The sequence below is a fragment of the Fundulus heteroclitus genome, unplaced genomic scaffold, assembly GCF_011125445.2.
Source record: "Fundulus heteroclitus isolate FHET01 unplaced genomic scaffold, MU-UCD_Fhet_4.1 scaffold_619, whole genome shotgun sequence".
In the NCBI taxonomy this organism is placed as follows: Eukaryota; Metazoa; Chordata; class Actinopteri; order Cyprinodontiformes; family Fundulidae; genus Fundulus; species Fundulus heteroclitus.
In genome coordinates this window covers 3561-70988 of record NW_023397054.1, presented here as the reverse complement: position 1 = coordinate 70988, position 67428 = coordinate 3561, and the positions used below count along the sequence as shown (strand labels likewise).

The window sequence follows — 67428 nt, the reverse complement described above, 5'->3', positions numbered from 1 at the left end:
GCAGCACTGAAGGTCACAATGAGAGGTTACATCCTGTGTTTAACAGGAAGCTGTTCCAGATTAGCATCTTCCCTCAGGCTTTTGGTGCCTGAAGGCTTCAGGTCAGAGGAGGAACCCTTCCACCAACGCTGGACTGGATCTGAGACAGAAAGCAGCCAAAGTTCAGAGAAAAAGACCTTTAGAGAGCCTGGTTCCTGGTTTCTTGTTTGGCTACTGGTTCTGTCTAGGGTCCTCCAGGTCCGGCCTCCTGCAGCTTTCAGGTGTGTCCCTGGGTCAAATCCCTGACCCAGCTCCTCGGTCTGCAGCCAGGTTCTCCAGAGTCCTGCTGAGGACCCCATTGTTGGACCAGGGACACCTAAGACTGGACCTGGAGGACTGGAGTTGAAGAACCCTGGCCTTCCAAAGTCAACTGTGGGCATAACTTTGGTGAAATATGCCAGGATTCATTTCTTATGCAATATTCAATTCAATTCAATTCAATTCATTTTATTTATATAGCGCCAAATCATGAAACATGTCATCTCAAGGCACTTTACAAAGTCAAGTTCAATCATATTATACAGATTGGGTCAGATTATACAGATTGGTCAAAAATGTCTTATATAAGGAAACCAGTTGATTGCATCAAAGTCCCGACAGCAGCAGCAGTCACTCCTGGGGAACCGTAGAGCCACAGGAAGAGTCATCTGCATTGTACATGGCTTTGCTGCAATCCCTCATACTGAGCAAGCAAGCATGAAGCGACAGTGGGAAGAAAAACCACCCATTAATGGAAAAAAAAACCTCCGGCAGAACCGGGCTCAGTATGAACGGTCATCTGCCTCGACCGACTGGGGTTACAGAAGACAGAGCAGAGACACAACAAGAGACACAAAAAAGCACAGAAGCTCACATTGATCTAGTAATCTTTCTACATTAGATGGTAGTAGCGGGTGAGCCGTCTTCTCTGGATGATGTCACAGTTAACAGAACGCCAGACCAGGTGTACCTACTATGAAGAGAAAAGAGAGAGAACAGAAAGTTAAAGCAGAAATGACAACACATAATGCATAATTGAAGAACAGTAGAACTCAATATAGTGAGAAAATTAGATCCTGATATACTCCAGAACCTAAGCCTATAGCAGTAAAAACTATAAAGGTAGCTGAGAGTAACATGAGTCACTAGTTATAATTTTTGTCAAAAAGAAAAGTTTTAAGCCTTCAAATAATAGTAGAACAAATAATAATATTATTTGTTCTCTGGAGCTATTTTTCAAACCTGGAAGAAAGAAACTTCACTGCGACGCCGCCTCTCCCGTGAGGGTGCCACCGTCTCATGACAGCCCCCAGGAGCCGCTGCCCGTTCTGTTACAGTTAAGCAAGCGGTTTTGCTTCTGTGGCGTCTCCATTGGGCGGTTTTATTGGAGAAATTGCAGTAGTAGTTTAAGAATTAATCTCCCAGACCATCCAGTCTGGTACCGGCTGAGGTTCACCAGCAGTCCCCACGGACAAACACAAGCTAGCGTGCTCCCAAAAATAAAACCCATCCACATCTGCCAATTAGTTTATTATTTAGGAAGGTGGAAGTCTGAGACCCAAAACACATTTTGTCACTTAAAACATTTATCTGTAGCTAAAAAAGGAGCAGTTTGCTGTCGCTGGGCAGATTAGGAGCTAAAAGAGCCATTTGGTCTGGACTGAGCAGCAATGGTAGTGCTCGCTGGGCGTTGCCGTCCAGGTAGGTTCTTCCTGGAGTGGGCGGGTACTGACTGCTCTACTAGACCCGTCACAGCCCTGGTCTCCAGGACAGGGAGCAGACTTCACCAGGATCACTCAGACATGCGTGAACCAAGCAGAACTTGGTTCTGATGAGGGGACAGCATCAGGATATAGCCCCTGAGTGAGTAAAGTCCTCAGCCCCTATGCGCTGAGGTTCTGATGGTTCAGCTGCAGATGTTCTGATGTTTTGACGGAGCAGTTTTAGCTTTTTTCAGAAACCAGGATGTGACATCAGTGAGCGTGTGTTCTGATCCAGACTTGGTTCTGTTCTGTCCTCAGGGATCTTCTGCACCATCTCTTTGTGCACGTATGCTGCCAGCGTGACCTACGACCTTTCCAGGAACCCGCCTTTCATCTACGGTCTTCCGGCGGACGTGGATCACGGCTACGGATGGTCCATCTGCTGCGCTTGGGCCAGTCTGGGTCTGACTGTGGCGTCCGGCTGCCTCGGAACCTCCTTCCCTTTCCTAAGTCGGGCCCGGAGCGCTCGGATCCAAAACGGCCCGGGAATCGTCCGTCTGAGGCGCCAGTCAGGAGAAGCTGGACCGAGTTTAGACTCTGCTGTGGGCAGGACATTGGACCTCAGGTGGACAGGCTCACCTGTTTGTAGAGGCCATTGCTCAGCAGAGCGCCACCTGGTGGATGTAAAGAATGAGAGTCTGATTGGGTCTGCAGGTCCAGTTTTGTTTGGACTCGGACCTCCTGAGTATATTTGCAGGTTTTCTGCTATGACATCATTGCTGGATGAGGTCACATTTTTATTTTGGACTATGATGAACTTCATGAATGGTTTTCATCACGACTGAAGGTTGGCACAAAAACTCGTTAAATGTCTGAGGTCGTTAACACTGGCTGTTAACGATGAAGCTCGTTAACCTGATCCATTTTCACACCCAGCCGCCCTTAAAAACCCAAACTATCTCTTCTTCTTGATCTGAAGTCAACAGAAATAAAACTTTAGTGTTTCAGGAAAGTCCAAACCTTCAGCTTCAAACTGAACTCACCTGTTTCAGGACTGAGTCGATTTTCGCTTCTCATCACTCAGCTTGATGAACATCCAGCGACCGTTTCAGAAAGAATGGCCGATCTACCCTGACTAGAAAGCTGCTGCTCTGAGTAGTTCCTCCTCACTCTGCCTGGCTGATACAGGTGATATCAGCCAGGTAACTAAACTCAGCGTCCAATCAAAAAGCCCTGATCAATGGATTGCAGATAACGTCATGGGAGCATGCACTTCCCAATAGTTGAATTTGAAACTTTTATGAAGAATATTAAACCATAACTAACAAAAATAAAGAATGCTGTTGCTGCAGAAAAAGTAAGTTAGCTGCAGAGAATTGCCGAAAAAGTAAATGCATGAGTGATATGAGTGTCGTTGACAAAGAATTAAAGCTTTTTCTCCTCACACTGCATTCAGGGGGGGGGCTAGGTGAAGCCTGACTGGCATTAACAGGACGTGGCAGCAAATCAAGATGAGGTATCAAAATACTGTTTAATGGGGAAAGGTCCAGTTCTAAGTTATTCTTCTGTTTAATCAACTACAGCTAGGCTATAATAACAACTTGGCTATAATAAAGATTTGCAATTAATGATTGCAATAACTGATATGTTCATTCATTATTAAAAATATGCTGTTGGAATAAAAACGAAGAGCAGCATAGACAAATTGTTCAGAACTGAGAGCGTCCCTCGTTGTTAGAAAAGTGATGTGCGGCTGAGAATATTTAAATAAATCATTAACAGCAGCGGGAAAACAGTAATCCTTGAAAATATATTAATCCAGAAATGATGAGACATTTAATGGTGGTCTGATCAGCCTCCTGACAGAGATTTCTGAGGAGTGTTTGCTCTTCAGCAGACGAGCCAGATCTCGGCTAAAAGGAAGGAAAAACTCAGAGTTAGCTCAAACATCTCAGCTCGGTAGCAGGTTTTGCCGTCTGCAGGAACTTACTCTGGATATCCCACTGAGCCAGCTTTCTGAAACAGGTGAGATCAGGTGGCCGCAGCTTTTTACCTGACTGGATGAAACAAACATCTTTATTTATCAGTCAGCTTGCTACGAAGCTTCAGTCCAGAACCTTGTAGGACTTTTCTGATCGGGTTTGGGTCACTCTGTGTTCCTTTGAAGCTGTGCAGCCAAGGACCCGTGGATCCTGCTTTTTCCACTAAGAACTGAGTTCTAAGTTCAAACCCGGTGTCCAACTGTTTGCTCCAGAACCTGTTGTTCAGGTCCGGTTCCATCAGTACTGAGGGTGAGAGCAAACTGAATGGATCCATGGCCTGGCCCAGAGTTAACAATCCTAAAATGTTCTGTTTGGATCAATCCAGCCACCTTCAGTTGAGAAACGGTATCAGTGAAGAATTTCTGTCAGACCTTTTCCTTGAACTTTGGTCCAGAACCGTCTGCAGGTTTGGCTAAGAACTCAGACATTACCTGTGTAATACTGTAAATGTTCTGATCCTACCAGTGAATATACTACAGCCGTGTTCTGATTGTTCTGATCGTTCAGCTGTGAGCTGAGCCACAAACTGGACCGGACCAAGTGGACTGAGCCAGAGGGTTTATAGGTCAGATGGGACAGGAAGTTCTGTGTAGCCGACTCTCGGGTTGCTGTTCAGAATATGTTCTGTTCTGGTGTCATTGAACAGAACCAAGGGCATCCTGCTAACCTGCGTGGTTTCTGTCTGATCCATGGCAAGAACCTGCAACAGCTGTGTTAGAACCAGTGCCTCTTAGTTCTCCTGGTACTGCTTGATTAGCCTCCTGTGGAACCAGGATCAGGAACACCCGGATCAGAACCCCAGATATCTCCGGTCCATCTCAGTCGTCTGGGTTTCTGCTCGTCCCCCAGACTCCTCTGTCCCATTAAAATCCAGTTTAGCTGTAAAGACCCCCCCCCCCCACTGATACCCCAGCAGCCTGCTTCCTGCTGAACTCTGTGGCCCCACTGATCTCTATTTATTCCCTGGATGCTGATTGGCCGTTGGTAGAACACGTCGCTTTGAAGCCACCGGCCCGCCATCTTGGTACTCCCTATTTCCCCCAGTAACCAGGGAATATGTGCGCTACAGCATCGAATAGCGAGGATTTTCTCATGTCAGGGGGGACTAAAAACTTTTAAAATGTCAAATCCCATATACTTTTATGTTATGTACTAAAACTATCAAATACTGAGAAGTCATGAGCTGAAATGTTTTGCATGTTATTTATTTATATATACACACATACACACACACACACCACACCACACACACACACACACACACACAACATATATATATATGTATATACACACACACACACACACACACACATATACATATATATAGATATATATACATATATATATATTATTTATTTTTTTTTTTTTCAGCCTATCAGCAATCCAGTGAATAAATAGAGATCAGTGTGTGGGCCTTGTCACTACCTGATCCGTACCGGTAGCACTGAGCTCTACTAATACACTGGAGTGCTGATTTGCCGAAAAACTGAAGTCACTGGCCGCCATCTTGCTCCTCCCTACTCTCACAGAATCCAATAGGATTTGGTTGCAACAACAAGCAGTTTTCTGGCTGAGTGAAAACGTTTCACAGGTAATTCTACAGTCAGTGGATGTACTAACACTATCAACTACTAGGAATTAGGTGCTGAAATATTTACATGTTATTCATATTAAATATATATATATATAAGTATGTGTATATATATATATATATATATATATATATATATATATATATATATATATATATATTTACATAAATAAAATGCAAAATATTTCAGCACATGACTTCTCAGTACTTGATAGTTTTAGAACATAACATAAAAATATATGGCATTTGACATTTTAAAAGTTTAAGCCCCCTGAACATGAGAAAATCCTCGCTATTCGATGCTGTAGCGCACATATTCCCTAGTTACTGGGGGAAATAGGGAGTTCTACAAGCGGCTATTAGCATTCCAGTGTATAATATAGCAGTGACCGGTTAGCACGATCCGTTCCTTCAGCTCATTTGCGCAAGCGCGAACAGAATAACTTCCGGGTCGCCAAAAAAATAATGTAATTACGGTACTCAAAATACTTATTTCTATACTAAAATCATTAAATAATGCTTAAACTATATCGTAAATAAAATATTGAAGACTTTTTTCCCCAGTGTCCTGTCTAGCAATGTGGCAATAGGAATTGATGTCTCAATGCCAGATGGAGCTCGACAGATTTTGCTTTTACAAGTGGAGCGAAACAGCTTCGCCATAATGCTCCGCTTGATTTATGCTTGTAATAGGCTTTATTGTGGTTCCTACAGGGAGAATTTCAAATTATATGGACATGACAATGGGAGGAGTAAAGAAGAACAAGAAGAGAGAAAAAAAAGAAGGAGAAGAGTTGAAAGAAAAAAAGGGAGAGAATGATAAAACGTCCTCTGTCTGCTCCATCACCTGGAAAGAGACGCAAAAAGAACAGCACATACCAACAGACATAAAGGCAACAGATAGAGTAACACCTTGATACCATTGCTAAATCATATGTATTATTATTTAAGAGACATGTTGTAATGCAATACCTTAAAAAGAAAGTGAAAGAAAACAAATAAATAAATTATAGGGCTTTCTGTATATAAGTGAACATTTAATACCTGGGACCCTGCCACTGTGGGAGTTTGTGAGAGTGCACTAGTTTAGGTGAAAATTATCCAGAAGACTTTTCTGAAAGAAATTGGTACGTTTACATTCTCTCCATTGTATTGCTTGACGTCATCATCGGATATGCTCAGAAGTCTGGGAAGATATCGCATTATTATTATTTTTTTACAAACATGAACAGGGAATAGAACAAGAACACACACAAAGCGAAGACATACCTTATTAAAATACATTTATTAAGCACAAAATACATACATATGCAAATAAAATAAATTATAAAACTTCAAACTTCAAAAAAATGTAAAATCAAATACGTTTCTGTACTTCTATGTGTGTTTATAGCTGGGGGTTTATGTATATTTTTATTACCCTAAACACAACTGGGAAACAATTTTGCTATTAAAAAACAAAAAACAATGTATTTTTATGTATTTCTGTTGTTTAATTTTTAGAATATGCAATATTTCCGCAAATACAAAGATATACAAAAAGAAACCCCTGCTTCAAAAAAAATACAAAAAAGTAAGAAAAATGAAATATTTCCTACCAGAAGTTATTCTGTTCGCGCGACGCGCAAATGAGCTGATGGTACGGATCGTGCAACCGGTACCGATCGGGTAGTGACAGGCCCCTGCTGGACTCTGCTGCCCCCCTACTGGACTCTGCTGTCCCCTACTGGACTCTGCTGTCCCTGCTGGACTCTACTGGACTCTGCTGTCCCTCCTGGACTCTGCTGCCCCCTACTGGACTCTGCTGGACTCTTGCTGCCCCCTACTGGACTCTACTGGACTCTGCTGCCCCGTACTGGACTCTGCTGTCCCTCCTGGACTCTGCTGCCCCCTCCTGGACTCTGCTGCCCCCTCCTGGACTCTGCTGCCCCCTCCTGGACTCTGCTGTCCCTGCTGGACTCTGCTGTCCCTCCTGGACTCTGCTGCCCCCTCCTGGACTCTGCTGTCCCTCCTGACTCTGCTGCCCCCTACTGGACTCTGCTGTCCCTGCTGGACTCTACTGTCCCCTACTGGACTCTGCTGCCCCCTACTGGACTCTGCTGTCCCTGCTGGACTCTACTGTCCCCTACTGGACTCTGCTGCCCCCTACTGGACTCTGCTGTCCCCTACTGGACTCTGCTATCCCTGCTGGACTCTGCTGGACTCTGCTGTCCCCTACTGGACTCTGCTGTCCCTGCTGGACTCTGCTGCCCCTACTGGACTCTGCTGTCCCTCCTGGACTCTGCTGCCCCCTACTGGACTCTGCTATCCTTGCTGGACTCTGCTGCCCCCTGCTGGACTCTGCTGCCCCCTGCTGGACTCTGCTATCCTTGCTGGACTCTGCTGCCCCTGCTGGACTCTGCTGCCCCTGCTGGACTCTGCTATCCCTGCTGGACTCTGCTGCCCCCTGCTGGACTCTGCTGCCCCTGCTGGACTCTGCTGCCCCCTGCTGGACTCTGCTGCCTGCTGGACTCTGCTGCCCCCTGCTGGACTCTTCTGCCCCCTGCTGGACTCTGCTATCCCTGCTGGACTCTGCTGCCCCTGCTGGACTCTGCTGCCCCCTACTGGACTCTGCTGCCCCCTACTGGACTCTGCTATCCCTCCTGGACTCTGCTGCCCCCTACTGGACTCTGCTATCCTTGGCTGGACTCTGCTGCCCCTGCTGGACTCTGCTGCCCCCTGGCTGGACTCTGCTATCCCTGCTGGACTCTGCTGCCCCCCTGCTGGACTATGTCTGCCCCTGCTGAACTCTGCTGCCCCCTGCTGGCTCTGCTGCCCCTGCTGGACTCTTGCTGCCCCCTGCTGGACTCTTTCTGCCCCCTGCTGGACTCTGCTATCCCTGCTGGACTCTGCTGCCCCTGCTGGACTCTGCTGCCCCCTACTGGACTCTGCTGCCCCCTACTGGACTCTGCTATCCTTGCTGGACTCTGCTGCCCTGCTGGACTCTGCTGCCCCCTGCTGGACTCTGCTATCCCTGCTGACTCTGCGCCCCCCTGCTGGACTCTGCTGCCCCCTGCTGGACTCTGCTGTCCCCTGCTGGACTCTGCTGCCCCCTGCAGGCCCGTGAGGCGCTCTCTCTAGTCCTCTGCCTGTCATTCTCATGTTTAGCTGTAAATAAACGATGTGAACAGACTCAGAGTCTGCCTGCTCCCTGCTGTTCGGGTTCATGCGTTCATTTATTTTGACTTTTGTGCCACAGCTGTTGCTTCCTGCAGGCTTTGGTCACGTAAACTGTTAAAAAACATGAATCATGTATTTAATCAGCGTCTGTGCGTTGACCTGGTGTCACGTTCCTCCTCAGATCACTTCTGTTTTCACAGCACCGCCTGCAGACGTGTGACTTCAGTCAGCGTGGTTTCAGACAAACTTCATGTATAGAAGCTTCAGCTGCTGTGAAGATGATCTCTGCAGAACCATCAGCAGTCAATAGAGTTCCTGATCAGAGCTGCTGCTGGAGGTTCTCACCACCTGAGACCTCTTTAGCACGTCTGACACGGCCGTGCCAGCAGGGAGCCTCAGGCTGCTGCTGCTCTGAGTCACCTGGAGACGGAGAGCAGAACCTGACAGGAAGCCATGAAGAACCCAAACCAGACGGAGAACAGAAGACAGCAATGAAACATAAATAAAGAACAGAAAACATCTTAGAACCCGAGTACTAGACCCCGGGGAACCTGACACCTCAGCAATGACACGGCTGGTTTGTCACAGGGGGACACCGGGTTCCTGCCTGTGCTGTGATGCCGAGGAACCCACGAGATACGTGACATAGATCTGCTGTCATGAAAGGTTCTGGGCCCGATTCCAGACGGTTCTTTCTAGAGTAGACTTTAGGGAGAACCGTTCTAATACTGGGCCTCAGGACTGATTAATGGAGGAGGAGCGTTCCGCTATAGAGCATGACGACATGCTGGGTTTCTGCACCAGAACCGCACAGAACCACACCAGGCATGATGTTCTATAGAACCACAGAACCACACCAGGCATGATGTTCTATAGAACCACAGGATGCATGATGTTCTATAGAACCACAGCATTTATGATGTTCTATAGAACCACAGCATTTATGATGTTCTATAGAACCACACCAGGCATGATGTTCTATAGAACCACAGAACCGCACCAGGCAGGATGTTCTATAGAACCACAGAACCACACCAGGCATGATGTTCTATAGAACCGCACCTGGCATGATGTTCTATAGAACCACAGGATGCATGATGTTCTATAGAACCACAGCATTTATGATGTTCTATAGAACCACACCAGGCATGATGTTCTATAGAACCACAGAACCGCACCTGACATGATGTTCAATAGAACCACAGAACCACACCAGGCAGGATGTTCTATAGAACCACAGAACCGCACCTGGCATGATGTTCTATAGAACCACAGGATGCATGATGTTCAATAGAACCGCACCTGACATGATGTTCTATAGAACCACAGAACCACAGAACCAGAGCACCTCCTGGGAAGCTAAGAGCATCTGATGAGGTAGATGTTGGCGTCACAGAAAGCAGGAACCAGGCCTGGTTCTGAGAACCTGAGGTCTGCACTGATGCTCCCGTTATTCTGGTTCCATCTGGGGTCTACTGGTCCAAACTGGGTCAGAACCACAAACTGGAACTAATAATGTAAAGGAGAAATGTTATGAGGAGAACCATTATAAACATCCCCAGCCTTCAGCTGGCTGTGTCGTTTCCATGGCAAAATACCACAAAATATAAATAAACACGTGATCAGAACCACGTGACCCAGAGTGAGGAACAGAACCATGGTTCTTTAAATAACGACGTGGTTCTGAGGCCCGTGAACCCAACTGACCGCTGGTCGGTACCGGAGGCGTCCAGAGGGACGCGGTACCGTTCGGTGAGCGGCTCGCGCTCACTGCAGTACCGAGGCCGGCCGCGCGCACGCCGGCGCGCTCCCTACCTGGCTCCCCCGCTGAAGTACGTCAGGAATGCGCGGACAGCGCATGCGCAGCGTAGCCCCGTGTACGGTACCGCCACAGTGACAACAACCGCCGCCGTTCGGTCGGTTATTGTCCGCCCGCCGGGCCCCAGAGCCGGATCCTGACAGAGACCCGGTCCGGCTCACACATCCGGAGCAGAAGGCGCCTCACAGAGCCGCAGGCCCGGAACAGAGTCCGTGAGACCCGGCAGTACCGAGCCCACCGAACCGGGCCAGCTACTATCAGCGTCCCGCTCCAGCCCAGAGAGCCAGCCACCGGCAGCTGCGGGCCGTCGGCCCGGGAGAACCGGAGGATCCCCGCCGCCAGCAGCCCGCCAGCTAACAGGCTAGCAGCACCATGCCCTCCTCTCGCTGAACGGAACCGGCGACCGGACCGACACCGTTCTGCTCAGCGCGGAGCTACCGGCCACCGTAGCGCCCGGTCACCGCTCACCCTCCGCGGGGCGGCCGAGGATGGTCGCGGGGACGGGGTCCGCTTCGGAGGATCGTCCCGGCACCGCCTGCCCCGCAGGACCCGGACTGTGCGGGACCCGGTTCATGTAGCCCGGTCCGGTCCACTCCGGGGCTGCAGACATGCAGGCCGCGCAGCCGCAGTACGACTTCTTCAGCGAGGACAACGTCGGCAAGTGGAGAGGCCTGCTGGTTCCGGCTCTGGAGAAGGTACCCACACACAGAACCACGCAGAACCACACAGAACCAAACCTGAGACAGCCCCCAGCAGGCCCAGAAGGTTCCGGGAATGGGTCTGGAGTGGGCCAGGTTCTGGAGTGACCTGGTCCAGGTCCTGGAGTGACCTGGTCCAGGTTCTGGAGTGACCTGGTCCAGGTCCTGGGGTGACCTGGTCCAGGTTCTGGAGTGACCTGGTCCAGGTTCTGGAGTGACCTGGTCCAGGTCCTGGGGTGACCTGGTCCAGGTTCTGGAGTGACCTGGTCCAGGTCCTGGGGTGACCTGGTCCAGGTCCTGGAGTGACCTGGTCCAGGTTCTGGAGTGACCTGGTCCAGGTTCTGGAGTGACCTGGTCCAGGTTCTGGAGTGACCTGGTCCAGGTTCTGGACCAAAGCTGCTGCTGTCATGGTTACTCTGGTGATGTCACCAGCAGAACAGCAGCATCTTCTCTCCATCACCTGGTTCTGCTCCAGGATGCTACCGGGTTACTGATCAATGCTTAAAAGCCCGTATCAGAACCTGGCCCAGATTATTGGTGCCTGGTTCCTTGGGGCCTGGTTCCTTGGGGCCTGGTTCCTTGGTTCCTTGGGGCCTGGTTCCCGGTACCTGGTTCTTGGTTCCTTGGGGCTTGGTTCCTTGGGGCCTGGTTCCTTGGTTCCTTGGGGCCTGGTTCCCGGTACCTGGTTCTTGGTTCCTTGGGGCCCGGTTCCTTGGGGCCTGGTTCCCGGTACCTTGAGGCCTGGTTCCTTGGTACCTGGTTCTTGGTTCCTTGGTACCTGGTTCTTGGTTCCTTGGGGCCTGGTTCCTTGGGGCCTGGTTCCCGGTACCTTGAGGCCTGGTTCCTTGGTACCTGGTTCTTGGTTCCTTGGTACCTGGGTCTTGGTTCCTTGGGGTCTGGTTCCTTGGGGCCTGGTTCCTTGGGGCCTGGTTCCCGGTACCTGGGTCTTGGTTCCTTGGGGCCTGGTTCCCGGTACCTGGTTCCTTGGTTCCTTGGGGCCTGGTTCCCGGTACCTGGTTCTTGGTTCCTTGGGGCCTGGTTCCTTGGGGCCTGGTTCCCGGTACCTGGTTCTTGGTTCCTTGGGGCCTGGTTCCCGGTACCTGAGAGCCAGCTGAGCTTCAGTCTGGCTGATGAATCCCTGAAGCATCTGCAGCTGGTTCTTCTCTGTGAGGTGGAGGCTTCAGCTCTTAGCTGCTCAGTGGGTTCTGTGTTTCAGATCGGACCTTTGGTTCTGTTTAGTCCGCACCCATCCGACCTCCCAGCGATTAACCACCGCAGCTCAGGGTTGCACCGCCGTTCGTGCCTGGATGCACACAGGTTTGTAGGATTAGACACCTGTCAGGTTCTGTTGGTTCTAGAACTGAAGTCCAGGAGGTTCTGATCCGCAGCAGCACCCAGGCAGGGATGTAGGGTGTTGCTGCGTGCAGAGGAAGCTGCAGGCGTGTGTTCAAACCAAACACTCTGGTTCTGTTGCTGTAAACATGATGGTTCTTTTTCTGGTTCCACCTGTTTGCAGGAGTTCTGCTCCTTCTGGACTATGGCTCCGGGGCGGTGTTGGTCGGGTCGGGTGGGTTAACGGGTCGGAAACCGGTTTTCACCTGAGTGGATGTTCATTGAAGGCGGTCCAGCTGGTGTCTATAGAACCGACCACGATCATGATAAACGTCTACATGGTGAAAACCGTTTAGTTGAGTTTGTTTTATCGACCCAAATAACGACTTCTAAAAGCAATCAGTGATAAATTCAGTTCAATTTTATTTCTATAGCACCAATTAACATCCCATCATCTCAAGGTTCTTTCCAAAGTCAGCTTCCATCAGATCCTCCAGGTTGGTGAGAAAGTTTCCTCTCTAAGGAAACCCAGCAGGTTGCATCAAGTCTCTCCAAGCAGCATTCACTCCTCCTGAAAGAGCGTAGAGCCACAGTGGACAGTCGTCTGCATTGTTGATGGCTTTGCAGCAATCCCTCATACTGAGCATGCATGAAGCGACAGTGGAGAGGAAAACTCCCCTTTAACAGGGAGGAGAACCTCCAGCAGAACCAGAACCAGGCTCAGTGTGAACGCTCATCTGCCTCCACCCACTGGGGCTTAGAGAAGACAGAGCAGAGACACAGAAAGCACAGAAGCTCACATTGACCCAGGAGTACTTTCTATGTTAGAGAAAACAGAGCAGAGACACAGAAAGCTCAGAAGCTCACATTGACCCAGGAGTACTTTCTATGTTAGAGAAGACAGAGCAGAGACACAGAAAGCTCAGAAGCTCACATTGACCCAGGAGTACTTTCTATGTTAGAGAAGACAGAGCAGAGACACAGAAAGCTCAGAAGCTCACATTGACCCAGGAGTACTTTCTATGGTAGAGAAGACAGAGCAGAGACACAGAAAGCTCAGAAGTTCACATTGACCCAGGAGTACTTTCTATGTTAGAGAAGACAGAGCAGAGACACAGAAAGCTCAGAAGCTCACATTGACCCAGGAGTACTTTCTATGGTAGAGAAGACAGAGCAGAGACACAGAAAGCTCAGAAGCTCACATTGACCCAGGAGTACTTTCTATGGTAGAGAAGACAGAGCAGAGACACAGAAAGCTCAGAAGCTCACATTGACCCAGGAGTACTTTCTATGGTAGAGAAGACAAAGCAGAGACACAGAAAGCTCAGAAGTTCACATTGACCCAGGAGTACTTTCTATGGTAGAGAAGACAGAGCAGAGACACAGAAAGCTCAGAAGCTCACATTGACCCAGGAGTACTTTCTATGGTAGAGAAGACAGAGCAGAGACACAGAAAGCTCAGAAGCTCACATTGACCCAGGAGTACTTTCTATGTTAGAGAAGACAGAGCAGAGACACAGAAAGCACAGAAGCTCACATTGACCCAGGAGTACTTTCTATGTTAGAGAAGACAGAGCAGAGACACAGAAAGCACAGAAGCTCACATTGACCCAGGAGTACTTTCTATGTTAGAGAAGACAGAGCAGAGACACAGAAAGCTCAGAAGCTCACATTGACCCAGGAGTACTTTCTATGTTAGAGAAGACAGAGCAGAGACACAGAAAGCTCAGAAGCTCACATTGACCCAGGAGTACTTTCTATGTTAGATGGTAATAGAGGATGATCTGCCTCCCCTGATGATGTCACAGCTAACAGAACGCCAGACCAGGTGTACCTTCTATGAAGAGAAAAAAGACAAACAACAAAAAGTTAAAAGCTGAAATAACAACAAACAATGCAGATTGGAGAGCAGTAGGAGAACTCAGCAGAGAGAGAGAAATAGGCCCTGATGTTCTCCAGCACCCTAAGCCTATAGCAGCATAACTATAGAGGTAGCTCAGAGTAACATGAGCCACTCTGACTAGAAGCTTTGTCACAAAGGAAAGTTTTAAGATTAGTCTTAAAAGTAGACGGGGTGTCTGCCTCACGGACCAAAACTGGGAGTTGGTTCCACAGGAGAGGAGCCTGATAGCTAAAGGATCTGCCTCCCATTCTACTTTTAGAGACTCTAGGAACCACCAGCAGACCTGCAGTCTGAGAGCGAAGTGCTCTGTTAGGAACATACGGGGTAATCAGAGCTCTGATATATGATGGAGCTTGATTATTAAGGGCTTTATACGTTAGAAGGAGAATTTTAAATTCTATTCTTGATTTAACAGGAAGCCAATGAAGGGAAGCTAAAACAGGAGAAATATGATCCCTCTTGTTGATGTTCATCAGAACTCTTGCTGCAGCATTTTGGATCAGCTGAAGACTTTGAACTGCATTTTGTGGAATTCCTGATAGTAAAGAATTACAATAGTCCAGCCTTGAAGTAACAAATGCATGGACTAGTTTTTCAGCATCACTCCTGGACAGAATGTTTCTAATTTTGGCGATATTCCTGAGGTGAAAAAAGGAAACTCTGGAAACCTGTTTAATATGGGATTTAAATGACATGTCTTGGTCAAAAATAACACCAAGATTTTTTACTTTATTACCAGAGACCAAGTTAATGCCATCCAGATTAAGTGATTGATTAAGAACTTTATTTTTTGAAGACTCTGGTCCAAAGATTACAACTTCGGTCTTGTCAGAATTTAAATGCAGGAAATTTAAAGTCATCCAGCTTTTGATGTCATCAAGACATGACTGCAGTCGAAGTAATTGATTGGATTCATCAGGATTTATGGATAAATATAGCTGAGTGTCATCAGCATAACAGTGGAAACTAGAAAATTTTCCGAACGTCTGCCACGTGATTTGTACCGTATGGTAAAAATATTAAGAGGAAGTAACGTTGCAAACCTCGGATTCGTACGTCCATCACAGCCCCCGCAGTGGAAAGGTGTCCCTCACCTCTGGTCACCTTTGGCCAGCAGAGTTCTGTTGTCATGGAAACTCACTCACCTGCAGCCGTCTGCTAAAGCCGGGCGTACGCTGTACGATGTTTTCAGTCGTGGTACTCGGAGCTCAAACTGTACGACGAAACCTCAGGGTGTAAAAGTTCACCATCTCTGATCTTACTGTGTGGCGCTCTGATGCTCTGACTGCTCACACTGTGCGTTAAAAAACCACGTCAGCGCCGTAGAGAGATGGCGCTACTCAGACTCGTATATTCAGAAGCCAAATGTAAACAGTAGAAGAAGAAAAAGAGGGAAGTGTCGATGCTCTCTGTTAAACATGAGGCTCAGTAGAAAGAAACGCGCTGCCTTGGTAATTCTCCGTAGTTTGACTCCATGTCACACGCACCGCCACCATGATTCTCTCCTCTCCTGTTTTCCTCCGAGAAGAAGAAGAAGAAGAAGAAGAAGAAGAAGAATCTACTTGTTTGAACATGCTCAGAGCGCGAGGTCGGGGGAAATCGGCTCGTAGACGGTCGTAACTCCACTTCACCAGCAGGAGGCGCTCATGATCACCAACCGTGTGGTTGCTGATGGGGAGGTGGTGGTGAGAGGTGAATCGGCCCTCGTTACGCCCCGGATGCTACACCACGCAGGACGCACGATCAAACTCAGCCCCATCCAAAAAATTCTCGTACGACTGAAGAATCGTCCAGAAAAGAGCAAAAACTCGTACGTCGTACGCTTTACTCACGCACACAAATCTGTCTCATTGGGAAACAATGGCAACACTTTCCCTTGAACAACACCCCATAGCTCCTGTAAGGGCTAAAGACGTAGTTTTTACTGCGTGTAATTCAGAACGGATAGGATATTAATACTATCTGCTTTTGTAGAAAATATATTAATAAAGGTGCAAAAAATCATGAAATAAAGGGGGAATTTATTGCTATAAACAAACAAATTGCTATAACTGAAAAAGTATCAATTCTTTCCCCGTCAGTATCAGCTGGCTTTGGTGAACAATCGTGCTTGTTTTCATGTATGTCCAAAAATGGGTGTGGGCGTGGCGACAGTTAACAAAAGTGGATAATTTTGAAGGATTTAAGTCTGAAGCTGTTTTAGCAATTTGCAGATTTCCTACTGTCGAACAAACCCTTCCTGCAGCAAACCCATAAGTTATCTCAAAGATTCGTGAATTGTGAGTGCCAGAAGGGTCTGAACATTAATCTGTGAAAGCCTCATTAGATTAGATTCAACTTTATTGTCATTACACAGGTACAGGTACAAGGCAACGAAATGCAGTTGAGGTCTAAGCAGAAGTGCAATATCAGCAAGTGCAGGATAAACAATGGTTCCATATGTACAGGACATGGGTTATTACTGAATAAATATAGAGATGGATACTATTATAAACAGAATTTTACTGATAGATTTGTCCTATGAGTATAATATAGATAACTAGTATTGTGAACTAAATCTACAGGATATGTACTGAATATAATATACAGGTGGATATTACTATAAATATACTTTTACAGATATGTACAATAGCATAATATACAGATGGTTGTTATTATTACAGAGTTTAAATGTACTATGAATATATGTACACAGGGCAGTCAAACTTTTGAGAGTTTGAGATTTGGGCTTGTTTTTTTCTTTTAAGTTGGGCAGGTTTTATGCTGGTTTGGGTTACTGGAAACTAACAGTGACATAGGGTAACCTGTAGCGCTGTGTCTTAACTCAAAAGTCCAGCATAAGCTACACGCTAATAAACATGAGCGCTGGTGTCAGGCTGAACACTGACTGAAGTAACAATTCTGACTAGAACAGGTTCTGTAATTACAGCAGCTATGAGAACAAGGAGCAGAATAAAGCAAGAGTTCCCTTCTACCTGCAAGTAACTCAAGTCTCTTCAGTTTGCCAGTTTTAGTGCTTGATTCTGCTCCTTGTGCTGCTAGCTGTCCTAGCTCACCATGCTAGCTGTCCTAGCTAACCCTGCTAGCTGTCCTAGCTAACCATGCTAGCTGTCCTAGCTAACCATGCTAGCTGTCCTAGCTCACCATGCTAGCTGTCCTAGCTAACCCTGCTAGCTGTCCTAGCTAACCCTCCTAGCTGTCCTAGCTAACCCTGCTAGCTGTCCTAGCTAACCCTCCTAGCTGTCCTAGCTAACCCTGCTAGCTATCCTAGCTAACCCTGCTAGCTATCCTAGCTAACCCTGCTAGCTATCCTAGCTAACCCTGCTAGCTGTCCTAGCTAACCCTCCTAGCTGTCCTAGCTAACCCTCCTAGCTGTTCTAGCTAACCCTGCTAGCTGTCCTAGCTAACCCTCCTAGCTTTCTAGCTAACCCTGCTAGCGTGAATGTTTACTCCAGTTTAGACTTCAGTGCTGGTATTTCAAACAGAAATTAATAGCGCTCCTTCCAGCTCGCTCTCTGCTTCGTTGTCACTTCTTGTAATTGTCTGGTAATCAGACCAAATTTCCATCCGGCTCTACCGACACCAACGGTGAGCACAGCCGAACTGCGGCGGCGACTGAAGGCTATGACTCGGTGTCCCGCCCCACTCCAGCTGTGATTGGCTAGCATGTTGCCTTCAGTCGTTGATTTGATTGGTTAAAGTGTATGATTGACACATCAAAGATAGTACTAAAAGGACGATGGTCACTCCGAGGTAAAAGAAACAAGTAAAAAGAGAGCTTCCAGTCCAGGGTCTGCTCTGCGCTCAACCAGAAGGCACAAATATCGCTCCATTATATAATTTGGGAAGTGTAGGCGGCGGCAAGAGCTGCTATAGACGGCGATTTGCCGCCGTTGACCGGCTACTTTTGACTGCCCTGTGTACAGATGGCTATTACTATAGGCAGAATTGTGAGCATGATATACAGGTAGCTGTTACTATAAAATGAATAAATAAAGTTTGGACAGAAGCTATTAAATTAAAGTGCAGTGGAAGGTAATTGCATATTACAGTTAAAGTACGGTATTGTAAATGTATATGTAAACAATTGGTACTGTGAATAAACAGTCAGCAGTGCAAATCAATATTCAGTCATAGTTAGTAGTGCAGGATGTATGTAAACAGTTGTTACTATAGTAACAGTCAGGTGTGCAGGTGAACATTACAGTCTAGTAAATAACAGAATAACAAAATGGAGGTAGGTGTGAGGAGCGAGAGGAGAGTCTATCAGTGAGGGTTAGAGTTCAATAAAGAGACAGCTCTGGGGGAAAAGCTGTTCTTTAGTCTGCTGGTTCTGGTCCAGAGGAACCTGAACTGCCTGCCGGAGGGCAGGAGAGAAAACAGTCTGTGGGCTGGGTGAGAAGAGTCCTGAAGGATGCTGGGAGCTCCATGTAGGCAGCGTTTCTTCTGGATGTGCTCAATGGTGGGTAGTGGAGTCCCAGTGATGTGCTGGGCGGCTTTCACCACCCGCTGCAGTGCCTTACGCTCTGCAACAGTACAGCTCCCATACCACACTGTTGCACAGTTGGTCAGGATGCTTTCTATCGTACAGCGGTAGAAGTTCACCAGGATAGTCGAGGATAGCTGATTTTTCCTCAGTGTCCTCAGGAAGAAGAGGCGCTGGTGAGCCTTCTTGACCAGGCAGGAGGTGTTGGTTGACCAGGACATGTCCGCTGAGATGTGGGTCCCCAGAAACTTGAAACTGGAGACACACTCAACAGCCGTTCCATTGATGTGGATGGTGTCGTGCGTGCCTCTTGAATCTTTTCTGAAGTCCACCATGAGCTCCTTCGTTCTGGTGGTGTTGAGGAGCTGGTTATGTTCAGTGCACCACGTGGCCAGGTGCTTGATCTCCTCCCTGTAGACTGTCTCATCGTTGTTGCTGATGAGACCAATCACCGTAGGGTCGTCCGCAAACTTGATGATGGAGTTGGATTCGTACACAGGTGTTTTATGAAATGTTTATTTCAGGATCGGGAGAGATCGGCAAACACAAATAAGGACTCAAACACTGTTTCTGTTAGAATATAAGGCACACATTTATTATTATTCCCCACAGAATACAGCACATCAAAACAACTAGCTCTTCACACACGCAAAGTAGCAAGCATTAAAGCAACAAGCTTTCAAACAAACGTGACACTCAACAGATTCTCAGAATCAGCTCTTACCATTGACACGAACTGGAAGCCCTCAGTCCGAGGTTAAGATCAGCGTTCACAATGCCGGTATCCACACACGAACTCACGGCAGACTCACCGGGCTGAGGGCGGTCTCCTCTTTATATACTTGTAAACAAAGAATCAGATGTGGAGCGAGAGTACAGGCTTGCAGTCGTGGGTGAAGAGGAAGTAGAGAAACAGACATCTGTGGAGGAGAGCGTGATTGGCGGATGGTTAATCCCGCCAATGTACATGTCTGTATATTAAACGGTTTAGGTGAGGCGACGATGCAAAAATGTGTCGTTTGGGATTTTCAGCTCTGATTTTTATAGAAAATTAATGGAGGGCATTTCGACTTTTTGGCGCTCTGGGGTCATTTGCAAAAAATCTCTAAATCCCACACAAATGAGGGTTACATTTTCTGAATCCAGACAAAAATTCCTACGTTTTGGTGTATAATTTGTCTGTGTAGAGTAAAAAGTGAGCGAGTACGCTGAAGTTCGGAGTTGTGAAATCTTTCAAAAAGTTAGTGGGTCACTCTAACACTCTGAGAATTCACCCATTGACTTCCATTATAAACAATGAAGTCTCGACATGAACTTTGTAACCTGACGCCGCCAGATAGATTTGCTTCGCATATCCATCTGGAAACCTTCCGTTGAAGTAATTTTGGGAAGGGGCGAAAATACTGGTTAGCTGATTGGCCTATGTTGGTGATAGACGGGCCAAATAAACCAATCAGATCAACGAAGCATATGATGTACTAACAGCGAGGACGAAAACACAACCACAAGCCAAGCTACTCTTGCTGCTGCAGGTAAAGGCTCGTTAGCTCAGCAAAGAAATACGCTGTAATTCCGATAAAACTTGCTCGATAGCCACGCTAACGCTAGTTTCATCGGCTGAAGCCGCCATGTTCTTTAGACTGAACTGTCGCGCTTCTCGTTGCGTCACACCTCAACCCGCCTCAAAGCCAACGCTGATTGGACGTTCGTTTGGTGAACGGCTCCAAATTTTCTTTAACGGAGAGTAGCCAGACTGATCTGCGAGTGAAACCTTGAAAGCTCGCGAGATCAGGATGGTCTCACAAGGCTATGAACTTTGAGGAGTAACTGTAAAAAAAAACATAAAAGATATCCACATCCCGTTTTCAATTCTGAATAGATCATACATATATATATATATATATATATATATATATATATATACACGAACTGGAAGTTAAACAGTGTTTCTAGGTGAAAGTATGACGACACAGTAAAGTGTTGAAAATGGTCATTTTTGGGGTTTTCTTTCTACCTCACTGCATTCATTCCTATTGGATCTTTAGGCATGTTTTTTTGCTAATTACGTCGCCATGGTAACTCAAAATGGCGTGTAGTATAAAAAGCACACTTCATGGGATCGAGACGCACGTTTTGATATATACATTGTGGGGATACACCTTACGGTTTGAGCCACATTAACGGTGACGGAAGAAAAATAAATAAAGAAACCCGTTTAGAGGCGCAGAACAACAGGTTCCTCCATGCATGGCAGGTAGCTGTTAATCCCATGCTGTCTGATAATTATACCAATCAGACGCATTTATACAGTAAAGAGAAGTGGGCCAAGGACTGAACCCTGTGGTACTCCACAGCTGACCCTAGAGTTTGAAGAAGTTTTTATTATTAACATGAACAAACAGATCAGATTTAAACCAGCCTAATGCTTTCCCCTTAATCTCTGCAGTATGCTCCAGTCTTTCTAGGAGAATATTGACATCAACTGTATCAAATGTTTGGTTGGTTCAGTCCAGTCGTCCGTTCTGAGTGATCCGGTTATGAAACGCTGCAGTCGAGTCCAGTTTATAGTTCAAAAGTTTCATTGGGGGGAATTTCCTTAAATGTTCTGGTTGCCATTGGTTCTGAGCAGCTGCAGCAGAAATCAGGGTGAGCCCAGAAAAAGTCCTGATGAATCAGGACACCCCTGAGGTGCTGGTTCTGACGCGTGTGTGTGTGTGTGTGTGTGTGTGTGTGTGTGTGTGTGTGTGTGTGTGTGTGTGTGTGTGTGTGTGTGTGTACAGGTGTTGTACCAGGTGCATCCTAACCTGAAGTCCCAGCAGGAGGCCCTGCAGTACATCGAGGATCTGATCCTGCAGCTGCTCAGCATGCTGTGCCAGGCTCAGCCGCGCACCGTGCAGGATGTGGAGGTGACCACACACACACACACACACACACACACACACACACACACACACACACACACACACACGATGACATCACGTAGTGGGCGTGGCATGCGTCTCCCTTCCAGCTGATGGTTGCTGTCTGGAGAAGCTCTGCTTGGTGCAGCTGTGTCCATCCCCTCCACACCTGCTGTGTTCAGACAATCGGCCAATCAAAGCCTTGCAGCCATGATGTAATAGTCATGACATCATGTGACAGGAAGTGTGAATCCAATACGGCTGGTAGTGAAGGTGGAAGGTGAACCAGCACACAGTTCTGTAAAATATCCATGAACATCAGCCACAGAGTGGAGAAAATGGAGAGTTGTTGGAACGGCTGCTGAAGGACTACAACTAGAACTAGAACTTGGCGGTGATGTCATTTCCTGCCTGGAGCACTTTCCATGACACTTAAGATCAACTCAAGTCTTTAATGAAACCTTTTTTTTTACTAATCAACAAAAGCAAAGCCTGGACCAGAGGAGAACACCAGCAGGGGGCGATAAACCTCCAGTAGATGGCTGTCTGGCCCATGAGCTGTGACCCACCAGAACCTGGTGAGATGAAAGCTTCAGCAGAACCTGAAGCTTCAGCAGAACCTGGTCAGATGAAAGCTTCAGCAGAACCTGAAGCTTCAGCAGAACCTGGTCAGATGAAAGCTTCAGCAGAACCTGGTGAAGATGAAAGCTTCAGCAGAACCTGGTGAAGATGAAAGCTTCAGCAGAACCTGAAGTTCAGCAGACATGGCGTCTCAGCTCTAGGTTCTAGACTGAAGCTCCCAGCAGACGCGCTGGTCTGTTTATGTTCTGCTGTTGAAGGTTTCATCTCAGCCGGCCCTTCACCCTCCACATGCTCCCTGGATGTTGGTGAAGTTCTGCAGAAACCTTTGGACCCCACCTCCCAGCTCGTTCATTACAACGAGACGTAAAGTGTCTCTGAGGTTCTGGGGTTCTACGGCCTGTTCCTCTGGGGCTCCCGGTCCCCGGGTCAGGTGACAGCTAGCAGAACGGTTCTGGTTCCTGTCATCACCTTCCTCCTCTCTCCTCAGGAGCGAGTCCAGCGAAGCTTTCCTCACCCCATCGATAAGTGGGCCATCGCTGACGCTCTCGCTGCCATCGACAAGAAGAAGAGGAAGCAGCCGCTGGCGCTGCCTGTGGACAAGATCCAGCCCCTGCTGAAGGTACGGCCGCTCCTCTTCCTCACCTCTGAGCTCCTCAGCAGACGTGACTCCAGCATGGCTTCTCTCCAGGAGGTCCTGGGCTATAAGATGGACCACCAGGTGTTGGTGTACATGGTGGCCGTCCTGGAGTACATCTCAGCCGACATCCTCAAGCTGGCGGGGAACTACGTGAGGAACATCCGGCACTATGACATCACCAAGCAGGACATCACCGTGGCCATGTGCGCCGACAAGGTCAGAGTTTCTCCCCTTTTACCCAGATTCACCCGCTCAGCTCCGCTCGGCCCGGTTCTGCTACCGGTTCTGCTCCCGGTTCTGCTCTGTTCTGGTCCTGCTGATGCATCCTGGGAGTTCAGCCCCGCCTCCAGCGCCACTCACAGACGTGCATGCTGGGAGAAGGGCCTAGAATAGCAGCTCCTCCCTGCCTGCAGCTGAGGGTTCTCAGGGTTCTGGGGGTTCTGCCCACGCAGGTGAGGGTTCTGAGGGTTCTGGGGGTTCTGGGGGTTCTGAGGGTTCTGCCCACACAGGTGAGGGTTCTGAGGGTTCTGGGGGTTCTGAGGGTTCTGAGGGTTCTGCCCACGCAGGTGAGGGTTCTGAGGGTTCTGCCCACGCAGGTGAGGGTTCTGAGGGTTCTGAGGGTTCTGCCCACGCAGGTGAGGGTTCTGCCCACGCAGGTGAGGGTTCTGAGGGTTCTTAGGGTTCTGAGGGTTCTGCCCACACAGGTGAGGGTTCTGAGGGTTCTGAGGGTTCTGCCCACGCAGGAGACCGTCTGGGCTCCATGGGGAAGGTTCTTCCTCAATGACACAACGACCGCTCAGACCCAGTGAAATATTTAGGGTGGATGTTCCCGCTGCGCTGGTTCTGTTCTGCAGCAGCAGAGAGAGCCCGCCTCCACGCGGAGGTCCGGTCTGCGGCGCTGAACAAAGTTCAGAACCAGAACTTCAGAGCTTCCAGTGTGAAATGAGAGGGTGCCTGGCTGGTTCTGGTTCTGGTTCTGGTTATTAAATCCAGTCCGTCTGTATCTAGAAAGCTGAACGCTCCTCTTCCTTCAGTCCTTCAGGCTCCTGGTTGGTCACTAGCAGAACCTTTGGGTTGGACCCGTTCCGTTCAGGGCGGTTCTTGGTGTTAGTAACCAAAGCGGGCCCGGCAGAACCTTTGGGTTGGACCCGCTCCGTTCAGGGCGGTTCTTGGTGTTAATGTCGTCGCTCTTCGGTTCTCCTTGGAGGAAACCGCCATTCTCCTCGGCCAATCAGCGACCAGCGTCTGTTCACCTCACATCTTGGCGCTACTCCTGAGCAGGGCCGGAAAAAGCCGAGCCGGCGCTGGAAAACCTGCTGCTGTCACGCTTTGCGGGCGGCGCCGGGTCGAGCCGGGCCAAAGCGGGCCAAAGCGGGTCGAGCCGGGCCAAAGCGGGTCAAAGCGGGCCAAAGCGGGCCGGAGTCAGTGGAAAAGGGGTTTTGCAGACGTGTAAAGCTGATTGGTCACCTGGTGATTGTGGGCCCTTGTGTATTTTTGCTCTGGCAGGTGTTGATGGACATGTTCCACCAGGACGGGGAGGACATCAGCCTTTTCCCTCTTTTGGACGAGGAGCCGTCAGCCAATGAGGAGCAGAGTTACTATGACCTGGTGAGGAGCTTCATGGCGGACAGCCGGCAGTACCTGAGGCAGCTCAACCTGCTCCTCAGGGTGTTCAGAGAGCCCTTCATCTCCAGCCCCACGCTCTTCTCACAGCACGTATGTACCTGCAGCGCCTCGCACACCTGTCTGCTCAGCAGGACCCGGTTCTGACCCGGGGGTTTGGTTCTGCAGGACGTGGACAGCATCTTCAGCCGGATCGTAGACATCCATGAGGTGACGGTAAAACTGCTGGGTCTGATTGAGGACACTGTGGAGATGACGGATGAAGGAAGCCCTCATCCTCTGGTGGGCAGCTGCTTTGAAGACCTGGCTGAGGTGCGTCCACCTGTGGGATTACTTTATTCATTGATTGGTTGCTGCTGGCTCTGTCATCTGTGATTTGATTGGCAGGAGTTGGCCTTTGACCCCTATGAGACGTACGCTCAGGACATCCTGCATCCTAGTTTCCAGGAACACTTCTTGAGTCAGGTGACCAAACCAGGAGCTTCCCTCCACCTGCAGGTAAGATGGGTCGGAGTCACACCTGGGCGGTGTCTTCACCCTCTGTGGTGACGGCGCCATCGTGATCGGATCAGGATTAAAGGTGCAGTTACTGGTGAAGCAGGTGAAGATGTTGATGAAGGTCTTCTTCTCTTTCAGACCATCTGTGTCGGTTTCAAAGAAGCGGTCCGGTATGTTCTGCCCAGACTGCTGCTCACCCCGGTTTACCACTGTCTGCACCTGTTTGAGATGCTCAAGGTGAGACACCAGGCCCACTATGTCCCACACCTGTTCTTCATATTTCACACCTGTTCTGCACGTTTCACACCTGTTCTGCACGTTTCACACCTGTTCTGCACATGTCGCACACCTGTTCTTCATATTTCACACCTGTTCTTCACATGTCCCACACCTGTTCTGCACATGTCCCACACCTGTTCTTCACATGTCCCACACCTGTTCTGCACGCTTCACACCTGTTCTGCACGTTTCACACCTGTTCTTCACGTTTCACACCTGTTCTGCACGCTTCACACCTGTTCTGCACATGTCGCACACCTGTTCTGCACGTTTCACACCTGTTCTGCACGTTTCACACCTGTTCTGCACGCTTCACACCTGTTCTGCACGTTTCACACCTGTTCTGCACGTTTCACACCTGTTCTGCACGCTTCACACCTGTTCTGCACGTTTCACACCTGTTCTTCACATGTCCCACACCTGTTCTTCATATTTCACACCTGTTCTGCACATGTCCCACACCTGTTCTGCACGTTTCACACCTGTTCTGCACATGTTGCACACCTGTTCTGCACGTTTCACACCTGTTCTGCACATTTCACACCTGTTCTGCACATGTCGCACACCTGTTCTTCATATTTCACACCTGTTCTGCACGTTTCACACCTGTTCTGCACATTTCACACCTGTTCTGCACATGTCGCACACCTGTTCTTCATATTTCACACCTGTTCTTCATATTTCACACTTGTTCTTCACATGTCCCACACCTGTTCTGCACATGTGGCACACCTGTTCTGCACGTTTCACACCTGTTTTGCACATTTCACACCTGTTCTGCACGTTCCACACCTCTTCTACACGTTTCATACCTGTTCTTCACATGTCCCACACCTGTTCTTCACATGTCCCACACCTGTTCTGCACATGTCGCACACCTGTTCTTCACATGTCCCACACCTGTTCTTCACATGTCCCACACCTGTTCTTCACATGTCCCACACCTGTTCTTCACATGTCCCACACCTGTTCTGCACATGTCGCACACCTGTTCTGCACATGTCGCACACCTGTTCTGCACATGTCGCACTTGTTCTTCACATGTCCCACACCTGTTCTGCACATGTCCCACACCTGTTCTTCACATGTCGCACACCTGTTCTGCACGTTTCACACCTGTTCTGCACGTTTCACACTTGTTCTTCACATGTCGCACACCTGTTCTTCACATGTCACACCTGTTCTGCACGTTTCACACTTGTTCTTCACATGTCCCACACCTGTTCTGCACATGTCCCACACCTGTTCTGCACGTTTCACACTTGTTCTTCACATGTCGCACACCTGTTCTTCACATGTCACACCTGTTCTGCACATGTCCCACACCTGTTCTGCACATGTCCCACACCTGTTCTTCACATGTCCCACACCTGTTCTGCACGTTTCACACCTGTTCTGTACGTTTCACACTTGTTCTTCACATGTCGCACACCTGTTCTTCACATGTCACACCTGTTCTGCACGTTTCACACTTGTTCTTCACATGTCCCACACCTGTTCTTCACATGTCCCACACCTGTTCTGCACATGTCGCACACCTGTTCTGCACATGTCGCACACCTGTTCTGCACATGTCGCACTTGTTCTTCACATGTCCCACACCTGTTCTGCACATGTCCCACACCTGTTCTTCACATGTCGCACACCTGTTCTGCACGTTTCACACCTGTTCTGCACGTTTCACACTTGTTCTTCACATGTCGCACACCTGTTCTTCACATGTCACACCTGTTCTGCACGTTTCACACTTGTTCTTCACATGTCCCACACCTGTTCTGCACATGTCCCACACCTGTTCTGCACGTTTCACACTTGTTCTTCACATGTCGCACACCTGTTCTTCACATGTCACACCTGTTCTGCACATGTCCCACACCTGTTCTGCACATGTCCCACACCTGTTCTTCACATGTCCCACACCTGTTCTGCACGTTTCACACCTGTTCTGTACGTTTCACACTTGTTCTTCACATGTCGCACACCTGTTCTTCACATGTCACACCTGTTCTGCACGTTTCACACTTGTTCTTCACATGTCCCACACCTGTTCTGCACGTTCCACACCTGTTCTGCACGTTTCACACCTGTTCTGCACGTTTCACACCTGTTCTTCACTTGTCGCACACCTGTTCTGCACGTTTCACACTTGTTCTTCACATGTCCCACACCTGTTCTGCACGTTCCACACCTGTTCTGCACGTTTCACACCTGTTCTGCACGTTTCACACTTGTTCTTCACATGTCCCACACCTGTTCTGCACATGTCCCACACCTGTTCTGCACGTTTCACACTTGTTCTTCACATGTCGCACACCTGTTCTGCACGTTTCACACCTGTTCTGCACGTTCCACACCTGTTCTGCACGTTCCACACCTGTTCATCACGTTTCACACCTGTTCATCACGTTTCACACCTGTTCTGCACGTTTCACACCTGTTCTGCACGTTCCACACCTCTTCTACACGTTCCACACCTGTTCTGCACGTTCCACACCTCTTCTACACGTTTCATACCTGTTCTTCACATGTCCCACACCTGTTCTGCACATGTCGCACACCTGTTCATCACGTTTCACACCTGTTCTGCACGTTTCACACCTGTTCCACATCTCCTTCACAGCTCAGCTACACATTGGCGCCACTTTCTGGCTCCTCTTTCTCATCCCTCCTTCATCTCTCTGTCTCCTCACACCTAGCCTTCACCTGTCCACACCTATTCATGTCCCTTCCGTATCTGTCCCACATCTTGCTCATGTGCACCATATGCGTCACTAAAGCTTCTCACACCTGTCCTCCCACATAATCCAACAGTAGGTGCATCCAGGTCCAAAGCAAACATCAATCTGCTCTTCATCTGCTCAGTTTATAAAGAGTAGATTAGCCTGAAGAACGTATTTGAAGAACCCAACAACCGCTAGAAATCCCTCTGAGCAATAATCTGACCGCAGCGTGACCGCCACCAGCTCAGCAGAGCGCAAAATGATTAACAGCCAAACGGGGAGAGAAACAGGACGGCAGTGTTCGCTGGTCACCAGCTTTCATCTCAGGCTGCTGTTTGTTGTAATAGAACAACAGAACATTCCTAGAACTGGATCTGCTGCTGCATGCAGGCCCGTCTGCTAAAGCATCCCGCCTCTCCTCAGGCTGATGTCCGTCCCTAGACACCTGGGCCTCACCGTGGCTGCAGGTAGGAAGGAAAACGGCCGCTCAGCGGCTCAGATGCCTGCAGCTTTCTGTTGCACATTTCTATTTGTCTGTCTTTTAACCGGGACAGCACACAGACACAGCCATTCAAACAGCAGCTGGTGTGCAGCCCGACCAGAACCCTGCAGAACAGGTCCGGTCTGGGACTTTCCACTGTGCAGCTGTAAGCTGCTTTGTGCCAGCTGAGCTGAAAGCTCTGAAATTCCTTCAGTCATGTTCTGCAGATTATCTTCCAGCTGAACTGGTCAGAGAGGGGCAGCAGTTGTATCCTGATCTGGTTCTGATCCAAGACTCCAGACATTCTGGAACTGTCAGCCCCTTTCGTTTCAGAGCTGCTTCCTTCCCTGTCTAGGTTCTAAAAAGCTCTTCTTGAGCTCTCAGGTGTGTGACGTTCCATGCAGTACCTGAACAGGTGGTGCTACAGCCCTGTCTCTGTGTTTCCATAGCAACTGGAGGAGAAGAGTGAGGATGAGGAGGATAAGGAGTGTCTGAGGCAGGCTATCACCGCGCTGCTCAACCTGCAGTCCAGCATGGAGAGGATCTGCTCCAGGAACCTGGCCAAGAGGAGGCTCAGGTAGGTGCACACCTGGGCTCACAACCCTACATGTCACACCTGGAGGTGTTCAGCGGGACTGCTTCAGAGAACATCTCCTACCTGCATTCCTCTCTGTGCCTTCCCGGGTTCTCCACCGTGAGCTCAGACAGAACCCGAGCAGAGGTCTTCTATGTTAGCCTTCATGTTATTTCCTCTTTGGTACGGTTGGATCAAAGCTTCTGCTAAACGCAGAAACAGAAGAAACATGAAACTATTGACTGAGCTGAAAACGCTGGAGGCCCATGATCAAACTGACATGTATGAACAAACTGAGTAGAGAACACGTGTGATCACACTAACAATAATTAGAGGCATGCCTATCGTATCGTTTTATTGGCATCGTGAAACATTTCTAAGGATAAAAATTTAGATTTATCACGAAAACAATAAATTCCAGTTAATGATTTCTGAAAACCCCCAAGCTGCGGGCGTGTAAAAATTCTGACCAATCCCTGACGTTTGGTCCGAAGAGCAGGGATTGGTCAGAGTTCTGGTTCTGTCCCTCAGGTTCTGGAGGAATCATCTTATCTACTGGTTGTCCCACATCCCATCATTCTGACACGCTCAGTGTGCGTGCCCCTTCCTTCCTAGTTTCTGCTTGCTGGCTGCGCACTTCTAGTGTTTATGTATCCAGTTAGCTTAGCAGTTAGCTTAGCAGCTAGCTTAGCAGCTAGCTCTGGTGTTAGCCGTTCATTGTAGCTCCGCTGCTCTCACCGTAGACTTTGAACATGGCTGAGAGTCACAAGAAGTGAACCGTGTTCGTGTTTATGAGGAGAAGAGGAAGGCCTCAGTAGAAAGAAATGAGGATTTAGGAGATTTATTTTCACACAATCCCCCTGAAGAGCGGACCATCAGGTAAGACGGTCTAACGCAGCTATTCAAAAAGGGACTTTGGGAAACTTCCGGAAAAATCGCCAACCCTAGCTTTAGTCTAGACAGAGGTAGAGCTGGGTGCCATGTATCATGTGACAATCAAATGAGAAAATCAGAGTTCATGAGTGGTTCTGGTTAAAACCACATCAGTTGAGCGCTTTGGAATGATACTGGGTCATTCGGAACCAGCATCCCAGGCAGAACCTGAGAGTTGGTTCCAGTTGAGCAGAACTCAGTTACAGCTTCAGTGTGTGCAGCACAGCAGTCAGCGGGGCTCCTCCCATCCTCTGTTTCCCGTTGGATGAAAATAAACCAGGAGGTGGGGGCAGGGTGGCGCTGGTGTTGACAGGAAGTGGGCGGGGCTTCCCTGCAGCTTATTGTTCTCAGAGAGCTCAGGGGAGCAGAGAGGAGAACCTGGTGCTGAGGTCCATAAAGTTTCAGACTCTGATCACGGAGGAGACAAAGACCAGGAGGAGGAGGACAGATGGGCAGGTGGAGATGAGGACGTAGGTTGCTTCATGTTGTTTTCTGTGTGCTTGTTTGGGGGGGGGGGCGATGTTTGTTATCAGTTCCAATTAGTTCCTGGTCAGTCCTGTGCTGACCCTAGTCGGGAGTTAGACGTGGAGATCTGAAGTGTTTTTTATTTTTTTCCAGATCATTGAGTTTTTTTAACAGTCCCGTCATGAGCTCTAACCTTTAACTGAAGCCTGTAGAGTCTGAGGTGGGTCCTGGGTTCTGGTCACTTCTCTGAGGTGGGTCCTGGGTTCTGGTCACTTCTCTGAGGTGGGTCTTGGTCTCTGGTCACTTCTCTGAGGTGGGTCCTGGTCTCTGGTCACTTCTCTGAGGTGGGTCCTGGGTTCTGGTCACTTCTCTGAGGTGGGTCCTGGGTTCTGGTCACTTCTCTGAGGTGGGTCTTGGTCTCTGGTCACTTCTCTGAGGTGGGTCCTGGTCTCTGGTCACTTCTCTGAGGTGGGTCCTGGTCTCTGGTCACTTCTCTGAGGTGGGTCCTGGGTTCTGGTCACTTCTCTGAGCTTCCTGCTCTGAGCTTCCTGCTCTGACCTTGGACTGAACTCACTGGACGTCCATTCTGCTGAGATGTTCTCCTCTCTGCAGGATGATGGACCTCAGATGGTTTGGACCTTAGAACCCTCGTTAATGCTGTAAGGTCCCCCCCCCCCCAGTGTTGTTAACACTCCTGCTTTCATAGGATGCCCACTCTGATGAACATCAGTGGTTCTGATTGGTTAACTGATGCCATCGGCCCATGGTTGCCTGTCCCATCAAGGATCACAGGTGGAGATGCCCACATCAATCAATCAAACTTTATTTATAATTCAATTTGATTTTATTGCTATAGAGCCAATTCACAACTTGTCATCTCAAGGCTCTTTACTTAGTCAAATTCAATCAAATCCTCCAGATAAGTCAGCCTGCAAACAACCAATCAGAGCCAGCCGTTCCTCCTGGCTCTGATTGGTTGGTTCAGACCGGGAGCGGTGGATTTCTGCAGGTGGCAGCAGGGCCACTGGGAGGCGCCAGAGCAGCTGGATCTTTATGTTTTACTGTTTATGTTAAAAAAATACATTCATACAAGCTGGCTCCCTGGTTTAATTCAGAGCTGCGTTCCTTGAAGCACAATGTTAGGAAATTGGAGAGAAAATGGCGCTCTACACACCAAGAGGAATCCTACCTAATCTGGAGGGACAGTCTATTATTGTATAACAAGACCCTTCGCAGAGTTAGAGCAGCATATTTTTCATCATTAATTGAGGAGAATAAAAATAATCCTAGATTTCTCTTTAGTACAGTTGCCAAACTTACCCAGAGCCACAGCTCTGTTGATCCATCCATTCCCTTAGCTCTTAGCAGTAATGATTTTATGGGATTCTTCATAAATAAAATTGATTCCATTAAAAATAAAATAATTGGCATCCTCCCAAACATGATTACCTCGTCCTCAGTAAGTGAGGCAGCATTGGAGGAATCCTTAGAACCTGCGCAGTGTTTGAACTGTTTAGAAGCAGTAGAGCTTTCTGAGCTATCTAAAATTTTAGCTTCATCTAAACCTTCTACCTGTATGTTAGACCCAATCCCAACCAAGTTGTTTAAGGACATATTCCCTTTGATCAGTGGCACTATTTTAGACATGATTAATCTATCCTTAGTAAATGGATATGTACCACAGGCTTTTAAAGTAGCTGTTATTAAACCTTTACTTAAGAAACCATTTCTTGATCAAGATGAGTTAGTAAATTACAGACCTATATCTAATCTTCTTTTATCTAAAATTCTTGAGAAAGTAGTTGCTAATCAACTTTGTGAACATTTACAAAGTAATGACCTACTTGAGGAGTTTCAGTCAGGCTTCAGAGCTCATCATAGCACTGAAACAGCTCTGGTGAAGGTCACTAATGATATTCTACCCTGTCCCTCATCTTCTCATATCAGAGGATGAAGAGCAGCAGGGCTGATGCCGTTCTCTAGCTAGTCTGTTGTGGCGGTACCGATGAGCCAGCTCTAACCCTGCCGTCTCTCCTCCTCCTCAGTGAGTCGGCGTGCCGTTTCTACAGCCACCAGATGAAGGGTAAGCACCTCGCCATCCGGAAGATGAACGAGATCCAGAAGAACATCGATGGCTGGGAGGGGAAGGACATCGGCCAGTGCTGCAACGAGTTCATCATGGAGGGCACGCTGACCCGCGTTGGTGCCAAACACGAGCGCCACATCTTCCTGTTCGACGGACTCATGATCTGCTGCAAGTCCAACCACGGCCCACCGCGGCTGCCCGGCGCCGGCTCCACGGCCGAGTATCGGCTGAAGGAGAAGTTCTTAATGCGCAAAGTCCAGATCAACGACAAGGACGACAAGGAGGGCGAGTACCGGCACGCCTTCGAGATCATCCTGAAGGACGGGAACAGCGTGGTGTTTGCCGCCAAGTCGGCGGAGGAGAAGAACGGCTGGATGGCGGCGCTGATCTCGCTGCAGTACCGCAGCACGCTGGAGCGCATCCTGGACAAAGCGCTGCTGCAGGAGAAGGAGGAGCAGATGAAGCTGCCGTCGGCCGAGGAGTACCGCTTTGCAGAACCGGACTCGGAGGAGAACGTGGTGTTCGAGGAGAACATCCAGTCCAAGTCTGGCATCCCCATCATTAAAGCCGGAACGGTTCTGAAGCTGATCGAGAGGCTGACCTACCACATGTACGCAGGTGAGACATCACCTTAGGTTCTGTTTCCCCAGCAGAACCGGCTCACCAGCTCCTCGCTGAGGTCCAGCCTCCAGCAGGGAACCGGCTTCTCTCATCAGGTTCTGCTCACAGAAGCAAACGCGGGACCGTTAATCGCCCGCCGACATCTTAGATGGCGTCTAACGTTGGATAAGATGCTCAGCGCTCCGTCCTTCGACATTTTGACTCGTTACTCCACCAGTCAGCGACGGGCTTCACACGGTTCTAGATAATCTCCACATGGTTCCACCGCTTCAGCTTCCAGCTGCTGTGGTTGAAAAGTCATTTACTGCATTTATTCATTACAACTCTTTCTCCTCAGTTAATGTCACATTTTTACAGTTAATAGATTCGGTTCTTCAAACCGCATCATGAAACTAAATTGGTTAAATTCTGAGTTTCAGCCTCAGCTTGGTGTGCAGCAGTGATGATGAATGAATGAATGAATGAATGAATAAATGAATGAATAAATGAATGAATGAATGAATGAATGAATGAATGAATCTGCTCACCAGTAACATTGGTCAACTTTGCCTAAACACGTATCTACGCTAAGTTGACAGCTTATTGATAGAAACCAGCTTCTAAAGGCGTTTTAGGTGAAGATTATCAGACTTTAATCATTATGAGCGCATAGAATCGATATTTATCTCAAAGGTTTTTTATTTCACGGACCATTCTCTGCTCTTATAACGCCGGTCTGAGCCGCGCGCCTGAGGCCTGCGGCTCTTTTGGGTCTCAGAACATCAGCCGGTTCTGCTGCCCCGGGCCCGGTACCGGTACCGGCACATGGCCTCGTCCAGAACGCGGCTAACTGCTGTTAGTGCGCTCTGTGGCCGGGTCAGAGCTGGCGTTGTGACCGGAGGTGCTCTGGATCCGCCGCATGGTACCGCCCGCCACACCAAACTGGACTCTGGTTTCTGCCTATAAAACCCGCTTTGGAACAGCAGATTTTATCCAGACACCGTTTTTTAAAGGGTCTGGACCGATGGTATAGGTTTGGATTTACCCGGGTAGACGGAACCACTTCACCTGCAGTCCAGAACCGGTTTAGTTCTCCTCAGCAGAGAGCCTCTAGGGAGACCCAGAACCCAGCAGATAGAACCTCACAGTCCATGAAACAAACCTCTTTAGAACTGGTTGTTTAGGGTACCAGAAGCCCAGTTTGTCCACCCCCTGGTTCTGAAAGGCCAGCTGGGTGAGGGAGCTGGACTTAAGCCAGTTCTGCTGCTTAGAACCTGAACACTCTGTGTGCGTGGTTCTGGTCTCTGATGAGTTTCTGTCATGTCTCCACAGATCCAAACTTCGTCCGGACCTTCCTGACCACCTACAGGTCGTTCTGTAAACCTCGGGAGCTGCTGGACCTGCTCATGGAGAGGTGAGCTCACCTGTGGGCTCATGTAGGCCAATCACAACAGCTAAGTCATGTTAGATGGTGGAGAACTGGCGTGAAATGGACCAGTGAGTTCTGATGACCTAAACTGGACAACAGGGTGGAACTGGAACCGAGTCTTCAGGGCTCAGACCGATCCGGCTTCCTCCTGAGAGCGGTTCTGTTTATCCCTGGCCCGGCCGGGTCACTTCCCTTTAATGTCCTTCAGACTTCAGACTGGACAGCCGGTCGGCGTTTATTGTAAAGGGCAGAGTAACATAAGGACATATTAGCATATGGATATATAGGCATATGGATATATTAGCATATGGATATATTAGTATATGGGCATATTGACATAATGACATATTAGCATATGGATATATTAGCATATGGACATATTAGCATATGGATATAGCATATGGACATATTAGCACAAGGACATATTAACACAAGGACATATTAACACAAGGACATATTAGCATATGGATATAGCATATGGACATATTGACATAAGGACATATTAGCATATGGACATATTAACACAAGGACATATTAACACAATGACATATTAGCATATAGATATATTAGTATATGGACATATTAGTATATGGACAAGGCAAGGCAAGGCAAATTTATTTATATAGCACAATTCAGTACAAAGACAATGCAAAGTGCTTTACATGATTAAAATATAGCAAAATAAAACAGAATAAGAGCAAGTAGGAATAAAATATAGAAAGAAAATAGAACAAAAAAGTGGTGATTCAGTTAACTAGGACAGTTGAAGGCAATTTTAAACAAAGGGATAGATTAGCATAAGGACATATTAACACAAGGACATATTAGCATGTGGACATAACATAAGGACATATTAGCATATGGGTATATTAGCATATGGACATATTAGCATATGGACATATTAACACAAGGACATATAAACACAAGGACATATTAGCATATGGACATATTAGCATATGGACATAAGGACATATTAGCATATGGACATATTGACATGGACATATTAGCATATGGACATATTAGCATATGGATATATTAGCATATGGATATATTAGCATATGGATATATTAGCATATGGACATATTGGCATATGGACATATTAGCACATGGACATATTAGCATATGGATATATTAGTATATGGGCAGATTGACATAAGGACATATTAGCATATGGACATATTAACACAAGGACATATTGACATATGGACATATTGACATATGGACATATTAGCATATGGATATAGCATATGGACATATTGACACAAGGACATATTGACATATGGACATATTGACATATGGACATATTGACATATGGACATATTAATTCTGGGCCGTTTCGCCCGGCCCTGGTCCTGAGGACTAAAGGCCGGCCTGGACTGGCGTGGTCGGTGTGTCCCGGTTCCACAGAACCTGGTCCAGACTCAGGCCAGCTGACCTATGTTCCATGAGCAGCTGTCAGGTCCCTGAGCCTCATGGCGGGTGTTTGTTGTGGAGGAGGCAGTGAAACGGCGCCCCCTAGAGTCCCAGAACCTGATGGGTCCCAGGAAACGGTGACGCCTCCAAGGCATTAAAGGCCTTTAACAGTCTGCTAAAGGCCTTTCAGTCAGACTCAGAGCAGGAGTGGTGAAGAACGGTCTGCCCTCTTCGTGTTACCATAGTAACAGTAATGTGTATCTGCGGTATTAGAATGCAGTTCCATGAGGAACCAGAACCAGAATAAACTCTGGTTTCTGATCACTGACCTCTGACTGAACACAGACTCCAGGATGAAGTCGGCCTGGCTGCTAGCCGGCTCTGCAGCAGCTAGCGGCACGTTGCCATGGCAACCGATCAGGTGTTGCTGCTTTAATCAAACGAGTCCAGCCTGAATCCAGGTGATGAGGAACAGCCGCCGTGTTGCTTTGAGCAACAGGCCTGAGGTCCAGGAAGGTCCAGATCAGCTGCAGTTTGTTTTGCACTGCGGTCGGTGTGCCCGTCCTCCTCAGGACCGGTTCTAGTGGCGTTACCTCCAGGTTCCACCTGAGAATAATCATCAACGTCACGATAACTTTGTTAGTTAGCAAATGTCTCAAAACGCTGATAAATCCCGCCCTGATGCGTCTCAATAATCAGGTCAGAATAAAAAAAGGTCCTCTAGATGGTTGTGCTCCTCCAGGAGGCTCCTTCAGTCTGAGCAGCTGCAGGTAAACCAGCAGAACTATCAGAACCATCAGAACTATCAGAACCATCAGAACCGTCAGTGGGTCAGTGGAACCGTCAGAACCGTCAGTGGAACCAGCAGAACCGTCAGAACCGTCAGTGGAACCATCAGAACCGTCAGTGGGTTTAATGGTGATTCACCTGAGCAGCAGAGGAGAGCGACGCTCTCAGCACCTTCAGCAAAGACGAGAACGTCATCATCCTCCCAGCAGGTGGAGGAAGGTGCTCTGACCCGCCACTCCACTCTAAGCACATGGAGGTCCATCCTCCTAGAACCAGTCCAGGTCAGAACCAATGAGCCACCATCAGTGTCCTGGTGGTTAGAAGCTGCTGCTTGGTGTGAGTGGAGGACTTGGTCTCCTGAACCATGATGAGATGCTGATGTAATCTCTCTGGAACGTGATGGAGAACCGAGCTGTAAACTCTGAGGAGATGAAGCTCCATCCTCCTCCTCTGATCACTGATGGCTTTGCTCTTTGGACCAAGATGGCTTCTCTCTAACACGTGTTGGTCTGAAGGGTCAGGGTGGGTTCTGGAAGAGCAGATTCTAGAAGTCCGTCACATGACTGAGGTGCTGAAGCTGTGCTCTGACGTCAGAGGTCCACCACCCAGCTGGGAGCGCTGACTGCTGTGTGGACGAGCGGGACCTCTCAGGGAGTCCAGTGGGACCGGGGGGGGGGGGCATATCTGGTTCTGGAACTGTGCACACAGCAGTTTGTGCTGAGTAAGGATTTAAAGCTGCAGATCTGCTGGTTTCTGAGACCCGTGTCTGTTTCAGGTTTGAAATCCCCGAGCCAAGGTCGCCTGATGCGGATCCGATGGAGGGAGGAGAGCAGCTTCTCAGCGCCGACCTGAAACGTTTCCGGAAAGAGTTTGTCCAGCCGGTCCAGCTCAGGTAGAGAGCGCCTCCTGCTGGAGGAAGCAGACGTCAGCATGCAGCAGTTACCTGTGAGCTCTCCTCAGGTGTGTGACCTCTCTCTGACCCTGCAGGGTTCTGAATGTGTGCCGCCACTGGGTGGAGCATCACTTCTATGACTTTGAACGAGACCCTCAGCTGCTGAGTCGACTGGAGGAGTTCATTGCTTCAGTCAGAGGTTGGTACCGCTCCACTGGTACCGGCATGCATGAACAGCAGCTGAACACTGCTGACCCGTCTGTCTGTGGAGACATGTCTGTTACAGGTTCATTCAGTTCAGCTTTATTTCTATAGCTCTAATTAACATCATCTCATCTGAAGACTCTTTCTAAAGTCAGACTCCATCAGATCCTCCAGGTTGGTGAGAAAGTTTCCTCTCTAAGGAAACCCAGCAGGTTGCATCAAGTCTCTCCAAGCAGCATTCACTCCTCCTGAAAGAGCGTAGAGCCACAGTGGACAGTCGTCTGCATTGTTGATGGCTTTGCAGCAATCCCTCATACTGAGCATGCATGAAGCGACAGTGGAGAGGAAAACTCCCCTTTAACAGGGAGGAGAACCTCCAGCAGAACCAGAACCAGGCTCAGTGTGAACGCTCATCTGCCTCCACCCACTGGGGCTTAGAGAAGACAGAGCAGAGACACAGAAAGCTCAGAAGCTCACATTGACCCAGGAGTACTTTCTATGTTAGAGTAGACAGAGCAGAGACACAGAAAGCACAGAAGCTCACATTGACCCAGGAGTACTTTCTAAGTTAGAGAAGACAGAGCAGAGACACAGAAAGCACAGAAGCTCACATTGACCCAGGAGTACTTTCTATGTTAGAGAAAACAGAGCAGAGACACAGAAAGCACAGAAGCTCACATTGACCCAGGAGTACTTTCTATGTTAGAGTAGACAGAGCAGAGACACAGAAAGCACAGAAGCTCACATTGACCCAGGAGTACTTTCTATGTTAGAGAAAACAGAGCAGAGACACAGAAAGCTCAGAAGCTCACATTGACCCATGAGTACTTTCTATGGTAGATGGTAATAGAGGATGATCTGCCTCCCCTGATGATGTCACAGCTAACAGAACACCAGACCAGGTGTACCTTCTATGAAGAGAAAAATGAGAGAGACCGGCTCGCTCCTGGCAGCTGCTTCACGGGTCCTGGGCCCCCATGGCAGTGTCCGGGTCCCCCTGGGGGGCGCGCCGTCCCTGGGGCTCTTAGCTGGATCCGCTCCAGCGTAGCTGGCTGCAAGGAGAGTCCGGGCTCGTCCCCACGGCTCCAGGGGGCTTCGGCATTGTGGCGTTTCCGTCTCTCCTCTTCCCTGGGATGGGGCGGGTGGGGGGGGGGGGGGGCAGCTTCCCCTGTGTTGGCCCTAACTAACCCTTTGCTCTGGGGTCCCTTTCGGACATCTGGGGTTCTGGTTCCCCAGCGTCTGCCTCGGGGCTCTGGGGGTCTTTGGTTCCTCACAGCCACTGCTGAACATTTTCCTCATGGATAAACCTCAGAGACACAAGTTCACTCTGACCAACACCTGCAGGTGGATCCAGGTGCTACAGACTCACCTCTATCCAGAAAACCCCTGTTATTATCCTCAGCTGTCACTTTCTACATGTCGTATTAATTAATTCTGTTATTATCTCCAGCTGTCACTTTCTACATGTCGTATTAATTAATCCTGTTATTATCTTCAGCTGTCACTTTCTACATGTCGTATTAATTAATCCTGTTATTATCTCCAGCTGTCACTTTCTACATGTCGTATTAATTAATCCTGTATATTCTTCAGTGATGGTATCAAGGTGTTGGTTGTTCCTGTAATACTTTATCAGCTGGTTCTGCTGTTCTTTATATCTCTCTCTGCAGGTGTAGAAGCAGACTCAGAGGATGTTCTATCACTCTCTCCCTTTCCTCTCCTCTTTCTTGCAACTTTTCTCCCTTTTAGCATTTTCATCTGTTTCTCTCCTTTTTTCCTCTCCTATCTTCCTGTTTCTGTGTCCATAGAACATGAAATAGTCCCAGCATAAATTATATTAAAGCTCCTTGCATGTATAGATCAAGCGGAGCTCCAAAGCAGTAAGACTCCACTGGTGAAGGTAAACCTGTGTGGCTCTTCTTGGTATCAACACAAGAATCCTTAGTGCTGCCAGACAGGACTCAGGAAAAAGGGTCTTAATTGCATCTAATAAGCCGTGCAGATCCTGAGATGACCTGACATCTTCTTGCTGCTGCGCAGACACTCCACAGATCCTGATCCTGCTCTGAGCTCTGATTAGCTGCAGCAGCAGTTAACCAGCTGTGAGTTACTGGGATCCGCTGCAGGAACACCTGGTTGCTCCTCAGCCTCGTTGAGACTGAGACGTCTGCCTTTGGCGTCAGTGTGGCTGGTTGAACTGTCCCTTTAAGACACCTTTACCTTCCTGGTTCACCTGGAGCCAGCAGACAGCGCCCCCTGCTGGCTCCTGGTGGATGTGTGTTGGTGAGGGTTACCTAAGCTAACCTGCTGCTGGAACCTGGTTCTTCTCTGGATCAGATCCAGTTGATGTCGTTTCTCATTGCAGGTAAGGCCATGAGGAAGTGGGTGGAGTCCATCACCAAGATCATCCAGAGGAAGAAGCAGGTCCAGGTGAGCCTGCCCAATCACAGCATCACCTTCCAGAGCTCGCCGCCTGCCATCGAATGGCACATCTGTAAACAAGGAAACACCGAGCAGTTCGACCTCATGACTCTCCATCCCATCGAGATCGCCCGCCAGCTTACTCTGCTCGAGTCTGAATTCTATAGGTAAGGTCTGCTGTCTGCTGGGCGCACCTGTCTGCTGGGCGCACCTGTCTGCTGGGCGCACCTGTCTGCTGGGCGCACCTGTCTGACCTCTGACCTGGGCCCGCAGGGCGGTGCAGCCGTCGGAGCTGGTCGGCAGCGTCTGGACCAAGGAGGACAAAGAGCTGCACTCTCCCAACCTGCTGAGGATGATCCGCCACACCACCAACCTGACGCTGTGGTTTGAGAAGTAAGAGCCGTGACCTCAGCAGGCAGGTAGCTGCCGGCGCCGCCCGCTCAGGTGTGCTCTCTCTGCAGGTGCATCGTGGAAACGGAGAACCTGGAGGAGAGAGTCGCTGTCGTTTCCCGCATCATCGAGATCTTGCAAGTTTTCCAAGAACTCAATAACTTCAATGGCGTTCTGGAGGTGGTCAGCGCCATGAACTCCTCACCTGTCTACAGACTGGACCACACCTTTGAGGTAACCCCGTGTTCTGCATGCAGCTTCATGCTGCAGGTCCACACCGTTCTGCTGGGACTGTAAGGGCAGCCGGGTTGCAAGTCCAGCTTCCTCCTGCCACATGTTGAAGTGCTCCTGGGCAAGGCACTGTCCACCGGTCTGCGTCTTGGTGCGCTCTGATTGGTCGACCGACTAGAAAAGCTCCATGTGGCATTAGATGGTTCTGTCAGCTGAAAATGTGTGGAACCCGCGCCGACCTGCAGGGGGCGCTGTTGCTTTGTGTTACGAGCCCCAATAAAAACAATGAGTTTCTCTGCGTGAAGCAGAACACCTGCAGGAGGAGAACCTTTCCCCTCACCTGACACACACCTGACACACACCTGGACCCGGGTAGCTCCCTGACTGCTGCTGTTCTGGTGGAGAAACGTCAATGTTCTGGTGATCTGAGGTCCATCAGAACCAGCACTGAGGTTCTGAGGTCCATCAGAACCAGCACTGAGGTTCTGAGGTCCAACAGAACCAGCACTGAGGTCCAACAGAACCAGCACTGAGATTCTGAGGTCCATCAGAACCAGCACTGAGGTTCTGAGGTCCAACAGAACCAGCACTGAGGTCCACCAGAACCAGCACTGACGTTCTGAGGTCCATCAGAACCAGCACTGAGGTTCTGAGGTCCACCAGAACCAGCACTGAGGTCCACCAGAACCAGCACTGACGTTCTGAGGTCCATCAGAACCAGCACTGAGGTTCTGAGGTCCACCAGAACCAGCACCTTGATCAGGGCGGTCTCTGTACTGTGGTGAGGAAACCTGACTGGAAAACATCAAAGCGGCTGGTCGTTGTTAAGAAGGTGTTTAATTGTTGAAACTCAACTTTTTCAATAATCTTACTGATAAAGGAGGTTTGAGATGGGCCTGAAGTTCTGGAGGAGAACTTTGTCTAAATTGTTCTTTTTCAGCAGTGGTTTGATAATTGCTGTTTTTAGGGACTGGAGGAAAACTCCTGACAGAAGGGACGTGTTTATTATCTGAGTCAGATCAGACGCTATGACAGGCAGAACGTTCTTAAGGAACGCTGTAGATCCCTGCAGCGCCCCCTTGTGGCTGTCGCTTAATGCATGCTCAGTATGAGGGATTGCTGCAAAGCCATCAACAATGCAGACGACTGTCCACTGTGGCTCTACGCTCTTTCAGGAGGAGTGAATGCTGCTTGGAGAGACTTGATGCAATCATCTGGTTCCCTTATATAGGACATTTTTGACCAATCTGTATAATATGATTGATTTTAACTTTGTAAAGTGCCTCGAGATGACATGTTTCATGAATTGGGGCTATATAAATAAAATTGAAAATTGAATAGAATAGAATTGAACTACAGCTTCAGAACAAATATCTGACATTGTGTCTGATCTCTGAGATAATCTGTGAACCAGGCAACAGCTTGGTCTCACGTCAAAGTCCATCAACTTGAGTTGAGTCAGTTTTCTGGAACACATAACTTTATATTCAGTGAGATGAAACGCAGAGCAGCAGCAGGATGAGGGAAACAGCAGCCAGAGGGTCACTTCCTGAAATCTTTTCACATCGAAACATTTCTTCCTGCTGCTCCTGGATCTGTCGGGTCTTATTGGGCTTCAGGCGTTTGTTGAGTTTTCGTCTGTTCTAACAAAGTAAATTCTCACTTCAGATCACAGTTATTGTTTTTAGTTCTTGGTGTCCTTTAATGCCCCTCTGTCCTGTTTTAAGTCTTATTTGTGTATTCACTAACCGTCCCGGCTGCTGGTTGGCAGCCATTCTCTGCTGATGTCTAGTTGCTCTTGTTTCAGCTCTACTGTCAGTGGTTCTGTTCGCCTGATGGTCAGAACCACGTGACGCGGTACTGATACGGTGCAAATATGCTTCTGTTCGCAGCAAATCCCGAGTCGCCAGAGAAAGATCCTGGAAGAAGCTCATGAGCTGAGTGAAGATCACTACAAGAAGTATTTGGCTAAGCTTCGCTCCATCAACCCTCCCTGTGTCCCGTTCTTTGGTACAACCTGACCTTCACCTGCCGGTACCGGTACCAGCAGAACCCGCTCTAACAGGTGTGTTTGTGCTGCAGGAATCTATCTGACCAACATCCTGAAGACAGAGGAGGGAAACCCCGACTTCCTGCGCAGACACGGCAAAGAACTGATCAACTTCAGCAAGAGGCGGAAAGTTGCAGAGATCACGGGAGAAATCCAACAGTACCAGAACCAGCCGTACTGCCTGAGCGTTGAGGCCGACATCAGGGTCCGTCTCCGCCGGTACCACCTCCTGGGCTTAGAAGCTGTGGGTTCTAAGCGTCTTTAAAGCTGCTTCTGTTGTGTTTGTGAAGCAGAAGTTCTTCGAGAACCTGAACCCGATGGAGGACATGTCGGAGAAGGACTTCGCTGATCATCTCTTTAACAAGTCTTTGGAGATCGAACCTCGAAACACGCGGTCATTGCCTCGTTTTGTAAGTGTTGCTGCGCTAACCGCTTGTCATAACCGGTTAAATTGTCGCGTAACACTTCGTCTTTCCTGGTCCAGGTGAAGAAGTACACCTGTCCTCTGAAGTCTCCGGGGATCCGACCCACATCCGCCAGGCTCGGCACCGTGAGACACCCCACACCTCTGCAGAACGAGCCCAGGAAGATCAGCTACAACCGGGTGACAGACAGCGAGTCCGAAGGGGGTGCCGTCTCTGCTCCAAACTCCCCCCGTACGCCGCTGACTCCACCCCCAGCCTCCGCCGCGTCCAGCTCCACTGATGTAGGCAGCGTGTTTGACTCGCCTCAGGGTCCCAGCAGCCCTTTCCATTCAAGTAAGACCTGCTCACCGAGAACACTAACCCGCCTGGACCCCGCCCACATAGTGTATCTCTGTCTTCAGACTCTAACTCCACCCACAGACTAAACCCTTTGTACTGGAACCCCACCCACAGTTTAACCCCGCCTACTCAGTAGTACCCTGACTGTAACCCTACCCCCAGACTCCGCCCTCACAATACAGTACCGCCCCCTGACTAGCTAGCACAGCATGGAGCTCCGCCCCAGACTACCTAGCACAGCATGGAGCCCCGCCCCCAGACTACCTAGCACAGCATGGAGCCCCGCCCCCTGACTAGATAGCACAGCATGGAGCCCCGCCCCCAGACTACCTAGCACAGCATGGAGCCCCGCCCCCTGACTAGCTAGCACAGCATGGAGCCCCGCCCCCAGACTAGCTAGCACAGCATGGAGCTCCGCCCCCAGACTAGCTAGCACAGCATGGAGCCCCACCCCCTGACTAGCTAGCACAGCATGGAGCTCCGCCCCCAGACTAGCTAGCACAGCATGGAGCCCCACCCCCTGACTAGCTAGCACAGCATGGAGCCCCGCCCCCTGACTAGCTAGCACAGCATGGAGCCCCACCCCCTGACTACCTAGCACAGCATGGAGCTCCGCCCCCAGACTAGCTAGCACAGCATGGAGCTCCGCCCCCAGACTAGCTAGCACAGCATGGAGCTCCGCCCCCAGACTAGCTAGCACAGCATGGAGCCCCACCCCCTGACTAGCTAGCACAGCATGGAGCCCCGCCCCCAGACTAGATAGCACAGCATGGAGCCCCGCCCCCAGACTACCTAGCACAGCATGGAGCCCCGCCCCCTGACTAGCTAGCACAGCATGGAGCTCCGCCCCCAGACTAGCTAGCACAGCATGGAGCTCCGCCCCCAGACTAGCTAGCACAGCATGGAGCCCCGCCCCCTGACTAGATAGCACAGCATGGAGCCCCGCCCCCAGACTACCTAGCACAGCATGGAGCCCCGCCCCCTGACTAGCTAGCACAGCATGGAGCTCCGCCCCCAGACTAGCTAGCACAGCATGGAGCTCCGCCCCCAGACTAGCTAGCACAGCATGGAGCCCCACCCCCTGACTAGCTAGCACAGCATGGAGCCCCGCCCCCAGACTAGCTAGCACAGCATGGAGCTCCGCCCCCTGACTAGCTAGCACAGCATGTAGCCCCGCCCCCTGACTAGCTAGCACAGCATGGAGCCCCGCCCCCAGACTGTAGCCCTACCCACACGCTATCTAGCAGGAACCAACCTTTCCGTCAAACATCATCCACACACTGAATGTTTGCTGGAACCTTCAGCTGCTGCTGGGTTTTACCACCGACCCACACAGCGACCCTGATTAGCAGTAGTGGGCACAGTGGCGCTAATCCCAAAACAGATCGTTGTGGTGCTAACTTTTTGCTCGTCTTATTATTGTTCATACTAAGTTTAGAAACTGTTTGTGGACCGGTTAGCATCCGCTTTATTGGGTTTCGATTCCAATAAAGAAGTACGATAACAACGTTTAAGATATTCGTCTGCTGTTTACGTCACAGTCCTGGTTCTCTCCACACCTCCACACAGACTTCTCTAAGTCTGAACGGAGAAAGCTGTAACCAAACTTTCTGGGTTCGTTACCTACACCGGATTAGGTGGAAGGAGACTCGGAGCCGGGCTTTTGGGTGGCTGCATGGTTCAGTTGGACTCTTAATTTTCCAACATTTACAAAACACCGACTGGCTTAATGCCCCCCCTATGGCAATCCTTGAGGGACATTTAACATGCATGTCTAGGATAGGAAAACCTGTTTCCATGCGGCAATGATGAAGCCGATTTATATTTATGCTTTTAAATTCATAAATAGAGCACTTTGAATGTTTGATGTTAGTCATGAAACACTCAGACTGTGTTCCAGGCTTCCAGCAGTGTTGCCAGGTCTGCTTGTCAGCCACTTGGCCTTTTTTCTTTAATACTGTTTACAAGGTAGAGGTAATAGAGCAAGTTGCTTGTTTCTCCCGCACTAACTGGCAACACTGGCTTCCAGCCCATACTCTGTTTTTTCTAAATGCTGCTGTCTGGACCCAGAGGCATAGAATATTCTTCTCAAATGCTTCTTCTGCCGTGTAAAAGTTAAAGTTCAAAAGTTATTTATCCCGAACTAAACTGTCCCCTCTAAAGTGCAGGGCTGCTCGTTAGTCATGTGTCGACAGACTGACCTCTGTAGGCTAGCGGCTAGCGTTAGCTTCCTCAGATTTCCATATTTATCATCGGTTTAGTGGTGGTGAAGCTAACATGTTCGTTTGCGGAATCTGAGTTTGTGAAGCTAACTTTCTGGCTAGCTGTGCCCACCACTGGCAGGTTAACGCCTCCTGCTGCGCTCGGTCATCTCAAGTAATCTCCTGTGGTCCACAACCTTCATCTCAGAAGCAGTTTACAGCGCTGGACCCGGCTGGTGCTGTTGCTCCTCTGACCTGTTTGTTCTGTTCACCCTGCAGCCTGCGACAGCATATTTGCTGTTATCTCTCTGCCTCGCGGCCCACGTTAGTATTACCCTCCAGACGTCCGTCATCACATTTCACCAGCAGTCCTGGGACCGGCCAGTGCTGGGTGGGGAAGCTTTGGGCCGCATACGGACTGGGGGGGGGGGGGGGCGGTGTTTATATGCAGCAGAAACCAGATATTTACATGCAGGAAACAAAGAGACAGTCATTGGATTTCACAGTCTGACACTGATCTGACGTTACGGTCGACGTCTGTCCCTGAGGATCAGTAGAGAAGTCATCTGGCGGTGGGAAGGTTGTGGGTTTGATTCCAGCTCCCCCATATTTAACCTAGCGGTCTGCATCGGTGTGTGAATGTGCGTGACTGGGTGAATGTGGCTCTGGTGTAAAGCGCTGTGATTGGTCGGTGTGACTAGAAACGCTCTGGATAAGCGCTGAATCAGAATCCTGTTTTGTGCCATTAGGACAAACTTAATCCTCTCCGTTGGTCAAATGTCAGAATGAGAGATTTTATGATTACTTTCCAAGTTTCCATCCATATCCTCAGAATTTGGCAGAATTAAATTAAAGTTCTCTGATTTGGGTCGAATGTTCTTGGTTTCTTTCAAAAATCTGTCAGTATAGTTTGCATGAATTTTGACCCATTCTGCTGACAAACTGTCAGAACTGGGTCAGGTGAGTAGGCTCCGCCCACTAATGTTCTCTGGTGCTGAGAGCAGAACTTTGTGATGGACCTTGCAGAACATGGACTTTGTTGTCCTTCAGTTGCTGCGTAGCTAACCTGGAGGGTTAGGGTTGATGTCCTCAGATGTCTCTAATTTGTGAAGCGATCCAGTTCTTCCTGCAGCAGAACATGAAGCCGCCACCCCGTACTCCACAGTTAGTGGTGTTCTCAGGTTCCACGGTTCCTTCTTTTTCCTCCAACATAGCGATAGTTGTTTTGTCCCAACACTTCAGTTTGGTTTCATCAGCCCAGAGGACATGTCTCCTTTCAAGCCGCCCTCAGGTGTGCCTCTCTTTAACTCACATGTTGATCGCAGGTTATCTTTGATGCCAACAACGGCCGTCCTAGAACCCGTCTCACAGTCCACCCTAAGACTGCAGATTCAGAGCCACGACCAAAACGCCACAACTTTCCTCCAGGTGTCGCCTTCATCTGCGACGGCGGAGGATTAATGTTTACAAACTTCAGAAAATTCTCTCCCATTATTCTGTCCATAACTTTGGTTACCTCTGTGTAAACATCTGCTTTCAGCTGGAGAAATCCTTAAAAACAGTTCTATAAATGATTAAAGCCTGAAATAATTGGACCATAGATTGTGCTGACAGAACCTGAGATTGTCCTGATTATCCGTCCTGTGAGTTTAGAGGGACGGTTCCCCATCAGGTCTCACTGGGATCATTAGAATAACCGTGGTTCAGACTGAAGAACTGCACACCCAGCACTGACCTGTCTCACCTCGTTAACATCTGTCTGCATGGAAACCATCAGCTCACTGTCTGTGGTGTTCTCAATTAATGACACATTTTATATCTTTAAATTCCATAAATGAGTCCCATTATCTCTGGGTCATCTGGTTGTATGAATAAGACCTGCCTCAGTGTTCTGTTAGGAAGGCTGGGGATCCTTCCACTGACCAACAACCACCGGTTCCCCATGTTTACCTTGTCATTCAACAGAAACTATCAATTGCAATCAGTGCAAAACAGTCTCAGTAGAACCAGCTCCAAAACGTGAAATATTAACTCTACATGACAGTAACAGAGACCTCCCAGAAACCTAGCAACGTTCTTCTTGAGAACACTCCTAGAATACTGTTCCTCTGTTCCGTGTTCTTCTTTTTGTCATTTTTGATCAATTTTAAACCACCGCAGTTTTTCAGAGGAATAACAGTCCATTACTTGCCCTGGAGGCCCTCCTGTCCTTCCAGTTCCAAGGCTGGAGAACCTCCAGCCTTGGAACTCATCAGAACCCAGACAGCAGTTGGGCGTCCTTTAAATCATTCTCTCATCTGAAACTCATTGAACCCATTAACTTTTAACGAGTCCTGTTTTGTGTTCTGTCAGCCATAACTAGGACCTCTGTATATGGTTCTAACATGGGTTCTGTGTTCTTGCTTTTCTCAGGGTCCTCCTCCGTCTCCTCCATGGTGAGTTTCACTCGGGCTTCAGAGGATACGCCTGTTCCCCCTCCAGTTCCTCCACGCAGAAGACCAGAATCAGCCCCTTCTGAGTCCTCCCCTTCCAAGGTACCCAGTAGGCAACCTAACCGATTAGCAGCTCAACCAGTTAGCAACCCAACCAGTTAGTAACATAACTAGTTAACATCCCAACCAGCTATCATCCGACCATTTAGCAACAGAAACAGTTAGGAACACAACCTGTTAGCATCCCAACAGGTTGGCAAGACAACCATTTAGTAGCACAACCCATTAAAAACTCAACTGGTTACCAACCCAACCAATTACATCCCAACCAGTTAGCAAACCAACCAATTAGCATCCCAATGGGTTAGTAACATAACTAGTTAACATCCCAACCAGTTAGCAAACCAACCAGTTAGCAAACCAACCAGTTAGCATCCCAACCGGTTAGTAACATAACTAGTTAACATCCCAACCAGTTGGCAAACCAACCAGTTAACATCCCAACGGGTTAGTAACATTACCAGTTAACATCCCAACTAGTTAGCAAACCAACCAGTTAGCATCCCAACGGGTTAGTAACATAACTAGTTAACATCCCAACCAGTTAGCAAACCAACCAGTTAGCATCCCAACAGGTTAGTAACATAACTTGTTAACATCCCAACCAGTTAGCAAACCAACCAGTTAGCAAACCAACCAGTTAGCATCCCAACCGGTTAGTAACATAACTACTTAACATCCCAACCAGTTGGCAAACCAACCAGTTAACATCCAAACGGGTTAGTAACATTACCAGTTAATATCCCAACTAGTTAGCAAACCAACCAGTTAGCATCCCAACGGGTTAGTAACATAACTAGCTGACATCCCAAACAGTTAGCAAACCAACCAGTTAGCAAACCAACCAGTTAGCATCCCAACCGGTTAGTAACATAACTAGTTAACATCCCAACCAGTTAGCAAACCAAACAGTTGGCAAACCAACCATTTAGCATCCCAACGGGTTAGTAATATAACTAGTTAACATCCCAACCAGTTAGCAAACCAACCAGTTGGTATCCCAACGGGTTAGTAACATAACTAGTTAACATCCCAAACAGTTAGCAAACCAACCAGTTGGCATCCCAACGGGTTAGTAACATAACTAGCTAACATCCCAACTAGTTAGCAAACCAACCAGTTAGCATCCCAACGGGTTAGTAACATAACTAGTTAACATCCCAACCAGTTAGAAAACCAACCAGTTGGCAAACCAACCAGTTAGCATCCCAACGGGTTAGTAACATAGTTAACATACCAACCAGTTGGCAAACCAACCAGTTGGCATCCCAACGGGTTAGTAACATAACTAGTTAACATCCCAACCAGTTAGCAAACCAACCAGTTGGCAAACCAATCAGTTAGCATCCCAACGGGTTAGTAACATAACTAGTTAACAACACAACCAGTTAGCAAACCAACCAGTTGGCAAACCAACCAGTTAGCATCCCAAAGGGTTAGTAACATAACTAGTTAACATCCCAACGGGTTAGTAATATAACCAGTTAACATCCCAACTAATTAGCAAACCAACCAGTTAGCATCCCAACGGGTTAGTAACATAACTAGTTAACATCCCAACCAGTTAGCAAACCAACCAGTTAGCATCCCAACGGGTTAGTAACATAACTAGTTAACATCCCAACCAGTTAGCAAACCAACCAGTTAGCATCCCAACGGGTTAGTAACATAACTAGTTAACATCCCAACCAGTTAGCAAACCAACCAGTTAGCATCCCATCGGGTTAGTAACATAACTAGCTAACATCCCAACCAGTTAGCAAACCAACCAGTTAGCAAACCAACCAGTTAGCATCCCAACTGGTTAGTAACATAACTAGTTAACATCCCAACCAGTTGGCAAACCAACCAGTTGGCATCCCAACGGGTTAGTAACATAACTAGTTAACATCCCAACCAGTTAGCAAACCAACCAGTTAGCATCCCAACGGGTTAGTAACATAACTAGCTAACATCCCAACCAGTTAGCAAACCAACCAGTTAGCAAACCAACCAGTTAGCATCCCAACCGGTTAGTAACATAACTAGTTAACATCCCAATCAGTAGGCAAACCAACCAGTTGGTATCCCAACGGGTTAGTAACATAACTAGTTAACATCCCAAACAGTTAGCAAACCAACCAGTTGGCATCCCAACGGGTTAGTAACATAACTAGCTAACATCCCAACTAGTTAGCAAACCAACCAGTTAGCATCCCAACGGGTTAGTAACATAACTAGTTAACATCCCAACCAGTTAGAAAACCAACCAGTTGGCAAACCAACCAGTTAGCATCCCAACGGGTTAGTAACATAGTTAACATACCAACCAGTTGGCATCCCAACGGGTTAGTAACATAACTAGTTAACATCACAACCAGTTAGCAAACCAACCAGTTGGCAAACCAACCAGTTAGCATCCCAAAGGGTTAGTAACATAACTAGTTAACATCCCAACGGGTTAGTAATATAACCAGTTAACATCCCAACTAGTTAGCAAACCAACCAGTTAGCATCCCAACGGGTTAGTAACATAACTAGTTAACATCCCAACCAGTTAGCAAACCAACCAGTTAGCATCCCAACGGGTTAGTAACATAACTAGTTAACATCCCAACCAGTTAGCAAACCAACCAGTTAGCATCCCAACGGGTTAGTAACATAACTAGTTAACATCCCAACCAGTTAGCAAACCAACCAGTTGGCAAACCAACCAGTTAGCATACCAACGGGTTAGTAACATAACTAGTTAACATCCCAACCAGTTAACATCCCAACGGGTTAGTAACATAACTAGTTAACATCCCAACCAGTTAATATCCCAACCAGTTAGCACCCCAACGGGTTAGTAACATAACTAGTTGACATCCCAACCAGTTAACATCCCAACGGGTTAGTAACATAACTAGTTAACATCCCAACCAGTTAGCAAACCAACCAGTTAGCATCCCAATGGGTTAGTAACATAACTAGTTAACATCCCAACCAGTTAGCAAACCAACCAGTTAACATCCCAACGGGTTAGTAACATAACCAGTTAACATCCCAACCAGTTAGCAAACCAACCAGTTAGCATCCCAACGGGTTAGTAACATAACTAGTTAACATCCCAACCAGTTAGCAAACCAACCAATTAGCATCCCAATGGGTTAGTAACATAACTAGTTAACATCCCAACCAGTTAGCAAACCAACCAGTTAGCAAACCAACCAGTTAGCATCCCAACCGGTTAGTAACATAACTAGTTAACATCCCAACCAGTTGGCAAACCAACCAGTTAACATCCCAACGGGTTAGTAACATTACCAGTTAACATCCCAACTAGTTAGCAAACCAACCAGTTAGCATCCCAACGGGTTAGTAACATAACTAGTTAACATCCCAACCAGTTAGCAAACCAACCAGTTAGCATCCCAATGGGTTAGTAACATAACTTGTTAACATCCCAACCAGTTAGCAAACCAACCAGTTAGCAAACCAACCAGTTAGCATCCCAACCGGTTAGTAACATAACTACTTAACATCCCAACCAGTTGGCAAACCAACCAGTTAACATCCAAACGGGTTAGTAACATTACCAGTTAATATCCCAACTAGTTAGCAAACCAACCAGTTAGCATCCCAACGGGTTAGTAACATAACTAGCTGACATCCCAAACAGTTAGCAAACCAACCAGTTAGCAAACCAACCAGTTAGCATCCCAACCGGTTAGTAACATAACTAGTTAACATCCCAACCAGTTAGCAAACCAAACAGTTGGCAAACCAACCATTTAGCATCCCAACGGGTTAGTAATATGACTAGTTAACATCCCAACCAGTTAGCAAACCAAACAGTTGGCAAACCAACCAGTTAGCATCCCAACGGGTTAGTAACATAACTAGTTAACATCCCAACCAGTTAGCATCCCAACGGGTTAGTAACATAACTAGTTAACATCCCAACCAGTTAGCAAACCAACCAGTTGGCAAACCAATCAGTTAGCATCCCAACGGGTTAGTAACATAACTAGTTAACATCACAACCAGTTAGCAAACCAACCAGTTGGCAAACCAACCAGTTAGCATCCCAAAGGGTTAGTAACATAACTAGTTAACATCCCAACGGGTTAGTAATATAACCAGTTAACATCCCAACTAGTTAGCAAACCAACCAGTTAACATCCCAACGGGTTAGTAACATAACTAGTTAACATCCCAACCAGTTAGCAAACCAACCAGTTAGCATCCCAACAGGTTAGTAACATAACTAGTTAACATCCCAACCAGTTAGCAAACCAACCAGTTAGCATCCCATCGGGTTAGTAACATAACTAGCTAACATCCCAACCAGTTAGCAAACCAACCAGTTAGCAAACCAACCAGTTAGCATCCCAACTGGTTAGTAACATAACTAGTTAACATCCCAACCAGTTGGCAAACCAACCAGTTGGCATCCCAACGGGTTAGTAACATAACTAGTTAACATCCCAACCAGTTAGCAAACCAACCAGTTAGCATCCCAACGGGTTAGTAACATAACTAGCTAACATCCCAACCAGTTAGCAAACCAACCAGTTAGCAAACCAACCAGTTAGCAAACCAACCAGTTAGCATCCCAACCGGTTAGTAACATAACTAGTTAACATCCCAATCAGTTGGCAAACCAACCAGTTGGTATCCCAACGGGTTAGTAACATAACTAGTTAACATCCCAAACAGTTAGCAAACCAACCAGTTGGCATCCCAACGGGTTAGTAACATAACTAGCTAACATCCCAACTAGTTAGCAAACCAACCAGTTAGCATCCCAACGGGTTAGTAACATAACTAGTTAACATCCCAACCAGTTAGAAAACCAACCAGTTGGCAAACCAACCAGTTAGCATCCCAACGGGTTAGTAACATAGTTAACATACCAACCAGTTGGCAAACCAACCAGTTGGCATCCCAACGGGTTAGTAACATAACTAGTTAACATCCCAAACAGTTAGCAAACCAACCAGTTGGCATCCCAACGGGTTAGTAACATAACTAGCTAACATCCCAACTAGTTAGCAAACCAACCAGTTAGCATCCCAACGGGTTAGTAACATAACTAGTTAACATCCCAACCAGTTAGAAAACCAACCAGTTGGCAAACCAACCAGTTAGCATCCCAACGGGTTAGTAACATAGTTAACATACCAACCAGTTGGCAAACCAACCAGTTGGCATCCCAACGGGTTAGTAACATAACTAGTTAACATCACAACCAGTTAGCAAACCAACCAGTTGGCAAACCAACCAGTTAGCATCCCAAAGGGTTAGTAACATAACTAGTTAACATCCCAACGGGTTAGTAATATAACCAGTTAACATCCCAACTAGTTAGCAAACCAACCAGTTAGCATCCCAACGGGTTAGTAACATAACTAGTTAACATCCCAACCAGTTAGCAAACCAACCAGTTAGCATCCCAACGGGTTAGTAACATAACTAGTTAACATCCCAACCAGTTAGCAAACCAACCAGTTAGCATCCCAACGGGTTAGTAACATAACTAGTTAACATCCCAACCAGTTAGCAAACCAACCAGTTAGCATCCCAACGGGTTAGTAACATAACTAGTTAACATCCCAACCAGTTAGCAAACCAACCAGTTAGCATCCCAACGGGTTAGTAACATAACTAGTTAACATCCCAACCAGTTAGCAAACCAACCAGTTAGCAAACCAACCAGTTAGCATCCCAACGGGTTAGTAACATAACTAGTTAACATCCCAACCAGTTAGCAAACCAACGGGTTAGTAACATAACTAGTTAACATCCCAACCAGTTAGCAAACCAACTAGTTAGCAACCCCAGCAGTGTGTTCTTCAGTATTGATGTAATCAACATGAACTAAACACTATGGTTGTAATCTTTTTTGTATTTGAGTGAAATATTTACTCTGACTTCCTGTTTCTGCCCCCCCCCCCCCATCCTTGTTGCCCCCCTCCCTTTCTTAACCCCGCCCCTTTTTTTACTGCTTCCTCTCCTGGTCCAGTCAAAGTTGGAGAGCCCCCCCGCTGTGCCTCCTCGGCAGCCCACATGTAAGCTCCTCCCCCCTCGTTACTCCTCGTCGTTGTCCTCGTCTCCTCCTGACAGCCCCCCCCTGTTACCTCCTCGAGAGCCCCTCAGTTCACCCCTGCACCTCCTCCCTCCCCCCCAGGGGCGCGCTCGCTGCGAGGTTTTGTCTCAGGCCTTCTTTCCCTCCAACACTTCTTCTTCTTCAACTACTTGCTCCACCCCTACAACCTTGTCGTGCTCCCCGCCCCTCCCTCCTGTGCCCCTCACCCCCACAGGAAGAAAGATGCCTTTACCCTCCCCCCCCCTAGATGGCCCCCCAGTACCTCCACGCCACAGCGTCCCCAAACTGCCTCCCAAGACGTACAAGAGGGACTCTCTGAGCCACGCCTCCCCTGCTGGGCACGCCTCCTGCTCTATGATTGGACATCTTGTGAAAGAGACGGAGCTGGAAACGCTATAGCTAATTGGATCAGAACATGGAGGTGATCCTGGCAGAACCAAGCTGAAACTGGATCCAAATGGTGTGCTCCTACTACATAATTTGGAAAACTTTCTTCTTTGTGGTCATTTCTGTTCCTCGTCTGTAAGCTGGGACCTGAGAGAACCGGATCAGATCCAATGGCACCTGATGGAATGTGTTCAGAACTAATTGGACCCGATAGAACCGGATCAGATCCAATGGCACCTGATGGAATGTGTTCAGAACTAATTGGACCCGATAGAACCGGATCAGATCCAATGGCACCTGATGGAATGTGTTCAGAACTAATTGGACCCGATAGAACCAGATCACAACTGGTTGGACTTGACGCTTAACAGAGGCTGTGGGAACTGTGGATCACAGCCTAAAGGTACTGACCCAGAACCTAAGAGGTACTGATGTTGGTTCTGGTGGACCTGATGTTTGTTATTGTTGTTGTTGATGTAAACAAAGAAGGGAATAAATGTTTCTGCCTCTGAGCTGGGAGCCTGTCTTTATTTCTGAGCATGCCGTTTGGTTTCTGTCCATACGGGTCCCATCACTTCACCTCTCATCGTTTTTATGACGGTTCCTTTAGGTTCAGATCCGGATCTTTGGCAGCGTTAATTGGACTGAGAAGGGAATTGTTATGGTTTATTTAATTTGTGTAATCCTTTGCTAAACGTTAAAGCTAGTGTGGAGTTTTAATGGAGCATCTCTGCCTGTGATTTAGATGTGCTCATTCATTTAGTCACCCAGAAATTAGTATACGCTGGAAAACAGCATCAGCATGACGACACTTTTTCTTCAGACCTCATGTGAGGAGGCCAGTTTAATTATTTAAGTATTAACCTGTGAACCATTCAGGGAACGTAAGGCTTCTTAATTCCAGCGTCCCAACCAGGAGTCCTGGATAAGTATTGAAACGTTTTTAGAAAGAACTGAACCAAAGTCTGGTTTCCTCCGAGTTAAGCCTGTTTGCTGTAGCGATGACCCGGATCACTGAGAATCTCCTGAGTAACATTAGTGCTACGGCCGTAGTAAACGCAACTACATTTTGTTTAAATATAACGTTTGTCTCGTTAAGCTCCGCCATTGTTATAGTGCTAAAAGCATTAGTACATCATTAATAGGGAAGATTAATGTCGATCTCAAATCATTCCTTTCTACTATTGTCCTAATATCAGCTGTTTGGGCTGATATTCAGCAGACAATACCTAACAGACTGAGAGTTATTTATTAAACATTAAATAACTTAAAGCCATGGCACAACACAGTAGCGTCCCTGGGTGGGCGTCAATAAACAGTTTGCACTGCAGACATATGAGAATATCACATTTTTAGACTTCTAAAAAAAAAAAGTTAGCTCCAAAATTTTCTCAGCGAATGATAACTATATTACAAAAAGCAAATTGAAATGCTTTAATCAATGACGTTTTTGGTGTAACAAACAGTGAATTTTGATTTAACTGTAAAGTTAATTTTACTGTTGGGACCAAACTTTTGGTGCACATCTGAGTCCAGACGTGTGATTTATATATTGTTTGTATAAATCATAATTCTTAAAGTCCAAAATTTCGCATTTTCAAAATTAACTTTCAGTCCTAAGAGGAGTTAGATGCTCAAATATCTAACCTAAGACCCTCTGCATATTCGCCTAAACAGATGTTTTTCAGAGTTTATTTTGTGTTGTGTAGAACAGATTATCTGAGTTAATCCTCTTTATTAATCTGAGATCCCATCCTGTTTGTGTGTAAAGGGGGGGGGGGGTGCTCATAAAGCTAAATTCGCTAATTTCCCTTAAAAGAACGGTGAGAAGCATAAGCTTAAAATGCTAGTAACTCCTAAATAGGTCAAGCCTTGTGCAAAATGCTACTAAATTGTAAAGAAAGGTCAAGCAGTCGCTACAGAGTTTATAATTAAACATTTAGTATCTTAACACTGAAAGAACAGTGTCGTCATAAGCCGCATGTTGAACACACAATAAGTATTTGCAAAATGTGTGTTTAAACATAAACGCATAGCTAAGCATGCACAGACTATATCTTCTGTTATTTTGAAAGCTTTTTCATCATTTCTATTGTTTGTTGTTTTCTGCTAACAAGATAACTTCTCACGTCTGACGCTGCACCAGTGGTTGACTTTGCAGACGTAGAGACGCAGAAGGTTGTTATTGTTGGAGTAGTTTAGTTTGAACCTTGCTGCATGTAAGGGAAAGTTTAAGGAACTAATTAATTTCATTGGGAGTAAAAGGGCTCAGATTCAAGAGGTTTTGAAACATCTTACGTTGTTATATCAGCGTAAGTCACAGCTAGAAGATGGAGAATATTCTCAGCTGCAGGCAGACCGTCCCTGCACAGAGTGAGCGCTGCAGGAGGTGAGCTCTCTGAGGCCGAGGAGAGGATGGAGGAAGCTGAACCTGAGACTGAGGAGCTGGAAGCTCACAAGGTCAGCGGACCTGCGTCTCACCAGAGACGTACGTCCTCCACCCTTCAGGTGAAATCTTCATACGATTAACCTCAGCAGGTTGACTCTTTGCAGGAGCTGGAATCACAGAACAGCTCTGCAGTTCCTAACGCAGCACCTAGAACAGAACCAGTCTTACCAAAACTTAGAACAGAGCCTCTAAACTTTGAGACCCTTCAGGTGAAATCTTCATACGATTAACCTCAGCAGGTTGACTCTTTGCAGGAGCTGGAATCACAGAACAGCTCTGCAGTTCCTAACGCAGCACCTAGAACAGAACCAGTCTTTCCTCTAAATTTAGAACAGAGCCTCTAAACTTTGAGTTTACAGGAAGTACTTCCACGGCCTCCATGGGAGATGCTGGAAGTCAGACTGTCCACGATGAAGCCCTGCTCCATCCTGCTGCAGTGGACACCCCAAAGAGCACCAGGTAAAAAACTCTGCAGACACAGGTGGTTCAGATGGGAGGGATGAGCAGACATCACACCTGACTCATTCCACCACCTGTCCTGACTCTGTGGCGCCCCCTAAGGGCCAGAAGAGTCACACAGGTGGTCCACACCAACCTAAACCCCCACCACATGTCAGAGTTCACACCTTGGAAAACTCTGTTAGATCAGGAACATTCTTCCTTACATCAAAAGTTCACAGACCATCAGGTCATGAACATAAACGATTTGACTTCCCAGGAGGTCCAGATCCACCTGATAATCACGGCATCTGTATTTACCAACTTGAGTCTCTTGCTTGTGAAATAGAACAGTTCGACCCAGATAATCATGATCCCAACATTCATAATTATCTGCAGGAAGTCGAACGCTGTCTCTTTTTCATAATTATCTCTTTGACCTGCCGTCTCCCTCATCTCGTGAGAAACTAAAACTTATTTGGAGAACAACAGCTAGAAGCGTTCATGTTTTCATTAAAGCTCCTCCTCCAGAGATTTGTGACAGTTATTCAGCTCTTTGCAAAGCTTTAAGAGAAGAATATTCTGTGTAAAGGGATCAATAACTTCAATAACTCTTGATGCTTTCAGCGTTATTCAACAGGAAAATGAAACACCCACAGATTATGTCTATCGTTTAAGGAATGTTTATTCTCAGGGATGTAATTCTCCAGGACTAAGTCTTTGTTCCTTCATAATCTACATGAAAGTGTACGATATAATGTAATTTGTAATTGTAATTTTATTAAGGATCCCCATTAGCTGTTGCCATGGCAAACAGCTAGTCTTCCTGGTGTCCACATTAAAAACATACAGTAAAAAACAGTTACAAATATAAACATTTCCAAAAATGTAATTTCTTAAAAATTACTATAGGAAGTACAAAAGAACAAGTAAAATAAAACAGCCAATAAAACAAAAACACTTCAGTGCATCAAATGGAGTCTCAGATTCTTTTTAAAAGATAATTTACTATCAGTGTAGCGGATGTAGTGAGGTAGATTATTCCAAAGGTGTAATGATCTATATATAAAGGATTTCTTTAGTGCATTGGTTTTTGGACCTGGTAAAACAAGCTGCCCATTACAGGAACCTCTAGTGTTGTGATCATGAACAGAATTACTATAAACAATTTGTGAATGTATAAAAGCAGGAACATTACTGCTCATGACTGACTTAAACAGGATAAGTGTATTAAAAAGCAACTTGTTCTCAACCGTAAGCCAGGAAAGGCAGGAATGCATCTGGTTGACATTAGATCTAATGTGGCAGCCCAGTACCAGCCGTGCTGCCTGGTTCTGAACAACCTGCAGCGGAGTGGTGTCTGCAGTTCAGTCAGTGAGGAATGTTCTGATCTTCATGATGGAGAAACCAAACAACCTCTCCACAGACGCATGGCTCAACACAGGAGAGTTACCTCCTCAGGACAAGACTCTGCTGTCCACCTACACCTAAAGGACAAAGGACACTCTCTGAGGATCAACATGTTCACATTTTGGACAAAGAAGACAGATGGTTTGAAATGGGTGTGAAGGAAGCCATCTACGTTAAGAGAGAGAAAGACCAACCTTAAACAGAGGAGGAGGCCTTAGGTTCCAACTCTCAAAAACTTACAACACAGCTATAGGATTAATTCCAGCCAATCGTCACCTTAACTCTCACCCTCATTCAGGTGATTAAAACATCGTTCCTTTAAGCCAAGCCAATAACGACCCTAACGACTCCTCGTTACAGAGGAGTGGACCAGTTTCGGTCCATTCCGCTGGCTTAATGGTTTTAACGACCGCCCATTACTAAGGGGTGGTCCTGTTTCGGTTGAATCTGCATGTTATCTAAACCATTACAGGCCTTTGTTTGGCAGTAGTATAAAGCTTGGTACTCATCATTACTCCAGACTTTTTGAATTGAGAAAGCTTCCTGGAGAGGAAGCGAAACGTCTTCAACTACGGAAAACAAGTCCAGTTGCTTTGTTTTTTCCCCCTTTTTTTGGAATAACCTGCAGCTTTTTAAGTTCACCCCTGGCAGCAGATGTCCACACTGTAGAGCAATAGTCAAGATGACATAACACTAGACTCTGAACTTACTGACTCTGACTCTGAACTGACTCTGAATAACTTTTCCATGCATGAGACGTGCCGACATGCTCAGTTTTTTTGGGAAACGCGTTTGTAATTAGAAGAAAAACCTCCTTAAACCTCCAAACAGGAAACAGGTATAAGAAAATACATAAATTCAGTTCTCCAGTGATCCAGCAGACCAACTTTACCAACAATATGGAAAACGTTTTTAAAATTGGTTTACAAGTGACATCTTCTCCTGACACACACCCTGGTAAGGTCCTCCATAACTTCTACACGTATCAAGGATGATGAACATGTCTGTGCTGAGGACCTTCTGATTGGCTGTGATGTCTGTGCTGAGGACCTTCTGATTGGCTGTGATGTGCAGTGGTCCCTGGTGGTTAGAAAATCAGACACAGTGACCTCCAGCACAGGCGTGGGCTGATGGGAGATAATTGCAATATATCAGCATCCTTATCAGATGTGGTAGTTCCCAGCATCAGCGTCTGCCGGTAGCTACGACATGTCTGTGCTGGTATGTGGCAGAAAGAACAAAGCTAAGAGCATAACAGGAATAAACCATCATAGTTTTAAAGCCATAAACTGTCAGAGGCAACCTGCCACAGAGACATCATCAACCACTAAGTCATATAAACTGGCTTTATTAAATATTAGATCTCTGTCAGGAAAATCACTTTTAATCAGAGACTTCATTATTGACAACAATCTTGATGTTTTTAACAGAAACATGGTTATATGAATCTAATGAAGCAGTTATACTGATGGAGTCGACTCCTCCAAACTACAATTTTCTTTGTGAGAGCAGACAGCAAAGGAAAGGTGGAGGAGTAGAAACATTGTTTAATGATTAACTAAAGTGTAAAAAGGTGTTTTTAGGAAAATTTGACTCTTTTGAACATTTGGCTCTCCAGGTAAAGAGCCCGGTACGAACTATGTTTCTGAATGTTTACAGGCCTCCTAAGTCCACATCAAACTTTGTTAATGATTTTAGTGACCTGCTGTCTGTGATATGTGTTGATTATGACTGTTTAATTATTGTGGGAGACTTCAACTTTCACGTTGACAACCCTGAAGACAGAAGTGCAGAAGAACTGTGTGACACACTTAGAAACTTTGGTTTAACTCAGAATGTTAAACAGCCAACACATAAACAGGGACATATTTTAGACTTAATCATCACTAAAGGTCTAAACATTTCACAGGTCAATGTAACTGATGTTGCCTTATCCGATCACTTCTCCGTTACCTTTGAATGCATCATTTCCAGTGACTCATTTAGCCAAAGGGACATCGTAAGAAAACGCACCTTTAAGGACAATGCCACTGAAACTTTTATTCAAGCTTACTCTGCTACTTCAACCTTGGGCTGCAACTCAGTAGATGAGCTAGTAGATAACTTTCATTTTAAAGTCTCAGACATCATTAACTGCATTGCTCCAGTTAAAGTGAAAGTTGTTTCTGGGAAGAAAAAATCTCCTTGGAGAAATGCTCCAGCAGTTAGAGGTGAAAAAAGGGAATGTGGAAAAGCTGAACGCAGGTGGAGAAAGAACAGACTCCAGGTTCACTATGACATCTATAAAGAGAGACTTTACAGATATAACTTACAGGACTGTCTCAGAAAATTAGAATATTGTGATAAAGTTCTTTATTTTCTGTAATGCAATTAAGAAACATGAAATGTCATACATTCTGGATTCATTACAAATCAACTGAAATATCGCAAGCCTTTTATTGTTTTAATATCGCTGATTATGGCGTACAGCTGAAGAAAACTCAAAAATCCTATTTTAAAATATTAGAATATTTCCTCAGACCAAGTAAAAAAAAAATCTAACAGCAAAACAAAATCAAACATTTGAAAATGTCCATTAATGCAGTCAGTACTTGGTTGCACAGATTAGTGCATGAATGCGGCGTGGCATGGAGGCAATCAGCCTGTGGCATTGCTGAGGTGTTATGGATGCCCAGGATGCTTCAATAGCGGCCTTTAGCTCATTTGCATTGTTGGCTCTGGTGTCTTTCAGCTTCTTCTTCACAATAGCCCACAAATTCTCTATGGGGTTCAGGTCAGGGGAATTGGCAGGCCAATCAAGGACAGTAATGCCATGGTCAGTACACCAGTTACTGTGAGAATCTGATGTCGTCTCTTAACCACTACCATACTTGTGATTTAGTTTACTGAACCAAGCTGAGTGTTTTTCAAGGCTCAGGAAACCCTGCAGTGTTTCCAGTTAATTAGACGATTCAAGTGATTAGTTGAATAGCCTACTAGTATACTTTTTCACCATATTCTAATATTTTGAGATAGGATATTTGGGTTTCTTAAGCTGTAAGCCATAATCAGCGATATTAAAACAATAAAAGGCTTGCGATATTTCAGTTGATTTGTAATGAATCCAGAATGTATGACATTTCATGTTTTTTAATTGCATTACAGAAAATAAAGAACTTTATCACAATATTCTAATTTTCTGAGACAGTCCTGTATAACTGAAAAATGCAAGAGAATCTTTCTTCTCAGGTCATAAACAAGAACATTAATAATGCTCGTGTTTTATTTTCCAGTCGACAGGTTAACAAATCCTCCTGTGTCCGAGGCTTCTGAACTTTTAACACCGTCCTGGTCCTGCATGCGCGTTTTATGAATTTTCAGAGTTTTTATCCAGTTATTAAACTTCAGAATGTTTAATTCTTGGAGATATGAACATTTACATTGATGATCTTCTGCATCGAGCTGCTGACACATTTCATTTTAAACAGCATATTTAAACGTAGTTTTTTCTTTCGCTCTTAGCATAAATTAGCTGAAAGTTATTAATGTTCATTTTTCTCACCACTGTTGTATTTTAATGTAGACAGTCAGCGTCAGAAGGTGATTTCCCAAAGGTGAATTATAAATCAGAATACTGCTGAGAATTTCTCTGTTTTTCAGCCAAATCATTGATTGTCAGTGATGCTGATTCTTTTAAAATTCACCGTCTGTCCGTTCTAAATGAAGTTGCTCCCATAATGCACAAATATCTCCTCCTAAAATGAAGACATATTGCTGTTTAGCAGATCGTGTCGTAAGCGTTTGTGGAAATCTACAGATTGCATTTAAAGGAGCTGATCTCGTCGTTTAATGATATGATTAAATCAGTGCTGCAGAGTTTTCTAATCTTGTGAACACGAGAAAAAAAAGCGAGACCATCAGTAATAATGTACCAACCCAACGCCGCTGGTACCTGGATTTACAACAGAGCACTGTAACAGATTTTAAAGGTTTCTGTGAAAAACGTTGATTATTTCAGGGTAAGTATGAATCCGTCTCTTGATAGCACGTCCAGTATTCGCCCTTCTGTGTTTATAGTCCTCATAAAATTCTGTTACACCGACAACAAATGAGTATCTGAACAACAGAAGGATTTCCATGTTTGTGAATAATAATTCTGAAGTCTCACCTGTTACCTGGCGTTCCTCAGGGCGCGGTCTAGGCCACTTTTGTTTCTTTTGTACATCACCACCTTGGGAAGATTTTTAGCAGCTTTAAAAATGTGTGCCTGAGAAACCTTGGTGCTTTTTTTGACCCGTCACTGTCCCTGATTCCCATTCTAACCTGGAGATGATTAGATAATTACTTTTATTTCCTCTCATTTAGATTATTGTAACTCTCTTCTTTGTTTTAACAAACCAGCCGTCATCCAGTGGGTCTAGAACGCTGCAGCGAGGCTTTAATCAGGAACAGAAGAGTTCACATCACACTCGATTTATTTACATCGACTGTCAGTCACAACTGATCTTAAAATTTTAGTTTTGACTTTTAGACTTTTAATGAACCGGATCTTTTAATTCCTTTTATTCTTCTGGCCGCCGACGGGATGCTTTGTCAGTATTCTCCATGTTTACCTGAAAATACCTCAGAGCTCCTCACTAGAACCGGGTCCATGTTCTCTACGTTCTTAGTCTTAGTGAGGACTTCAGAACCGGGTCCATGTTCTCTACGTTCTTAGTCTTAGTGAGGACTTCAGAACCGGGTCCATGTTCTCTACGTTCTTAGTCTTAGTGGAAGGACTTCAGAACCGGGTCCATGTTCTCTACGTTCTTAGTCTTAGTGAGGACTTCAGAACCGGGTCCATGTTCTCAGTGATCAGTTCTACTAAAGATAAACATGGATTAGTTTTTCAGATCCTGCTGAGACATCAGTCCTTTAATCCTGGAAATGTTCTCCAGGTTCTAGAAGGTCCACTTTGTCTTTAGATGGAGGTTCAGACTGTGAGCTACATAGTTCATCAGTTTCTTTAATCTTAATTTTTCTCAGTATCTGACAGAGGGTTTTTTGATTTAATAACTTTGACATTGTAATAACTTTCTAGCCAATCTGTGTGGATGATTTCATTTCGTTGTCATAACATTGAACTGAAAATTGAATCCTGTTTAAGTCCTGCAGTGAAGCACCAGCACCCACAGGGGGCGCTGCAGCAGGTAAAACATGACGACGCTTTAGTTTTCAGTCAGAATAGATTTATTGGACCTTAACGAGGAACACTGATTGGACACTTCTTCACATCAGACGCGCCTCTGAAGCTGCCGGTCGGCTGATGTTCCCGTTTCCAACCGGTTCTGTTCAGAAGAACCTCTGATGAATCTATGTCTAGAGTCCATTAATCGCCCTTTGCTAAATAATTAGACTGCATCACTCCTGATGCATGTCCCCCTTAGCTGGACTGAAAGATTCAGACAGAGCCAGAATTACTGTGGCTCATTCTCTGGTTCCGGCTGAATCTGGACCAGTATCTCCATTAGGTTCTAGTAAGACGTGAATCAGTTAGTGGATGTGATTCCAGTTAGTCCTGGATGGTCTCTAGATGCGGGTCGGGCTGGAGCCGGACCAGTCTCTGGATTCGGTCCAGGATGATCTGGTTGGAGCTGCAGCAGTCCTCGGGTCGGTACGGAGCCTTAATGGTCAGAACCCCGGCCACCCTCAGCTCGTCTCCGTCCTCCTCCACAGGAAGCCGGTTCTTCTGGAGCCACCTGCAGACCGCCAGTCTTCTCCTCAGCAGCTCCTCAGGGTCCAAACTCACGGTGTTGGGGGGAAGGAAGAAGGAGCGGAGGCGCTCGGCCATGTCCTGGTCCGGCTCCTGCAGAACCTCCACGTGTTTCACAGCGTGACCCATAACCACACGCACCGAGGCGCCGTCCTCCCTGAAGCTCAGCAGCACCACGCTGGAGAGAAGCAGAACCACGTCAGTCCAGCCATCAGCAGGGCTCTGCACAGCCCAGTCAGGCGTGTTGGACCAGGGACAGTTTTAGAGTGGCCTAGTCAAAGTATGGACCTAAATCTGATCTAAAGCTGCAGCAGGACGTTCCTGCTGGAAAAACCCCAGTAAGGCTGAATTAAATCAATTCTGCAAGTTCCTCCGCAGACCCGGTACCACACAACCATTTAGTTCCTCTCTGCCTCGTGTTCGTATTACACGACTGAAATTATATATATATATATATATATATATATATATATATATATATATATATATATATATATATATATATATATATAAAAATTACTGGATTATGTTGGGTTAATAAAACCCAACATAATCCAGAGATCTCGCTGGTTTTGACTCTAATCTTTGTCTATCAGCCTGGAAGCAGATCTAAGCTTCTCACACTAAACACTACGCAGTGTACTCTATGAAGTGAGCACCTGGTGGAGGTGAACGTAAGGGGCCGCGTGCGCAGGTGACAAGCGTCCAAACCAGGAGCAGCGGGTGACGTCACGGACTTGAGCCTCTGCCATGACACCAAAAATGATGGGAGTGATTAAAATTTAAACAATGGATGGTTTGAGGGGCCTGGAGCCGGCTGACGACAGTCGGAGGGGGCGTTGAACCAGCAACCCACCAGTTGCAGGACGAACGGCACACGCATGTTGTGTTTTTCATTAATGATAGCACCGTCACGTGACACTGTTGCTTTTTGTTACAAAAAATAAGCAAAAACTAATAAGACATCTGCTATTTTTATTTCATTTGTTACGTCATCAGCAGAACTGGCTGCTAAACGCGTTCAGGTAAAACTCAAACTGACGTGAAAAACACGACTTGGTGCTTTGAGACATTTTAAAGTGAAATTACATCAAACAAATTCAATAACGCGAGATAATAAAATTACATTAAGTAAAAATAAACACCATGGTTGTTTAAAGAACGAAAACTGGCGATTCGCCATTTATTTACGGTGGCGGTATGATTTTATCTTTTTAGGTAAAATATTTATCTGGAGCTGTCTCACCTGTGGGACACCGGGTCCACGGTCAGCAGCCACCCGCGGTGCTCCTCCTGCTTCCCCGTCCTCAGCCTCACCTGTCTGTGGACGCACCTGAGCCACAGCTGCGGACCTGAATGAAGCCAGTCGCACTGCATTATGGTCCTCCGATCAATAATCGATCGTCAAACCTCAACTGAACACCGTCGCTGCCGCCGCTGCACCAGCTGTGCAGCAGTCCGGGGGAAACACGGCAAACTCAAAGTTCCGCTTTATAGTCCACGTAGCCTCTGCTGCCCCCTGCAGGCCGAGACAAGCAGCAGCAACGAGCTGGACCAGCCTGGAGGCTCCTCTGGTTCTCCCTCCTGGCTGGGTTCTCTCCGGGTACTCCGGCTGCCTCCCACAGTCCAGGGACATGAGCGCTGCACCGACTAATGCCTGCCCATAAACATTCAGCTTCCTGAACCAGGTTAACCGGACACAACCGGAATGAATCCGATCCAAGGGACACAGGTTAAAATCCTCCCACCTGAACAGGATGAGGTTTAAAACCAATTTGAATGGACAGAGCTGATTAAATCGGACTTATTACACATATTTAAACATAATTATGGCAGTTAGTCCTCTAACGGAGCAAAACGGACCTTTCACATTAAAAGTTGCAGCTTGCATTAGTTTATTTCACATTATTTGTTCATGTCAACATGTTTGCCTAGACGCGGCACCAGGTCACCAAAGCAGTTCCTCGTCCGTGTAAAAGACTACTTGGTAATAATAATAATAATAATAATAATAATTAATTATTATTATTATTATTATTAATTACTGGAAGGCTACAGCTCCAGGTTCTAAAAAGCTAATTCTAACCAAGCTTTTACGCTGGAAGTCCAACCGGAAACCCCCTGCTTTGTTTCCGGCGCAGGGTCAGCGAGCAGCTAGCAGGAGAGCTAACCTGATCGCGGATCGATCAGAACGGTTCCGTGTCAGAATGTCCCGTTCCGGGCGTTACGGAGGAGGTAAGTCGCTGTAGCTTTAACCGCTGTCGGTACCGGCCCGTAGGACCTCCCGGTACGCTCCCACCGGATAGTTCAGGACAGTTATTGCAACCGGTGAGCTGTGAGCGGAGCTAACGGCTAATGCTCCAATGTGACGTCACTGCTGTACCTGCCGCACGTGTCCTCAGGTGTTGTCGGTCATGTTTGTCTTATGTGTTTAGAAGTGTTGATCTCTGAGGTTGATTGGCGGAAGGAAGTAGTTAAATTAGCGGGAATTGCTGCGGAGTCTGGTCCGGTGTCCCGCTAACAGGTCGGAGGATACTG

At 47.1% G+C, this 67428-nt stretch overlaps 2 protein-coding genes across 2 annotated transcripts; one reads left to right on the top strand and one right to left on the bottom strand.

The window, feature by feature from the left end:
• Positions 1-10221: 10221 nt before the first annotated feature.
• On the top strand, positions 10222-55374 carry LOC105922347 (son of sevenless homolog 1). The gene is given in 24 exon segments (XM_036133394.1): positions 10222-11027; positions 21532-21657; positions 22721-22852; positions 22922-23086; positions 24377-24586; positions 24662-24805; positions 24881-24991; positions 25130-25228; positions 28921-29048; positions 32489-33147; positions 34462-34543; positions 37536-37652; positions 37748-37851; positions 40222-40444; positions 40551-40670; positions 40739-40901; positions 42791-42908; positions 42981-43153; positions 43242-43358; positions 43433-43706; positions 46193-46237; positions 48326-48447; positions 54392-54802; positions 54804-55374. Coding segments are annotated over 24 exon segments (3960 nt in total). The 5' UTR covers positions 10222-10940; the 3' UTR covers positions 54834-55374.
• Positions 55375-64344: 8970 nt separating this feature from the next.
• LOC118561343 (gem-associated protein 6-like) lies at positions 64345-66528 on the bottom strand. The gene is made up of 2 exons (XM_036133393.1): positions 66137-66528; positions 64345-65068 (listed from the first exon to the last, which is right to left on the bottom strand). The coding sequence occupies exons 1-2, from the start codon at positions 66265-66267 to the stop codon at positions 64690-64692; spliced, it is 510 nt and encodes a 169-aa protein (XP_035989286.1). The 5' UTR covers positions 66268-66528; the 3' UTR covers positions 64345-64689.
• Positions 66529-67428: the final 900 nt, after the last annotated feature.

What these genes read in the sequence shown, in the direction of transcription:
- LOC118561343 (XM_036133393.1), bottom strand. Translation starts at nt 66,267, where the DNA reads ATGCAGTGCGACTGGCTTCATTCAGGTCCGCAGCTGTGGCTCAGGTGC. An exon ending in GTGGACCCGGTGTCCCACAG is followed by an intron (nt 65,069 to 66,136) that starts GTGAGACAGCTC and finishes GCTTCTCTCCAG; the next exon opens with CGTGGTGCTGCTGAGCTTCA.